This window comes from Triticum aestivum, chromosome 7B (genome assembly GCF_018294505.1).
Source record: "Triticum aestivum cultivar Chinese Spring chromosome 7B, IWGSC CS RefSeq v2.1, whole genome shotgun sequence".
Taxonomy (NCBI): Eukaryota; Viridiplantae; Streptophyta; class Magnoliopsida; order Poales; family Poaceae; genus Triticum; species Triticum aestivum.
In genome coordinates, this window is record NC_057813.1 from 114,619,922 (window position 1) to 114,692,010 (window position 72,089).

The 72,089-nt window shown below is 46.0% G+C and overlaps 1 protein-coding gene across 1 annotated transcript; it reads left to right on the top strand.

Annotated features, from left to right (window-relative positions):
- Positions 1–16,367: 16,367 nt before the first annotated feature.
- Positions 16,368–35,783, top strand: LOC123157733 (galacturonosyltransferase 8). Its single transcript, XM_044575961.1, has 5 exons — positions 16,368–16,607; positions 17,261–17,361; positions 32,212–33,145; positions 34,011–34,535; positions 35,131–35,783. The coding sequence occupies exons 1-5, from the start codon at positions 16,368–16,370 to the stop codon at positions 35,407–35,409; spliced, it is 2,079 nt and encodes a 692-aa protein (XP_044431896.1). The 3' UTR covers positions 35,410–35,783.
- Positions 35,784–72,089: the final 36,306 nt, after the last annotated feature.

The following is a 72,089-nucleotide window of genomic DNA, read 5'->3' on the forward strand; positions in this document are numbered from 1 at the left end:
GTTCTACTTGGCACAAACACTAATTGAAAGATAAAAACACATCTAAACAGAAAGTAGATGCAAAATTTATTACTAAACAGGAACAAAAACAAAAAACACAAAGAAAATTGGGTTGCCTCCCAACTAGCACTATCGTTTAACGCCCCTAGCAAGGCATAAACGCGAAGATAGATCTAACAAGTGAAATCTTTGGCACTTGGTTCATAAGTAGCCCGCATGATAGATTCATAAGGTAATTTGACTTTCTTTCTTGGAAAGTGCTCCATGCCTTTGTTTAATGGGAATTGGAATCTAATATTCCCTTCCTTCATATCAATAATCGCACCAATCGTTCTAAGGAAAGGTCTACCAAGAATAATAGGGCAAGAAAGATTGCAATCTATATCAAGAACAATAAAATCAACGGGCACCAAATTTCTATTTGCAACAATAAGGACATCATTGATTCTTCCTATTGGCTTTTTAATGGTGGAATCCGCAAGGTGCAAATTTAACGAGCAATCATCAAGATCATGGAAACCTAGAATATCACATAAAGTTTTCGGAGTCGTGGAAACACTAGCACCCAAATCACACAAAGCAAAGCACTCATAATATTTAATTTTAATCTTTATAGTAGGTTCCCACTCATCATTAAGTTTTCTAGGTATAGAAACTTCCAAATCAAGTTTTTCATCAAAATATTGCAACAAGGCATCAACAATATGTTTGGTAAAAGCTTTGTTTTGACTATAAGCATGTGGAGAATTAACAAAGGATTGCAACAAGGAAATACAACCTTCTAAAGAACAATTATAATAATCAAATTCCTTGAAATCCAAGATAGTGGGTTCAATGCTATTTAAAGTTGTGACTTCTCCAATCTTACTTTTACCAAAATTAGCATCAAGATCTAAAAACTCCGAATTCTTGGGACGCCTTCTAGGCAAAGTTGATTCATCATCAGTCCCATAATCATAAAAATTCATATTGCAAAACATAGATCTAACAGGAGACGCATCACTAACTTTAAGATCTTCATCATTATTTTCATGGAAACTAGAAGAACACGCTTTTATAAAGCTATCTTTCTTAGCACGCAATATAGCGGTTCTTTCCTTGCACTCTTGAATGGAAATTCTCATTGCTTTGAGAGACTCATTGATATCATGCTTAGGAGGAGAAGATCTAATTAATTTTAAGAGAATCAACATCAAGCGAAAGTCTATCAACGTTCCTAACCAAATCATCAACTTTGAGCAATTTTTCTTCAAGCAAAGCATTAAAATTCTTTTGAGAAATCATAAAATCTTTCACACTATTCTCAAAATAAGAGGGCATCTTATTGAAATTACCATAAGAATTATTGTAGGAATTTCCATACTTATTAGAGGAATTACTAGGGAACGGTCTAGCATTAAAGTTTCCTCTATACGCATTATTTCCAAAATTATTCCTACCAACCAAATTCACATCCATAGATTAATTATTATTCTCAATCAAAGTAGACAAAGGCATATCATTGGGATCAAGAGGAGTATTTTTAGTAGCAAACAACTTCATAAGTTCATCCATCTTTCCACTCAAAACATTAATTTCTTCTATAGCATGCACTTTTTTACTAGTAGATCGTTCGGTGTGCCATTGAGAATAATTAGCCATAATATTATCAAGAAGTTTTGTAGCATCTCCCAACGTGATTTCCACAAACGTGCCTCCCGCGGCCGAATCTAAGAGATTTCTAGAAGCAAAGTTCAAACCGGCATAAAATTTTGTATGATCATCCATAAATTCAAACCATGAGTAGGGCAATTGCGAAGCATCAATTTCATTCTTTCCCAAGATTGGGCAACATGCTCATGATCAAGTTGTTTAAAATTCATAATATCGTTCCTAAGAGTAATGATCTTAGCGGGAGGAAAATACTTAGAGATAAAAGCATCTTTGCACTTATTCCAAGAATCAATAATATTTTTAGGCAAAGACGAAAACCAAACTTTAGCACGATCTCTAAGTGAAAACAGAAATAACTTCAATTTGACAATATTGTTATCCGTATCTTTCTTCTTTTGCATATCACACAAATCAACAAAGTTGTTTAGATGAGTAGCGGCATCTTCACTAGGAAGGCCGGCGAATTGATCTTTCATAACAAGATTCAGCAAAGCGGCATTTATTTCACAAGACTCAACATCATTAAGAGGAGCAATTGGAGTACTAAGGAAATCATTATTATTGGTGTTCGAGAAATCACACAATTTGGTATTATCTTGCGCCATGGCAACAAGTAATCCAACACACAAGCAAACAGAAAACGGCAAACGGAAAAGAGAGGAGGAGATTGGGAAAGAGAGAGCGAATAAAACGGCAAAGGTGAAGTGGGGGAGAGGAAAATGAGAGGCAAATGGAAAATAATGTAAATGCAAGGGAGATGAGTTTGTGATGGGTACTTGGTATGTCTTGACTTGAGCGAAGACCTCCCTGGCAACGGCGCCAGAAATCCTTCTTGCTACGTCTTGAGCTTGCGTTGGTTTTCCTCGAAGAGGAGAGGGTGATGCAGCAATAGTAGCATAAGTATTTCCCTCGGGTTTTGAGAACCAAGGTATCAATCTAGTAGGAGGCTCCTCAATAAGTCCCACGAACCTACACAAACAAATAAAGAACTCGCAACCAACACGACAAAGGGGTTGTCAATCCCTTCACGGCCACTTGCGAAAGTGAGATCTGATAGAGATAGTATGATAAGATAAATATATTTTTGGTATTTTATAATTTAGATGTAGAAAATAAAGATGCAAATAAAAGTAGATTGGAAGCAAATATGATAAGCGATAGACCCGGGGGCCATAGGTTTCACTAGAGGCTTCTCTCGAGAGCAGAAGTATTACGGTGGGTGAACAAATTACTGTCGAGCAATTGATAGAAAACAAATAATTCTGACGTTATCTAGGCATGATCATGTATATAGGCATCACATCCATAACAAGTAAACCGACTCCTGCCTGCATCTACCACTATTACTCCACACATCGACCGCTATCTAGCATGCATCTAGAGTATTAAGTTCATAAGAACAGAGTAACGCATTAAGCAAGATGACATGATGTAGAGGGATAAACTCAAGCAATATGATATAAACCCCATCTTTTTATCCTCGATGGCAACAATACAATACGTGTCTTGCAACCCTTTCTGTCATTGGGTAAGAACACCACAAGATTGAACCCAAAGCTAAGCACTTCTCCCATGGCAAGAAAGATCAATCTAGTAGGCCAAACCAAACCGATAATTCGAAGAGACTTGCAAAGATAACTCATCATACATAAAAGAATTCAGAGAAGATTCAAATATTATTCATAGATAAACTTGATCATAAACCCACAATTCATCAGATCTCGACAAACACACCGCAAAAAGAGATTACATCGAATAAATCTCCACAAGAGAGGCGCGGAACATTGTATTGAGATCCAAAAAGAGAGAAGAAGCCATCTAGCTAATAACTATGGACCCGAAGGTCTGTGGTAAACTACTCACAACTCATCGGAGAGGCAAGGATGTTGATGTAAAAGCCCTCCGTGGTTGATTCCCCCTCCGGCAGAGTGCCGGTGAAGTCTCCAAGATGAGATCTCGCGGATATAGAAGGTTACGATGGTGGAAATTGTGTTTCCTCTTGCCCCTGGATGTTTTAGGGGTACGTAGGCTTATATAGGAGGAAGAAGTACGTCGGTGGCTGCCCGATGGGCCCACGAGACAGGGGGGCGCCCTACAGGGGGGGCTCCTATCTCGTGGGAGCCTCGGCTGCTTCTTGACTTGCACTCCAAGTCCTCTGGATCACATTCGTTACAAAAATCACGCTCCCGAAGGTTTCGTTCCATTTTGACTCCGTTTGATATTCCTTTTCTTCGAAATACTGAAATAGGCAAAAAAACAGCAATACGGGCTGGGCCTCCGGTTAGTAGGTTAGTCCCAAAAATGATAATAATGTGTAAAATAAAGCCCATAAACATCCAAAAGGGGGTAATATAATAGCATGGAACAATCAAAAATTATAGATACGTTGGAGACGTATCACCTACCAAGAAGTTGTTCTCGAGGAGACCGTGTCTGTGCTCGACCCTCCAGCTACTCAAGTGGAGGTTGAAAATTCTGAGGCAGCCACCAACAACACTACTGAAGCCAATGACGTTGTCATGGCTGAAGATAATGTGGCGCCTGCAATGAACACTGTGAATGAAGCCAACGATGCACCTGAAACAAATGTGCAGCCTGACACCCCTGCTAATGCCAGTGCTCATGTTCCGGTACCAAGGCCACACACTATTGAGAAAGCATTCTATCAAGGCGAGCTGGTCACTGTCAGATGGCCCATTCTGGTTCCTCCGCTTGCTCCCGGACCTTAGTTTGACTATCATGTGGAGCAAATGCCTCAGGTTCACAAGCCAAAACCAAGGCTGCCAAGGTTTCCAGGTACTGCATCTACACCAGGATCGTTCAATGTCAATGGCTTCATTGCACACAACACCTTCTTCGATAAAGCCAAGAACCCATATTCCAAGCCAAGAATAGCATTTGATCGGTTCTGGAGTTATCAGCAGCGCAGCTACTACTCTTGTGTTCTATACAATCAAGGGCGCATATTTCCTCATATGCGTCTGGATTCCGAAGCCATTGCTGGCCTGCCCCGCTTAGAAGAAGCCCTTGACTATTTTCGAGATGCAGGCCTTCTCCAGTTTGTGACAGATAAGGAGAATTGGAATGAAGAGCTTCTGCTGCAATTCTATGCAACCCTCCACATTCGCGGCTACAACAGGGATCCGAAGACATGGGTCCTTGAGTGGATGATGGGCAATGTCCATCATGAAGCCAAAGCTCTTGACCTCATTGAGCTTACTGGCCTATCCACTCCAGGTGAACTCTATGAACCTGGTTGTCAGCTTCACCGCAATGCGTTGGAAATCATCTTTCAGAGGCCAGAGCCCAACATGAGCCAAATGCTGAGCATGATGAAGCCACTGTCACAGGATGCTAAATATCCCAAGGAATTCTTTGTTGAAGACCTAGAGTATCTGCCCCGCACCATCTATCACATTATCCGGCAAACTCTATGGCCCATCAAAGGACATTCTTCCTCATCAAAACTCGAAGGCGCAATGAAGACATTGGTCTTCTACATTCTCAATGGCATCAGCTTCAATGCTCAGGATTTCTTCATTCGCCAATTTGTTGTATCTGGCTCAGACATATTTGGTGTGAAATTCTATGCTCCTTGGATTATGTGACTGATCAAGCTTCACTCTGCTATTGACTATCAGCCCTCTACACGCAATCATCTCATATTTCTGCCAGAGGCTGATATGTCCGTCGAAGCCATCTAGCCAGAGCCTGCCAAGGAAGCACTATATCTTCACAATGCAGATCGTCAGAGTTTCTCCCAGCATGTTGAAGGTGTTCAGGTTTCTTCTCGTGTTTATCCTCTGGCCGGCAACACTCACTGTGCACGCACTGAAGCCACAGAAAGCACTATTGCTCCAAGAACTCGGAAGCGATCTCATGTGCTCAATGACCGAGAGCTTCTCGTGGCCTTGCATCAGAAACACGACAAGCATCACTACTGGCTCAGACGTCAAATGCAAAGCCTCTTGGTGGATGTCAATTGCATTCGCAACCTTGCCACCAAGAATGCCTTTGTCACTCATGAAACCTGTCGGAGGTCTTGGAAGAGTCTGACATTGCTCAGTGCTGAAGCTGTTCTTCAAGACGATGGCTTCACCGAGAGATTCAAGTTCGACTCCACTCCTCCCAGGAATGTTGTCTTGCGTCGAACCCCGTCTCTTGAAGATTCAGAGTACTCCTCCTCCGCAGCGACTGTAAATGCCAGAGTCCTTGAGACGTCGATGATGCTACTTCACCACCTCCAACCTCGGTGCTTATCGACACTGCGCCAAGTTCTTATGCACCACCAAACCTTAATGACGACCCTGCTGCCTCACCTACTCCTCATGGGAACGAGTAGGAACTATGTCTTCAAACCTTTTTGGTCCTCACTGACAAAAGGGGGAGAAGCATATGTTGATAGTCTTCAAGCGGGTCCATATGGGTGGTTGCTATACTTTTGCCTTGTGTTTACAACTCTCGCCTTTGATACATTTGGTTCTTTGAGTTGTAACACTTAAACTTGATGGTCGTCTGCTACTTTTTCTGCTATTCTATGATGCGATGATAAATTCTGCATGTGGTCATTTTGCAGACGTCCATTTTTCATTATGCGTGTCATTATTCCTGTATATCTGTTCATGCATGATGTATTGTCTTCATATGGTGAAGAGGATCTCCACAAGTACAACCTACCATGTGCATTTGCATTCCAACGCAAAACATTTATATGCACATCTTCAGGGGAGCCTTTTTGCCACCTATGAAGACAATATCTTAATCCTTTAAAATTCCACATACTTTTATCCCCGTTGAAAACTTCAACCAGTTTGTCATCAATCACCAAAAAGGGGGAGATTGTAAGTGCATCTAGTGCCACCCCTAGTTGGTTTTGGAGTATTGACGACAAACCTAGTTGAGGGACTAATGTGTTTGTGAGAATTGCGAATAACACAGGTAGTAGTCCCTCATTGATTCGGTTTACCTACCGGAGATGACCCCTAAAAATATGTGAAGACATTGAAGACAATGGTGGTCTGTGAAGCTATTCACGTTGAAGACTATGACATGAGAAGACATCAAGTGAAGACTATGGAGCGCGAAGACTTAGTTGTTTTGTTGTTTCCTTTTCTTCTTTGTTGAGTCATAGGAACCACGGCACTATTAAGTGGGGTCCAAGTGAACAAAGTCAGAGTGACTGAAGTGATGCTCAACCAAATCCTATGTCTTCGAGCGAAGACAATGAGTGCAAATCTTATCCAGAGTCGGATGAGTCACCTTAACTTGTTGTAACATCCCAAAATTCTAAATATTTTGAATGTTATAATAATTTAATAGATTGATTGTTTGTTTGATTGTTGTGTGATTGATTGAGTGAAATTTGAAACTTTTGAAAGTTAAATGAGAGGGAATAAAAGGACTTTCCCAAACTTTCATTTCTTCATTTAGGATCTCCATGAATTTAAATCCTTTTCAAATACAAACCCTGGAGTGAAGATAATATGACTTCTTCCATTTAAATAAATGAAAAAGGGTTTTGAAAAGGTTTGAATTTCATTCGGAAATGTTTTCCAATTCTTAAACTTCATGCAACTCAATGATTTTCATGAGAGAAGATAAAATGACTTCTTCAAAACATATTATGAGTTGGGAGTTTCGAAGGAATCCAATTTAAAGTCCCTTTTGGAAATTGTTTTCAAATTGGAGTTATTTGGGTTTTATTCAAATTATTTTTATCCAAAAATAAAATATATGGAAATTAGGGTAAAATGATTCCCTACATCAGAAAATTGGAGAGAAATAACTTTGAATTAATTTTGGTATTTTTTTAAAATGATTTTTATGAGGTTTTATTGTAGTAGAAACACTCTTTACTTTATTTCAATTTTTGTGGATTTTATTTGAAGTTAGATTAATGTTCAGGTTGTAGAAAATGTTTTCCTGAAAACTTTGATATATAATATTCCTATATATCATTTGTTTTATTTGTGTTTTCTTTTATTTTTCCCGTGTATGTTTAAAAAAAACTTCCTCCGACTGGGCCGGCCCAGCCCAGCCGCATCGTCACCGACCTTGGGCACGTCTCCGTTGCCCGCACGCTCCGCCGGCCGACGTCGTGCTCAACCTGGACACCTCCCTCGCCTTGCCCCTCGCCCAAGGCGACCCCCCCTATATAAACCCTCGACCCCGGCCCCGTTTTCGCCTCGAAACGCAGCCGCCCTCGCCTCCCCCCACCCCACGCGAACTCGCTGGAGTTCGTGAGCTCCGCTGAGATCTACCGTTGTTGCCTTGCGCTCCACCGCCGCCTACGCCCGACGCAGCCACCACCACCGGAGTCCCCTCATAGCGCCGCGCCTCCCTGTGGGTTTGCCTGAGCCGGAGGACCTTCGTAGAAGCCGCCCCGACCACCACCAGACGCCCCGCCGCCGCTGTTCCTCGCCGCCGGCAGCCACCACCATCGCGGTACGCCTCGCCTCTCCCCTCTTCGTCCGATCTAGAATCTACGGCCTAGATTAGGTTAGTTGTCTTTTTATTCGAAACGGTATGCGCTATATAGCGAACGTCCGCTGTTTAGCCCCTCATTGCACAGTTTTCGGCCAGTAGTTTCCTGACGCGTGGCCAGGGACCTAGATGTAGGCTTTTTCCAGATTAGCCCTTAATTTTCAAACGCTCACAACTTTTACACCGTTTATCCAAATTCAACGAAACCAACGCCTACTTCTTCGTTATGATCCCCTCTATCCACTAAAACAACTTAAACATGTTTTTGAAATTTTAAATTTTGAATTCAAATAGTTTAGTAGTTGAACTTCGTTTGAACGTAACTTGAGTTTTATAACTCCGATTTAGTTGATTCTTTTTGCAAATCGAAGCTCTTGACCTAAATATTCTGATAAGGCCAAATCCATCTAATTTTGGTACTGTTAGAAATTGTTTTCTGTTGCAAGAGTCATTTGCTGGTTTTCGAAGCTTTCCGAGATCTTTTCTTCGATTCTTTTGAGTGATTGCTTATGTGTGGTTACTATTGCTTGCTTACGATAGATTGAACGGAGTGAGACGAATAGAACTAGCAGGAGTATTGAGTGCGAAGCATCTTCATCAACCGTACAGGCAAGTTTACACTTTGATCATATCCCTTTCATATCCAGTTTTTATGCATTAGTTTCACCCTCGAACATTGCATGATTAGGATCTGATTAACATGTGGGTATTGGGAAGTAGTTGATGAGGTAAAACCTATTGCCATGTTTATTACCAAACCCTTGGGAGTTACTTCTGCTTATATTGCTATGCTATGCTCGTAGACATGCATTGGGTGAGTGAATCCATGACAGATGTGAGATTGTTAATTAATGGTTTATTTAAGGTGGCAACTTTAATACACATCTGGGTGGATTGAGGCGCCTCGGTATTCCAGCGATTGCCTGTTTTTGTATGGACCGCCACCCAGGCTCAAAGGGATCATAAGATTATTTATGCTAGAAACTTCCGTGTGCAGCCACAAGCTATTATGGGCTCTAGCATAGTTGATTAAGTCGTGTGAACTCTTATAGTGGTAGACTAGCAGATGTAGGGGATGTAGGTGGTACTATCTACCCATCGTAAGGTGCTAACGCTTCTGAAAGACTATGTCTCGGTCATCCATCTCTCAAACACCATGTAGTGTGAGAAATCCAACGGAGGAGATCGAGTCTTGTGGGGAAAAGTGCACAAACCTCTGCAGAGTGTATAAACTAATCATGGTTAGCCGTGTCCCCGGGTACGGACGTTTTGAGTATCTAGTACTTGGATTATCATGTGAATCTCATCATGTTACTTTAATTTAATTTGTTGGGTTTAATGATGATGTTTAATTGGGATTGAGAGGATGTCTATCTTCTCAATGTTTAACGACCACCATGATAGTTAAATAAAATTTATTCCTTTGTTGTAGGGAAAAATTGGCTTTCCGCAAAAACATTGTAACCATAGAGCTTTCCACCAGCCATATATGCATGTAGTGATAGCTTTTATTCATCTTTCATCCTATGGTGTGAATTTGCCAGTACATTCAATGTACCGACCTACATGGATGCAATGTCTCATGTCGCAGGATTCTTACGACGAGTAAGTGATACGTTAGGGTTACGATTTCTACACTCAACTTTGCCGTTGGTGTTGATGGGAATCCACAACCTTATTGTTACTTCTGCTATTTGGATTGAGGTAATTGTATTTATGTTAATTTATACATGTGATTTACCTCTCTTATAAATCCTCGAGTACTGTGTGTGTCAGCATACCGATCCAGGGATGACACTTAAGCACAGAGACTTGGCCGTCTGAGGTTGGGTCGCTACACTTGTAGCCCAAGTCAAGATGCCGCGTGTGTTTGAAATATGACCGTTGTGACACGTGTCAATTCCTTAGTGACCCAGGGTCATTTCAGACAAATTAGGTCGGGTTGCCCAGTGGCTATAAATAGCCCACCCCCTACACCATAAATTGGTGGATGCTCAGAGTTAGTACACAGCTTTTGTCGTTTGAGAGCAACCCACCGCCGAAGCTTTCGAGAGAGATTCCTTGCAAGGACAAAACCCAAACCACCCAGAGCCCAAAGAGTGTTTGGCATCACTGAAGTCTTTCTGTCCGCGTGATCTGAAGACTTGTTACACTTGAGGACTGTGAATCCTCCAGCTGGTTAGGCGTCGGATTCTGAGCATCCAAGATCCACTGTGGATTGCCGGTGAACGAAGTCTGTGAAGGTTTGGAAGTCTACCTTGAAGACTTACCAGAGTGATTGGGCGGGGACTAGGTGTCCTTAGCTCAAGGGGAATAAGGTGAAGACGCGGTCTTCTAAGTTGAATCTCAGCCTCCCTAACCAGACGTACAGTTGTCACAACAACTGGAACTGGTCGAATAAATCCCTGTCCTCCTGAAGCTACTGATTCTATCTCTCACTTCTCTCTACTTACAGTTTGTCTTCGTGAAGTCATTGTGTGCTTGCATTATCTGTTTGACTTCATTGTGTGACTACTTGTTCTGATTGGCTTCATACTGTCTTCCATCCTAATCTTTACTACCTAGCTGCTATTAGTCTTCGTCCTTTCACTTCATTGAATACTTGACTATGGCTTGTCTAGTGTAGTCTACCTTCCGCTGCATACGAATAGTGTCATTTCTATTATTTGTCTTCGAAACTCCCACGTTTTGAAGACTTCCATAAAAATCGCCTATCCACCCCCCTCCTCTAGTCGATAACTAGCCCTTTCAGGAGCAATTTCCTTAGCCAAGGAATACTGGTTTAACAAGAGAACCAAACACATCAAGCGACGCTTCAACTCCATTCGTGAAAAAGTCAATGATGGAGAAATAGAAATTTGCAAAGTACATACAGATCTGAATGTGGCAGACCCGTTAACTAAACCTGTTCCGCGGGCAAAACATGATCAACACTAAGACTCCATGGGTGTTAGATTCATTACTATGTAATCTAGATTATTGACTCTAGTGCAAGTGGGAGACTGTCGGAAATATGCCCTACAGGCAATAATAAAGTAGTTATTATTATATTTCCTTAATGATGATAAAGGTTTATTATCCATGCTATAATTGTATTAATCGGAAACTTGAATACATGTGTGAATACATAAGCAAATACCAAGTCCCTAGTAAGCCTCTACTAGACTAGCTCGTTGATCAAAAGATGGTTAAGGTTTCCTGACCATAGACATGTGTTGTCACTTGATAACGGGATCACATCATTAGCAGGATAATGTGATGGACAAGACCCATCTATTAGCTTAGCATATGATTGTTCAGTTTATTGCTACTGCTTTCTTAATGTCAAATACATATTCCTTTGACCATGAGATCATGCAACTCCCGGATACCGGAGGAATACCTTGTGTGCTATCAAACATTGCTTTGTAACTGGGTGATCATAAAGGTGCTCTACAGGTATCTCCGAAGGTGTCTGTTGAGTTGGCGTGAATCGAGATTGGGATTTGTCACTCCGTATGACGGAGAGTTATCTCTAGGCCCTCTCGGTACGTAATATAGCATCACAAGAATCTTGCAAGCAAAGTGACTAAGGAGTTAGTTACAATATGATGTATTATGGAGCGAGTAAAGAGACTTGCCGGTGTCGAAAGGAAGGAGGGGACGCCCTAGGGCAGCCCCCCCCCCCTTTCCTTCCCCACGTGCACCAAATATGGAAGGGGAGGCACGACTAGGCACGCCCCTAGGGTAGCCGCCGACCCCTTGGGGTGCACCCTAGGGCTGCCTCCTCTCCCCCTCCACCTATATATATGAGAGGAGAGGAGAGGGCAACACACACCACGATTCCCAAGCCGTGTGCGGCGCCCCCTCTCCCTCTAGTTCCTCCTCCGATCTAAACTGTTGTGCTTGGCGAAGCCCTGCGGAATAGTTTCACCACCACCGTCACCATGTCGTCATGCTGCTGGAACTCATCTATTACTTCGCCTCTCTTGCTGGATCAAGAAGTCGAGGACGTCATCGAGCTGAACGTGTGCTGAACGCGGAGGTGCCGTATGTTCGGTACTTGATCGGGACGGTTCATGAAGGTGTATGACTACATTAACCACGTTGATAAACGCTTTCACTTAGTGATCTACAAAGGTATGTAATGCTCTCCCCCTCTCGTAGTTATGCATCTCCATGGATAGATCATGCGTGTGCATAGAGAATTTTTGTTTTCCATGCAATGTTCCCCAACATTGTTGCGGCTAGCCATCGTGCTAAAACTTGATGATCTGGTGATGTGAGACTAAATCTTGACAAGACGACTCGACAGAGGAAATAAACAAAAAAACTTGAAAAAGCAATACATTTAGGGTCCTGATAATGCCCACACGTGTGGTATACTAGACATCCGCTCACACATCGTGTGTAATGTGAGCAGGAGGCAGCCCACACGGACTGTGTGTGGGCGAACATTAGAATTGCCCACACGTGTGGGCGCAACTACTTCGTGTCGCACGCCAACAAGTACTACCCATCCTCACCCCGCGTGTGTGGCACAAAGCAAATATGCCCACACGTCCTAGCGCAGCTATGTTAGGTACCCGCGGGATGACGATTTAGTTGCCATCCGGGATGGCAGATGTAGTTATCCGGAATGGCAAATGTAGTTGTAAAAGCATGTCAACTCTTTCTATTTTGGTTAACTATAGTTGCCATGTCTAATTTATGGTAGTTGACGCGTGTAATCAAACCATAGTTATCGTGTGTGATTAACTATTTGCCACATATGGTCAAACAATAGTTGCCATGTGCGTTTACCTAGATGCCATGTGTGGTCCAACCATAGTTGTCATGTATGGTTAATCGTAGTTGTCATTTGTGTTTATCTGTTTGCCGTACGCGCAACTGCAGTTGCCGTCTAGCAACGAATCATAGTCGTCATGTGTGTTTACCTAGTTGCCACATACGCGTAACTGCAGTTGTCATCCAACAACGTACGGGTGTCGTGTGGGCGAGAAAAGAAGTTCACCCACACGCGCGTGTACTAGGTGGTGGTTGTGTGGGCAGAAACTAGTTCGCCCACACAGCGCAGCTGGCAAACCGCGTCCTAGGGCATGTGGGCAAACTCTCCAACGCCCACACACACGATGATGCCCACATGACACTTAGATTCTAACAGATTTCTTTAGGATTCGTGCAAAACAGAATCAACGTGGACCAAAGTGTGTGGCGATGTGCAAACATGCCACACGTGTGGGTGTTATCATTTCGGTACATTTAATATACTGATGGATGAACTTGAAAAAGCAATACATTTAATATACTGATGGATGTGCCGGTCGATCTGAGGAAAACTAGGTCGGTATACTCTGAGAAGTTGAATATGAACATGAATTTGGGGATCTAGGGGAAATTCCTAGGGGATAATGTTGTTGATCTGAATATTTTGCATCCCTGGGGTGCTTGAAGCAGTCCTGCTATTAGAAACTTGACAAGGTTGGATTGCGTGCCGCCGGGTCAAATGTATCCCAAACCTTTGGGGTGCGGAGTCGGATTACTGTGGGGTTGTTCTTGAGCAGCGTCGTGAGTTTTTTTGGGTAGGTGAGGGTTGACGAGTGTTGAGTATGTTATTTGTGTATGTATATTGACTAGGCCCACCTCTCTAGTTTGTTGTATAGATTGAGGTAGAGGCTTCACCTTGTATATTATATATACGTGCCTATGCACGAGAGCAATACATCTTTGCATCAAATCTATTCTCCACATGGTATCAGTTTTTAGGTTCTAAACCCTAGTCTCCCGCTGCCGCCGCCACCGCGCGCCTCCTCACGTGCCGCCGCCGCCACCACGCGCCTCCTCACGTGCCGCCGCCGCCGCCCGTGCGCACCACCCGCGCCAGCCGCCGCTCCTAGCCTCGCCATTCGCCCGCGCGTCGCTTTCACTGCCCCGGCTGCACATAGCTTTCACGCGCCCATCGCTGCACTTTGGCTGCTGCCGCTCAGGAGCACTAACTCTCTAATCATTCGTGGGATTAGATTTTGGTAGTGCTTTGTTAGTTGCTCCCGAGTCTCTGCCATCCCGCTTAGTACTTTGACCGCATCCCGCGTGACCTGCTGCTGCATCGCGTCGTCTCTAGCCGCCGCCAGCCCCGCGTTGCCTGACCCGCTGCTGCATCGCCCGAAGCAACAGCCCGCCAAGCCGCTGATGTAACTCGCTCGATCGTCCGACGCCGCCGCTTATCAGTTTTTAGGTTTTTCGTTTCCACCGCCACCGCCGCCGCTGGCCACCTCCTCTGTGCCGCCGTCGCCGCGCACCTCCTCTGCGCACCGACTGCCGCTGCCGCCGGACCAGCGATGGCGTTCACCGGCCCATCCGCCGCCGTCTTTGCCGTCCCGCCGTCGGCGCCCTATGGCGCGGCCCCGCCAGCCCGTCCCGGCTTACCGCACGGCTCGGCTCCGCTGCCCCCGTAGGTGTACATCACCGCCCCATCGCCAGTGCTCTCCGGCCAGTCCGTCGTCGCCGCACCGCCGGCGCCGACTCAGCCCGTCGACCCCTTACTGTTGCGTGGGGCGTTCGACGCGCTCGTGTACGGGGCTCCCGCGTACTGGTGGGGGTCGTCAGCAGGCCAACAGGTTTTTTCGGCGGGCCATCCGACCTACCCGGCACCGCAGTCGCAGCCAGGGCTGCTTCCCATACCGTATGGAGGGTACCCACCGCCGCTGCCGAGTGGTGGCTACGGCCTCCCCATGGCGTCTCCGTCCCCTTCGGCGGCCCTGCCGCCGGCGTCCTGGGACCCGGTGCTCCTTCTCGCACTGCATGGCGCTCCTACGCCGAACAACTACACCAGAGGTGATGATTGGTACATGGACACTAGGGCTATGGCTCACATGTTTGCTCATCCTAGTAATCTTGCCTCCTTCACTCCCGTCACCACCGACCGCCGCATCATTGTCGGCGACGGTTCCAACTCCCTATCACGCATGTCGGGCACACTTCTTTTCCTTCTAATTACATGCCTATTACTTTGTCTAACATACTTGTGTCACCTCATCTTATTAAGAACCTTGTTTCCGTTCGTCGTTTAACTCGTGAAAATCCTGTTACTGTTGAATTTGATGACCTTGGGTTTTGTGTCAAGGACGCTCGAACCAGGATGGTACTTCACCGATGTGACAGCCTCGACGAGCTCTATCCGGTGCATTCGCCGTCCACCTCCACCACCGCACCGGTTGCTCTCTCTGTCGGCGTCGATCTCTGGCACGTTCGTTTGGGTCATCCCAACCCCGTCACACTTCGTCATATTCTTAAGAGTTTTAGTTTCAGTTGTGATAAGATAGAGGATCACACCTGTCATGCCTGTCGTGTCGGCAAGCATGTTCGCCTCCCGTTTAATAACTCCACCACCATAGCTTCTTTTCCTTTTCAGTTGATTCATAGCGATGTGTGGACCTCTCCGGTTCCTAGTAATTTGGGCTATTTATATTATCTAGTTATCCTTGATGATTATTCTCATTATGTGTTGACTTTTCTTTTGCGCAGAAAGTCGGATGCACTCTTCACTTTGACGGCTTTTTACTCCTATGTCAGCACGCAGTTTGGGTGTCCCATCATTGCTCTATAGACTGACAATGAAAAAGAGTTCGACAACCTTACTTTCCGTACTTTTCTGTCGCATCATGGCACAATTTTTCGTCTCACATGCCCGTATACTTCCCAGCAGAACGGTCGAGCCGAACGCGTCCTTCGCACTCTAAACGATTGTGTTCGCACGCTCCTGTTCCATGCTAACGTGCCGCCTCGTTTCTGGCCGGACGCACTCGCTACTGCTTCTCTTCTCCTTAACCTTCGCCCTTGCCGCCCACGGTGGAACTATGCACCTCACCATCTTCTCTTCGGTACGCCCCCATCTTATGATTGCTTGCGTATTTTCGGGTGCCTTTGCTATCCTAGCATTGCTGACTCCGCTCCTCACAAACTCGCACCTCGTTCTGTCGCTTGCATCTTCATCGGCTACCCCTCAAACTCCAAGGGATATCGGTGCTACGATCCTGTCTCCCACCGTGTGTTCACTTCTTGGCACGTTTACTTTGATGAGCATGTGTTTTCGTTTCACCAGGTACCCCCGGCTGTTCCTCCTGCCACCGGTGACGCGGGATCCTCGACGCCTCTCTCAGGGTGCTCGCGCGCCTCTCTTGGCCCGCCCCCTGGCTTTGAGGTGCGCCCCCCCCCCCCCCCCGCCTGTGGTGCCTCCTCCAGCCACGGCCCCCATGCCGGCGGCCCCTGTGGCGCCTCCTCCAGCCGTGCTCCCCATGCTGGCGGCCCCTGTTGCTGCGGCCCCTGCTGCGGCCCCTGTCGCGGCCCCCGTCGCCGCGGCCCCTGCGGCGGCCCCTGCGGCGGTCTCCTCGGCCACCCCAGCCGCGGCCCCCCGGCCGCCCCCGCCGCGGCCCCTTCGGTCGCTCCTGATGCGGCCCCCGCGGCCCCCGTCGCTGCGGCCGCCCCCGACACTGGTGTGGTCACTCGGGCTCGGACCGGGACACTTCGTCCCAGCACGCGCTACCCGTCGGATGAGTACGCGTGTGCCGCATCTACCTCGGCGCCGTCTCCGCTCCCCACCTCCGCTCGCGCAGCCCTTCGGGATCCGAACTGGCTAGCTGCGATGCGTGAGGAGTTTGACGCCCTGCAGCGCAACCGTACGTGGCAGCTTGTTCCGCAGCCTCCCCGTGCCAATGTCATCACTAGCAAGTGGGCCTTCCGCCACAAGACTCGCCCCGACAGTTCTCTCGAGCGCTACAAGGCGCGTTGGGTGGTGCGCGGCTTCCGCCAACGTGCCGGCATGGACTTCACCGACACCTTCGCCCCGGTTGTCAAACCGGGCACGATTCGCGCGGTTCTCCAGCTTACTATTTCTCGCGCCTGGCCAGTACACCAGCTCGATGTGTCCAATGCTTTCTTGCATGGCCATCTCGACGAGCAGGTGTTCTGTCAGCAGCCTACTGGTTTTGTCGACACCGACTATCCGGACCATGTGTGCTTGCTCTCCCGTTCTCTCTACGGGTTGAAGCAGGCACCTCGGGCCTGGTACCAGCGGATCGCGGCCTTCCTTCAGCAGCAGGGGTTCCGGTCCACACGGTCCGATGCCTCCCTGTTTCTCTATCACCAGGGCCCCGCCACCGCGTACCTCCTCCTGTATGTCGACGACATCATCCTGACTGCATCCTCGCCAGCGCTACTTCAGCAGATCACAGCTCGCATCGGCACCGAGTTCGCCCTCAAGGACTTGGGGGCTCTCCACTACTTCCTCGGCATCGAGGTCGTGCGTCGGGCCACTGGCTTCTTCCTGCACCAGCAGAAGTACGCCTACGAGCTTCTGGAGCGAGCGGGCATGCTTAACTGCAAGCCTGCTTCCACGCCTGTCGACACGAAGGCTAAGGTGTCCGCCGTCGAGGGTTCTCCGGCGTCCGAAGCTCCCTTCTACTGCTCCATCGTCAGTGCGCTTCAGTACCTCACGCTGACGCGTCCGGACATTCAGTATGTTGTCCAGCAGGTGTGCCTTCATATGCATGCTCCTCGTGACACCCATTGAGCTCTCGTGAAACGTATACTTCGGTACATACGTGGCACCACAGCCATGGGTCTCACCCTGATGGCATCACCTGACACCAGCCTTGTCACCTACTCCGACGCCGACTGGGCTGGGTGTCCCAACACTCGACGCTCCACTTCCGGCTACTGCGTCTACCTCGGGCCCTCTCTGATTTCTTGGTCGTCTAAACGACAACCCACGGTCTCACGATCGAGCGCCGAGGCTGAGTACCGGGCCGTGGCCAACGCCGTCGCGGAGTGCTCTTGGCTACGACAGCTACTTCAGGAGTTGCTATATGAGGTTACCAAGGCGACACTCGTCTACTGTGATAACGTCTCCGCGGTGTACCTTGCTGCCAACCTTGTCCATCACCGACGGACGAAGCATATTGAGCTCGACATCCACTTCGTCAGGGAGCACGTCGCCCTTGGTCATGTTCGTGTTCTACACGTGCCCACCGATCAGCAGTTCGCTGATGTCATGACGAAGGGACTACCAACCTCGACCTTCGAGGGCTTTCGGTCCAGTATTTGCGTCACCGGCGATGCTTCGACTGTGGGGGGTGTTGAGTATGTTATTTGTGCATGTATATTGACTAGGCACACCTCTCTAGTTTGTCGTATAGATTGAGGTAGAGGCCCCACCTTATACATCATATATACGTGCCCATGCACGAGAGCAATACATCGTTGCATCAAATCTATTCTCCATAAGGAGGGCGGAGACGAACAGTAAATGATTTGAGGGCAGTGGTGGTGCGCCGAGCGGAATTGTCTGGATAAAGTGCTACAGAACGAGCTTCTTTCGGGGCAATTTGCTTCCGCTCCAATTACTAATGCAAATAATTATGCAAGTGCGTGGTTGCATATGCCCGATTAGACATGCATCAAAACTGCATGGTCGTGATTAGCTCGTGTGACAAAATGATTAGCTTTATTTTCTAGGCAAAAATGATTACCTACAGTATAGGTGATTACGCGCACCGGCCAAGCCCAAAAACAAATATTGGTGTAAGATGTGTGGGAGCAACTAGTATAGAATCTGGGCATGTGGTACAAAAATAGAAAAAACCAATCTAGGCCATCAGATCAAAAATGGATGGTATAGATTCTAGTGGAGGCACCTCAGGCCACTTAATGTATATTTCATGAAAACCCCCTTGACACTTGTTAGATATAAATTTTTGACTTTTGCTGTAACCACCTCGACTTTGTCATACCCAATCGTTTTGTCCTTGGTAATAAGACTGTTCTTCAAAACTCACAGCGCTGATGTTAGTAGAATCCCGAGTCTTTGTAAAATAAGACAATTTCAGATATGCATAGTGCTGATGCCGCGCCCCTCATAGTTTGATATAAAATCTTGGCAAATATCAACTGCATGAAATCCATGCACATTTAAGTCCTACTTGTTGGTCACAAAAAAAAACCAATATACTCACTCCGTTCCCAAATACTTGTCTTTCTAGGCATTTCAAATGGACTCAATATATGGATGTATGTAGATATATTTTAAAGTGTAGATTCACTCATTTTGCGCCGTATGTAGTCACTTGTTGAAATCTCTAGAAAGACAAGTATTTAGGAACGGAGGGAGTATATCACAACGATTTGAGCACATGAGATAATTGAGCTATCTGAAGTCAAACAGAATTACATACATTATATACTACATGTCAAACTGGAAGCACCCGAGCGATAGAGGACTGAAGTTATCACTGCTCAACAAGCATTTGAGTATTTCGGTACATGAAAACACAACACAGAAGGCATACATAGATTATTTTTACTACTCCATCCGTCTCAAAATTCTTGTCTTAAATTTGTTTAAGTATGGATGTATCAAGTCACGTTTTAGTATTAGATACATCCGTATCTAGGCAAATCTAAGACAAGAATTTTGGAACGGAGGGAGTACATTTCCAGGAAGACCGGGTATTAATTACGAATGGTACACGACATAAAAGATCTATCATTTTGCTCCTCTTTTAGTGCTTGCTAATCGAGTTTCAGCTGCTGGAATAGATGACAACCTCCATGGTCTCTCTATCTTCACCAGTTCAATCCACCTAGTTAAGCTCACCAAAACAGTACGATTATGTTAGAAACATATACCAAACATTATATCTTGAGAAGAGAGACAATCACTATGTACAGCTTCGTTCGTTGCTCCAACCCATTATACATATCTTAGCTTCAAACCTAGGATGATATTCCTCAAACCCAAAATAAAGTCAAAACATATGCAAGAGGATAAAGAAAGCATTGGTCCTGGACAGTTGAAATTCATAGAAGAATCAGATTGCACTTTAAGACATTTGCCACAATTGACCTAAGAAAGAGATTAAAAAACTTTTTTTTGGACGGTATAGTCCTCAGCGCAGCGGACGCACACCCACTGCCGCCGACTGCAGGCCCCGTGACGCTCCCCGCGAGCGTCCCGGGCGCACCCCAAATCGCCGTCGCCGGCCACCTAGTACTCCTCGGCAAAGCCTGCGTGGCGTCGGCGGCGGCGAGGCTCTCCACCCTCTCGGAAGGCGCGCGTGCAGCGCGGGGCGGCTCGGCCATGTGAGAGCTCGGGACTCGGCGTGGAGGCGCCGGCCTCGTGGCGGCCAGGCGGCGCGGGGGCTCGATGCCGGTGAGCGGATCCGGTGTTGCGGTGGAGGCGCTGGTGGCAGGCGGGTGGCTTGGGCGGCGGATCTGCCGCTGTGTGGGCGCGGCGGATCTGGCGCACGTTCGGCACAGAGCGGGCGCGGTGACCGCGCAGGAGGATGCCCCCAGTGCTACGCGCGAGGGGCGGGCTCATGGAGGCCTGGGCGGGAGGTGCAGCGGATGGCTAAAGGTGTCCATGGGCACGCGGGCGAGCGTGCTAAGGGGTCGGGCGCGGATCTGGCGCTCTGGCAAGTGCAATGGCAGGGTTGGCTGCTATTCGTGTGGCGCGACAGGCCGAGGTGGTGCGGTGAGGAGCCGGTGGACGTCGACCGAGGATTGTGTGTCGTGCAGTGCTTCAGATCTACTCAGATTCAGAGGTGTGGAGGAGCTCCGGGCGAAAGTCCAGCACTGACTTTGGGTCCCGGCAACAGCGGCCCCATGATGGCCATGATGTTGTCCCCCTTCTTGAAGGTGTTGCTGTGGAGCTCCATTACACGACTCTCCGGGAGAAATCTCTAGCTTCGGATGGTCGAAGCGGGCGATGACGGCGGCTACGTCGTTTCCTTCTTTGAGGCATCGCTTTGGAGCGTCAGCATATTGCGGTTTGCATGGATCTCTTCGTTGGCGGGTGCTACGTCTTGAGCTTGCATTGATTTTCCTTGAAGAGGAAAGGGTGATGCAGCAATAGTAGCGTAAGTATTTCCCTCAGTTTTTGAGAACCAAGGTATCAATCAAGTAGGAGGCTCCTCAAAAGTCCCACGCATCTACACAAGCAAATAAAAAACTCGCAACCAACACAATAAAAGGGTTGTCAATCCCTTCACGGCCACTTGCGAAAGTGAGATCTGATAGAGATAGTATGATAAGATAAATATATTTTTGGTATTTTGTAATATAGATTGGAAAAGTAAAGATGCAAATAAAAGTAGATTGAAAACTTATATGATAAAAGATAGACTCGGGGGTCATAGGTTTCACTAGTGGCTTCTCTCAAGATAGCATAAGTATTACGGTGGGTGAACAAATTACTGTCGAGCAATTGATAGAAAACCGAATAATTATGAGATTATCTAGGCATGATCATGTATATAGGCATCACGTCCGTGACAAGTAGACCGACTCCTGCCTGCATCTACTACTATTACTCCACACATCGACCGCTATCCAGCATGCATCTAGAGTATTAAATTCATAAGAATAGAGTAACGCATTAAGAAAGATGACATGATGTAGAGGGATAAACTCAAGCAATATGAAATAAACCCGATCTTTTTATCCTCGATGGCAACAATACAATACGTGCGTTGCAACCCCTATTTTCACTGGGTGAGGACACCGCAAGATTGAACCCAAAGCTAAGCATTTCTCCCATGGCAAGAAAGATCAATCTAGTAGGCCAGACCAAACTGATAATTCGAAGAGACTTGCAAAGATAACTCAATCATACATAAAAGGATTCAGAGGAGATTCAAATATTTCTCATAGATAAACTTGATCCTAAACCCACAATTCATCGGATCTCGATAAACACACGGCAAAAAGAGTTTACATCGAATAGATCTCCACAAGAGAGGGGGAGAACATGGTATTGAGATCCAAAAAGAGAGAAGAAGAAATCTAGCTAATAACTATGGACCCGAAGGTCTGTGGTAAACTACTCACAACTCATCGGAGGGGCTATGGTGTTGATGTAGAAGCCCTCCATGGTCGATTCCCCCTCCGGCGGAGCGCCGGCGAAGGCTCCAAGATGGGATCTCGCGGATACAGAAGGTTACGGCGATGGAAATTGTTTTTCGTTGGTTCCCTGGATTTTCGGGGTACGTTGGTATATATAGGAGGAAGAAGTAGGTCGGTGGCTGCCTGATGGGCCCACGAGATAGGGGGCGCACCCTGTAGGGGTGGGCGCGCCCTCCACCCTCGTGGCCGCCTCGGCTGCTTCTTAGCTTGCACTCCAAGTCCTCTGGATCACGTTCGTTCCAAAAATCACGCTTTCGAAGGTTTCATTCCGTTTGGACTCCATTTGATATTCCTTTTCTTCGAAATACTGAAATAGGCAAAAAACAGCAATACGGGCTGGGCCTCTGATTAGTAGGTTAGTCCCAAAAATGATATAGATGTGTAAAATAAAGCCCATAAACATCCAAAAGGGGTAATATAATAGCACGGAACAATAAAAAATTATAGATACATTGGAGATGTATCAAGCATCCCCAAGCTTAATTCCTGCTCGTTCTCGAGTAGGTAAATGATAAAAACAAATTTTTTGATGTGGAATGCTACCTAGCATAATTCTCAATGTAATTTTGTTTATTGTGGCATGAATGTTCAGATCCAAGTGATTTAAAATAAAAGTTCATATTGACATAAGAAATAGTAATACTTCAAGCATACTAATAAAAGTAATCATGTCTTCTCAAAATAACATGGCTAAAGAAAGTTCATCCCTACAAAATCATATAGTTAGGCTATGCTTCATTTTCGTCACACAAAAATGTTCCCAAATTCTACACCCCCGATGACAAGCCAACCAATTGTTTTGTACTTAAATAATCTCAAACTTTTTCAACTTTCACGCAATACATGACGTGAGCCATGGATATATCACTATAGGTGGAATAGAATATAATGATGGGGATTGTGTGGAGAAGACGAAAAGGAGAAAGTCTCACATTGACGAGGATAATCAACAGGCTATGGAGATGCCCATCAATTGATGTCAACATGAGGAGTAGGGATTGCCATGCAACGGATGCACTAGAACTATAAACGAATGAAAGCTCAACAAAAGAAACTAATGGGTGTGCATCCAACTTGCTTGCTCACGAAGACCTAGGGCATTTGAGGAAGCCCATCGTAGGAATATACAAGCCAAGTTCTATAATGGAAAATTCCCACTAGTATATGAAAGTGACAACATATGAGACTCTCTATATGAAGAACATGGTGCTACTTTGAAGCACAATAAATGAGACTCGCTATATGAAGAAGATGGTGCTACTTTGAAGCACAAGTGTGGAAAAAGAGATAGTAACATTGCCCCTTTTTATTTTTTTTATTTTTATATTTTTTTTTCTTTTTTTTCTTTGGCCTTTCTTTTTTTGGGGGGGGGGACAATGCTTTAATAATGATGATCATCACACTTTTATTGATTACGACACATGAATTACAACTCGAAACTAGGACAAGATATGACTCTATATGAATGCCTCCGGCGGTGTACCGGGATGCTGCAATGAATCAAGAGTGACATGTATGAAAAATTATGCATGGTGGCTTTGCCACAAATACGATGTCAACTACATGATCATGCAATGGCAATATGACAAAAGTAATGTGTGTCATGATGATAAACGGAATGGTGGAAAGTTGCATGGTAATATATCTCAGAATGGCTATGGAAATGAAATAATAGGTAGGTATGGTGGCTGTTTTGAGGAAGATATAAGGATGTTTATGTGTGATAGAGTGTATCGTATCACGGGGTTTGGATGCACCGGCGAAGTTTGCACCAACTCTCAAGGTGAAAAAGGGCAATGCATGGTACCGAAGAGGCTAGCAATGGTGGAAAGATAAAAGTGTGTATAATCCATGGACTCAACATTAGTCAAAAGAACTCATATACTTATTGCCAAAATTTAGAAGTCATCAAAAACCAAGCGCGCATGCTCCTAGAGGGATAGATTGGTAGCAAAAGACCATCGCTCGTTCCCGACCGCCAGACATAAGGATGCACAATCCAAGTACACTTCATGTTTCAAATTTGTTACACGACTTTAACCATATGTGCATGCTACGAGACTTGCTAACTTCAACACAAGCATTTTTTAAATTCATAATCACCCAACTAGAATGACTTTAATATCACTACCTCCATATCTCAAAACAATTATCAAGTATCAAATTGATCATAACATCCAATTCACTTCCTATGATAGTTTTTATTATACCCAACTTGGATGCCTACCATTCTAGGACCAATTTTATAACCATAGCAAATACCATGTTGTTCTAAGAGACTCTCAAAATAATATAAGTGAAGCATGAGAGACTAGCAATTTCTACAAAATTAAGCCACCGCCGTGCTCTAAAAGATATAAGTGAAGCACTGGAGCAAAAACTATCTAGCTCAAAAGATATAAGTGAAGCACATAGGGTATTCTAATAAATTTCAATCAAGTGGGCTTCTCCCAAAATGTGTGTACAACAAGGATGATTGTGGAAAACTAAAAAGCAAAGATTAATATCATACACGACGCTCCAAGCAAAACACATATCATGTGGCGAATAAAAATATAGCTCCAAGTAAAGTTACCAATGAACAAAGACGAAAGAGGGGATGCCTTCCGGGGGCATCCCCAAGCTTAGGCTTTTGGATACTCTTGAATATCTTGGGATGCCATGGGCATCCCCAAGCTTAGGATTTTTCCGCTCCTTATTCCATAGTCCATCAAATCTTTACCCAAAACTTGAAAACTTCACAACACAAAACTCAACAGGAAATCTCATAAGCTCTGTTAGTGAAAGAAAACAAAACCACCACATAAGATACTGTAATAAACTCATTCTTTATTTATATTGGTGTTAAACCTAAAGTATTTCAAGTTCTCTATGGTTCATACCACTTAATACTAGCCATAGATGCATCAAAATAAGCAAACAACACACGAAAAACAGAATCTGTCAAAAACAGAATAGTCTGTAGCAATCTGTAACTAAAGCAAACTTTTGAAACTCTAAAAATCCTACCAAAATAGGAAGTCCTATACAATTTGTCTATTGATCATAATCAAAAAGAATCAGCGCAAAAGCACGTTTCTATGATTTAACAAAACTAATTTCGTGCGTGCAAAGTTTCTGTTTTCAGCAGAATCAAATTAACTATCACCATAGGTTATCCTATAGGTTCTACTTGGCACCAACACTAATTAAAACATAAAAACACATATAAACAGAAGGTATATTCAAAATTTATTACTAAACAGAAACAAAAACAAAAAACACAAATAGAATTGGGTTGCCTCCCAACTAGCGCTATCGTTTAACGCCCCTAGCTAGGCATAAAAGCGAAGATAGATTTAAGTAGTGCCATCTTTGGCACTCAATTCATAAGTAGCTCGCATAATAGATTCATAAGGTAATTTGAATTCCTTTCTTGGAAAGTGCTCCATGCCTTTCCTTAATGGAAGTTGGAATCTAATATTCCCTTCCTTTATATCAATAATCGCGCCAATCATTCTAAAGAAAGGTCTACCAAGAATAATAGGGCAAGAAAGATTGTAATCTATATCAAGAACGATAAAATCTACGGGCACCAAATTTCTATGTGCAACAATGAGAACATCATTGATCCTTCACATTGGCTTTTTAATGGTGGAATCCGCAAGGTGCAAATTTAAAGAGCAATCATCAAGATCATGGAAACCTAGAATATCACATAAAGTTTTCGGAATCGTGGAAACACTAGCACCCAAATCACACAAAGCAAAACACTCATGATCTTTAATTTTAATCTTTATAGTAGGTTCCCACTCATCATTAAGTTTTCTAGGTATAGAAACTTCCAAATTAAGTTTTTCATCATAAGATTGCATCAAGGCATCAACGATATGTTTGGTAAAAGCTTTATTTTGACTATAAGCATGAGGAGAATTAACAACGGATTGCAACAAGGAAATACAACCTTCTAAAGAACAGTTATCATAATCAAATTCCTTAAAATCCGAGATAGTGGGTTCAATGCTATTTAAAGTCATGACCTCTCCAATCCCACTTTTACCAAATTTAGCATCAAGATAAAAAACTCTGAATTATTGGGATGCCTTCTAACTAAATTTGAATCATCTCCAGTCCCATTATCATTAAGATTCATATTGCAAAACAAAGATCTAATAGGGGACACATCAATAACTTTAAGATTTTCATCATTATTTTCATTGAAATTAGAAGAACACGCCTTTACAAAGCAATCTTTCTTAGCACGCAATCTAGCGGTTCTTTCCTTGTACTCATTAATGGAAATTCTCATTGCTTTGAGAGACTCATTGATATCATGCTTAGGAGGAGTAGATCTAAGTTTAAGAGAATCAACATCAAGCGAAAGTCTATCAACGTTCCTAGCCAAATCATCAACTTTGAGCAATTTTTCTTCAAGCAAGGCATTAAAATTCTTTTGAGATATCATAAATTCTTTCACACTATTCTCAAAATCAGAGGGCATCTTATTAAAATTACCATAAGAATTATTGTAGGAATTTCCATAATTATTAGAGGAATTACTAGGAAACGGTCTAGGATTAAAGTTTCCTCTATAAGCATTGTTTCCAAAACTATTCCTACCAACAAAATTCACATCCATAGATTCATTATTATTCTCAATCAAAGTAGACAAAGGCATATCATTAGGATCAAGAGGAGTATTCTTAGTAGCAAATAATTTCATAAGTTCATCCATCTTTCCACTCAAAACATTGATTTCTTCTATAGCATACACTTTTTTACTAGAAGACCTTTCGGTGTGCCATTGAGAATAATTAGCCATTATCGAGAAGTTTTGTAGCATCTCCTAAAGTGATTTCCATAAATGTGCCTCCCGCGGCCGAATCTAAAAGATTTCTAGAAGCAAAGTTCAAACCGGCATAAAATTTTTGTATGATCATCCATAAATTCAAACCATGAGTAGGGCAATTGCGAATTATCAATTTAATTCTTTCCCAAGATTGGGCAACATGCTCATGATCAAGTTGTTTAAAATTCATAATATCGTTCCTAAGAGTGATAATCTTAGTGGGAGGAAAATACTTAGAGATAAAAGCATCTTTGCACTTGTTCCAAGAATCAATACTATTTTTAGGCAATGACGAAATCCAAACCTTAGCACGATCTCTAAGTGAAAACGGAAATAACTTCAATTTAACAATATCTTTATCCATATCTTTCTTTTTTTGCATATCACACAAATCAACAAAGTTGTTTAGATGAGTAGCGGCTTCTTCACTAGGAAGGCCGGCGAATTGATCTTTCATAACAAGATTCAGCAAAGTAGTATTGATTTCACAAGACTCAACATCATTAAGAGGAGCAATCGGAGTACTAAGGAAAACATTATTATTGGTATTGGAGAAATCACACAATTTGGTATTATCTTGTGCCATGGCAACAAGTAATCCAACACACAAGCAAACAGAAAAAGGCAAGCAGAAGAGAAGAGAAGATTGGGAAAGAGAGGGCAAATAAAACGGCAAGGGTGAAGTAGGGGAGAGGAAAACAAGAGGCAAATGGAAAATAATGTAAATGCGAGGGAGATGAGTTTGTGATAAGTACTTGGTATGTCTTGACTTGAGTGAAGACCTCCCCGGCAACGGCGCCAGAAATCCTTCTTGCTACGTCTTGAGCTTGCGTTGGTTTTCCATGAAGAGGAAAGGGTGATGTAGCAATAGTAGCGTAATTATTTCCCTTAATTTTTGAAAACCAAGGTATCAATCCAGTAGGAGGCACCTCAAAAGTCTCACGCACCTACAGAAACAAACAAAGAACTCGCAACCAATGCAATAAAGGGGTTGTCAATCCCTTCACGGCCACTTGCGAAAGTGAGATCTAATAGAGATAGTATGATAAGATAAATATATTTTTGATATTTTATAATATAGATTGGAAAAGTAAATATGCAAATAAAAGTAGATTGAAAACTTATATGATAAAAGATAGACCCGGGGGCCATAGGTTTCACTAGTGGCTTCTCTCAAGATAGCATAAGTATTACGGTGGGTGAACAAATTACTGTCGAGCAATTGATAGAAAAGCGAATAATTATGAGATTATCTAGGCATGATCATGTATATAGGCATCACGTCCGTGACAAGTAGACCGACTCCTGCCTACATCTACTACTATTACTCCATACATCGACCGCTATCCAGCATGCATCTAGAGTATTAAGTTCATAAGAATAGAGTAACGCATTAAGAGAGATGACATGATGTAGAGGGATAAACTCAAGCAATATGATATAAACGCCATCTTTTTTATCCTCGATAGCAACAATACAATACGTGCCTTGCAACCCCTATTGTCACGAGGTAAGGACACCGCAAGATTGAACCCAAAGCTAAGCACTTCTCCCATGGCAAGAAAGATCAATCTAGTAGGCCAAACCAAACTGATAATTCGAAGAGACTTGCAAAGATAACTCAATCATACATAAAAGAATTCAGAGGAGATTCAAATATTTCTCATAGATAAACTTGATCATAAACCCACAATTCATCGGATCTCGACAAACACACCGCAAAAAGAGTTTACATGAATAGATCTCCACAAGAGAAGGGGAGAACATGGTATTGAGATCCGAAAAGAGAGAAGAAGCCATCTAGCTAATAACTATGGACCCGAAGGTCTGTGGTAAACTACTCACAACTCATCGGAGGGGCTATGGTGTTGATGTAGAAGCCCTCGGTGGTCGATTCCCCCTCCAGCGGAGCGCCGACGAACGCTCCAAGATGGGATCTCGCGGATACAGAAGGTTACGGCAGCGGAAATTGTTTTCATTGGCTCCCTGAATGTTTTCGGGGTACGTGGGTATATATAGGAGGAAGAAGTAGGTCGCTGGCCGCCCGAGGGGCCCACGAGACAGGGGGCGCGCCCTGTAGGGGTGGGCGCGCCCTCCACCCTCGTGGCCACCTCGACTACTTCTTGGCTTGCACTCCAAGTCCTTTGGATCACGTTCGTTCCAAAAATCACGCTCCCAAAGGTTTCATTCCGTTTGGACTCCGTTTGATATTCCTTTTCTTCGAAATACTGAAAGAGGCAAAAAAAACCAGCAATACGGGCTGAGCCTCCGATTAGTAGGTTAGTCCCAAAAATGATACAAATGTGTAAAATAAAGCCTATAAACATCCAAAAGGGCTAATATAATAGCATGGAACAATCAAAAATTATAGATACGTTGGTGACATATCAACGGGGACAGTGGACGTCGGGCGGCGGCTTCGAGTGGTTTTTGTTTGTGCGCCGAGATGGCGATCTCGGGAACAATGCGAGTGGCAGCTCTATGGTGGGGCTCGATCTCGACATTGGTTGGGTGGCATCCTTGTCCCGCTTGGGTGGTGGGGGTGTCGGCTCGGTCGATGCGCCTCAAAGGGGGCGGTCTGACTTTATGTCGGGGCGGCGGCCCTGAATGTGGTGCGACATTCGTGGTCTGCGAGCGGTTGCCCTGAGCAGCTTGGGCTGCGGGCAGCTGGGCTGTGCGGCGTTGCTGCTCGGGGAGAGCGGTGGTATGTCGGGGCGGCGACCCCGGAAGGCGGTGCCGGTGGAGTGCGCTGGGCGCGATGGAGCGATGGTTGTCGGGGCGGCGACCCCGAGAGGATCTCTGTGGCGACCAGGCTTCTGTGGCAACGATGATGGTGGGAGCGATGTCGGCGACGTGGCAATGGTTGAGGTACTTGACTCTTCTTCGGCGTGTTCGCAGTTTTGCCTTGGTTTGTTTGTTGCTGTGGAGTCGAAGCTGCGGCGGCGGGGCCCTGTGGTATACAATGACTAGCTACAAGTGGCCCATTTGGCGATTTTCCGTGGCGCCAGCTTTCGCCTGGTTTTATTCTTTTGAGTTCTCCGTCTGAGTCGGAGTTGCGTTGTCTGCCCGCAGGTCGGCATGTTGTCGATTAGGGTGGGCTCTGCCCTGTGTGTGTCTGTCTCTGGGAGTGAGCTTGGCCATTCTTGTTTTGGTTTTTGCCGGGTTTTTCGTAATTAACTGGGCAATTCTCTTCTGCTTAGTTAATAGACGAGGCAATCTTTGCCTCCGTTTCGAAAAAAACTTATTTTACTTAAAAGAGCTCAATAGTTATTGTTTGGATAATGCCACATATTTGCAAGTTCATAAAATTTTCAGTCTTGTGCCAGCAAACACTCCAGGTTCACATGCCCAGTGATTACTGAACAAAAATACTTTCTAAACAAAATGCTACAGAAGTAACTCTGAAATTGGTAGCAGCCTCACTGATAAGGTCACAACTTAGAACATATGCTTGTTCTCACAAGGCTGTAGGTTAGAACAGCTACAAAATTAAATCTGAATTACCTCTGATGCTGGACCAGGGTACCCTCAAGTTCTTGTTCGCACAAGATTGCCGCTTAGAACACGATGAGGTTCACCGGGGCAGCTAGACCGACCACGATGAGACGAGCAAGAGTTTGAACGGCACTCCACTGGGCGTACTCGCCCAACTACGCACCGAATATGGACCTCCGCCACCATCGGCAAGCTGGAGGACGATGAGCTAGAGGATTGGTCCAGGCGACGGCTACTATGCAAGCTAGGGTTCTGCTATCGTACGAAGGAGAAGGTAATTATGAAAGCAAAACGAGTGGAAGCGAGGGAGTTTTGTGCAAAGAAGCTAGCACTTATGCGCTCACATCCACCCACCACAATCTGGACCATCCATCCTGGAACTAATGGTTCAGATAGATTTTTTCTATTTTTCTATCTGTGGTAGTATTTCTATTGTAGTTGCTCCCGAACTTGTTTGTGCAGGCAAATAAATAAAAAAATATGCTCCCCGAGAGTGCTAGATTGCTGCCTATTAAGGTGCTGGCTTGGGGATCGGCTACTGCGCCTACTTGGGGAATCTAGGACCAAAACTTTAGCATTACGTGAGCAAACGCGTCCAATACTGTCAGGTGTAAATCAGACCAAGCGTTCTAATACAATGGTTAATAAATGCGGGATGATGATCCACATGCAAATGAATGGTGCCGATAAGCATACCACTAGACGCCGTGCACTGAAGGAGCTTTTCGGCTCGGGGATCGGCTACTGCGCCTACTGGAGGAATCCAGGACCAAAACTTCTGTATTACATGAGCAAACGCGTCGAATATTGCCTGGTGTAAATCAGACGGAGCGTTCTAATACAATAATTCATAAATGCGGGATGATGATCCACATGCAAACGAATGGTGCTGATAAGCATACCACTGGACACCATGCACTGAAGGAGCTTTTCGGCTCGGGGATCGGCTACTGCGCCTACTAGAGGAATCCAAGACCAGAATTTCTACATTACACGAGCAAACGCGTCGAATACCGCCTGGTGTAAATTAGACAGAGCGTTCTAATACAATGGTTCGTAAATGTGGGAGGATGATCCACATGCAAATGAATGATGCCGATAAGCATACCACCGGACGCCGTGCACTAGAGGAGCTTTTCGGAGTGTACTAGTACTATTTTCTAGAACCATCGGTGGATTATCAATGCATGAAAACTACACCTGCGTACTACGGACATGCTTGCTACTCCTATCCAACCGCTCTTCTCACACACATACTAGCAGCATGTTCATCAGCGACGGTGACGTGCACACTAATCGGGTCAACGAGGAGGGTTTTTTTTTGTAGAGTTTAGAGCTAATTATTATAGTGCCATTTTAGAGCTGATCCAATACAGTGAGCAAAGTCAATGCGTGCAATCAACGAGAAGATTTTTTTATAGAGTTTAGAGCTGATTATAGTGTGATTTTAGAGCCGATCCAATACAGCGAGCGAAGTCAATGCGTGGAGTAAGAATAGATGATTAGACTATATTTTTGCGCAAAAGTAAAATAAAAAACCTGACCATATTTAATTAGGTGTAAATAAGACTTTTGCATTTATATAGATTTATTATTGAATGTATTTTTACATTATATAGATTTATTATGATAAATATTTATATTTTTTTTATAAACTTGATTAAATTTTATAAAATTTGACTTCAGTCAACTCTAATATGCAGAGTAAATAAATACGGAGGGAGTATTTGGATGAAGAAAACGCAGTACCCGAATTTCGGCCGACTTGCACTCCCCACCGACGCGTGGTTCGTGATTTGTACCTAAATAAAAAACAGGACCATCACCATAAATCCTCTTGCCCAACCAGTGCCAGACTGCCAGTGCGAGTGCCACTGCCCAGACTCAATCCCTCTCGTCTCATCCCCGCTTCCTCCCCAACCCCAATCACTCTCCCTCCAATGCGGCGAGCTGCTCAACCTTGCGAGCACTGAAGCCATGGCAGCCGCTGCCGCAAGCCCCGGGCACGCCGCGCTCCCCGCTGCCGTCTTCGTGCTCCTCCTCCTCCTCGCCGCCGCGCCGCCCGCCGCAGGCGGTGGCGGCGGGTCCGCGGCCGTGAATGGCGACCGCCTCCGCGCGGACCAGATCCGGAAGCAGGCCTCGGACGCGGCCGCCTCGGCCGCCGCGCTCGCCGCGGCCTCCCGCCGCCTCCACCTCGACCGCGCGCGCCACCTCCGGCTCCTGTCCTCCCTCCACCGCAACCTCACCGCCACGCTCCGGGACCTAGGCGCCGCCGCCTCCGCGTCGTCCGACCCGGCGTCCCAGAGCGACCAGGCGCGCCGGCTCGAGCTCCAGGCCAAGGACCTGATCCGCGCCGCCCGCGCCGCCATCGCCGACGCCAAGCCGCTCTTCGACCCGCAGCTCAAAATCCAGCGCCTCAAGGACGCAATCTTCGCGCAGAACGAGCTGCTCGCGCGCGCCAAGAAGCGCGGCGCCTTCGCCTCACTCATCGCCGCCAAATCCATACCCAGGCCGCTCCACTGCCTCGCTGTCCGCCTCACCGCCGAGCGGATCGCGCTGCCTGACAAGTTCGCGGACCCGGTGCCACCGCCTGCGGCGCTAGAGGACCCCGCGCTGTTCCACTACGCCATCTTCTCCGACAACGTGCTCGCCGCCTCAGTCGTCGTCCGCTCCTGCGTAGCCAACTCGCAGGACCCCTCAAAGCACGTCTTCCATGTGGTGACCGACCGAATGAACCTCGGGGCGATGCAGGTTTGTCCCATCATGTTTCTCCATCTTGCATATGTCCTATGTTATCACTATATGTTTGTCCGATCTTATTATTATAAATAACAAGAGGATAATGACTCTGTGTCAACGGTGGCCACTGATTCACCATATCTAAATGAAACGTTGGCATTTGCTGGTGGTTAGTTTGGTGAATTGCAAAATGGCTGTATTTTGAAATGAGAGAACTTCTATGTGGATTGACATCGTCAAAATTTGTTTATAAAGATTGAGATTGATTTGTTTAGATGTGATGCTACCTAATGCATTTGTCATACAACCATCATCGTAGAAGTAGTGTGTTCACTCGGTTGTGATTATTTACTAATTACTAGCAAATAATGTATTAATTACTTATGTTCTTATTTTCGTTCACTTCCTCAAATAATGTATTAATTACTAACAAAACCAAAACTGACTTACGTTCTTAGTTCTATTCACTTCCTCAAATAATGTATTGAATCACGAGTTAACCTTATAAGTAAAAATGGTGCTAGGTTTGCAACAGTTGGCATGTATATCTCCTATGGAATTCTTTACTCGGTGTAATGCAAGTAACATACATTCAGCAGTTTTTTTATATACATGTCTTATTATAACATATCTAAAGAGTCAACACTAGTGCCACCTCAGTGGGAATATTGTTGTGCTAATTATGTTCCATACCTCAAAATCATAGAACTGACCAATGTGGTTGCCAGTATTGCTAGTATGTTTAGGTCTTCTTTCAGACGATGAGATTGTCTGTTTTTATTGGTTTGTACCTTAAATATGAAAATTGTTCTAGATTCCCTGGTCCTGTTAATATTTTCTTTTCAAAGTTGGTAAAAATTATGCCATGCATCTGCAGGTGATAATCCGCCTAATGGACTTACAAGGTGCACATTATGAGGTCAAAGCTTATGAAGATTACAAATTTCTAAACTCCTCCTATGTTCCTGTGCTCCGACAACTGGAGTCAGCAAACCTCCAAAAATTCTATTTCGAGAATAAGCTTGAGAATGCCACCAAAGATGCTAGCAATATGAAGTTCAGGAATCCCAAGTATCTTTCTATGCTTAATCACTTGCGATTCTACTTGCCTGAGATGTACCCGAAGCTGCAGAAGATTCTTTTCTTGGATGATGATGTTGTGGTACAGCGGGATCTGACAGGATTGTGGAAGATTGACATGGATGGGAAAGTGAATGGAGCAGTAGAAACATGCTTTGGATCGTTTCATCGGTATTGGCAGTATATGAACTTCTCGCACCCCCTTATCAAAGCAAAGTTCAATCCTAATGCATGTGGCTGGGCTTATGGCATGAACTTCTTTGATCTTAATTCTTGGAGGAGGGAGAAATCTACCGAGCAGTACCATTACTGGCAGACTCAGGTATGTTTCTTGCATCACCCTAATACTGTTTCGTTTATTGCCGAAATTTTAAGAACTTATAATTAGCAACAAATGTTTATGTGCCGCTAAGTTGTTCTCTGCAAATGGACAATTAGCTTATCATTTCTATATAAGAGGAATTTTGTTCATGATAAATGACGATAACTAATATTACTTTGTGTAATAAAATACAATTAAATATAGTTTAAGTTGTCACGCCGATCTAGTTAAATTATAGTATGTCTTGTTAAAGATCTAAGGCCAACTTTATAGCTTGCCAGCAAAGCAAGATAAATGACTGAAGTTAGCATTTCCATGCCCTCTGAGGATATAGGCTAGCTGGGCAGAAAGTTACAGAAGTTAGTCTTTCTATATATCCCTTGAGCATATATAGCCTGCACTATTAGCCTAGCAGGGCAACAAGAAAACTTACTGAACTTAGCGTTTGTATGTCCCTTGAAAGGCTGAAACTGTAGCCTTTACAATTCTAGAGGCCATAGTTCACCATGATGCGGAAACTCTGTCAATACTTAATTTGTTATATTAAATAGAGCATATCTGATATATGTATTTTTGCTGGCTGTGTCATCTTCAGAATGAGAACCGGCTACTATGGAAGTTGGGAACATTGCCCCCGGGTTTAATCACATTCTACTCGACCACAAAGCCTCTGGACAAATCTTGGCATGTCCTCGGTCTCGGGTACAACCCAAGCATCAGCATGGAGGAGATTAGAAACGCTGCTGTTGTGCATTTCAATGGGAACATGAAGCCTTGGCTGGACATTGGTATGAACCAGTTCAGGCAACTCTGGACAAAATACGTGGATTACGACGACTCGTTCATTCGTCAATGCAATTTTGCACCACCATAGAAGAAGGAAGCCTTGACATTATTCTGCAGAAATGGAGATTGGAACTGGGGAACATTACATCAGGAACACACGTGCGCCGAACATTTTTTACTGTCTGATGCCTGCCATCCTGAAACCGGTATTCATTCCTAATTCGGAAACAATCGAGCTCTTTCCGACAATCTTGTGAATGTGTAAAATTGTGATACGAATTATATGTCTCATGCTATGCTTAGTACGAGTGCTGTAGAGCTTTGTGTTGGTACTAGCACGTATGAGTATACAAGTACTCTTATTTGTTGGCCTCTATATATATATATACCATGTAGTCCCACCGTCTAGTGCTTGTAGTAGTACTCTATAATTGTTCGGATAAATCGACTTTTTCTATGTAATTTCCTCTATTATAGTGAAGTGCAAAAACATAAAAAAAAACACTGAGACAATGGGAGCAAATTCCTTGAGACAAGAAGTTCGTTCTCTGCACGGAAGTCTATTCCAATAAGCTTTCCACCAAAAAAACGGAATGCAGGGAATGACCTTAAGCTTCCATACGCAAGAGAAATGAAGACCACCTTCCTCATTAAATGGCTGGCAGGTGGGAATGGGAGAGCCTCTTTTCTTTCCGCAATGGAATCGGCTTAAGCTTGATCTTTTCTTTCATTTCCTATCATAGGGATATAAAAATAAATCCAATTGCGGCATAAGCCATCTAGTAGGCCTGTTTAGCATTCTAAGCAACCGCCTTTCTATACGCATAAAGTGGAGTTATATTAGTACCTCACACCACAATATAAGTCTTATTCTAAGTAGGATCACCCACATTTATTTACTAAGATTTGCTTTATGAAAGTAAATGACACCAGGATGGTTTTGAAAACTTGACTTATCAGAGAGGGGCCAGGGGGCCCTTATAAAAAGAAAACGGATCCTTGAACCTCTTTCACGCTCATGTCACGTCGAGGTACTGTAGAAAAAAGAACTGCAAAATCCACGAAAAAAGCAATCCATAGAAGGATTTGGCACCGCTCACTAAATTCAGTGGTTAATAAAATTTGTAAATCCGTGGTTCCTGTTTGGAGAAGAATCAACAGAATAGCTATTCTTCGTTTTTCTCCAAATTGGCCAAGTTACCCATTGCATATTGGCACTTATCGAGTATAGAATAGATCTGCTTCTCTTTCTTCTTATGAACAGAATTGGCTCTCCTTAGGAAAAGGAGATCTAAGTAGAGGAGGTAGAAAATAATAGATACCGTCTATTCTATTAACTAGTCATCAAAAAGCAACCTATATTGAAGCTCTGCCCTTCCATCTCTTGGATAGATAGAGAGGGAGGGCAGAGGCCTTTGGTGTCCCTTTCAGTCAAGAATTGGGGCTTCACACTTTTTTTATGTCTTTCTTATAGCGATCGCTGAAAGTCAGTCAATGCCCTGGCTTCAATGAATGAAGACCGATGGGCTACGAAGTGGAGATGATGTCGTCGTGTCATTGCTCATGATGTCTTATTCTAATGAATTTTATTCTTCTTCTTCGGATTCAAAATAGAAGAATAAAAAATAAGTAGAATAATTAAGTTAAGTCAATCCAAAAAGAAAAGGCATGTTTTAAATCAGACTGGACTGAACGAAGAAAGATCTTTCCACACAAGAGTGAAGGGGATCCTTTAGAAATAGTTCTTAGCGCAAGCTTTATCTAGTAAATGATAAATAAAAGTTGCCCACATGAAGATCAATTATTGGGATAATGGCAAATTGATTCAATGGGGTTTCAAAAAAAGCTGATTCGGAGCACTTACAGCACTACCCGGCGGGGAGTCTGTGGCCCTCCATATTTCGTTATAAAAATTAACAAAGCCCGTGTTCCAAGTGAAGCTTTCGCGCCCCTTGAAATGTAAATCTACGAAAGTCTCCCTTAGGGCATCTCCAGCCGCACCCCCAACAGGCCCTCCCCAGGCGATTTTGCCGCGCCGGCGCAAAAAAAGGCCCCAGTCGCGTCCCCAGAAGCCCGTTTTTCGCCGTCTCGGGCCAAAACTGGTGCCGGCGGACCCAGGCCGAACCCAGCGCCCTGGGGGGCGCTTGGGGAGCCGGCGCAAGCGAAAAAGGCGCGTGGGCCCACCCTGGAAGCGACCCGAGGGTCTTTTCCCGCCGTTTCTTGACGCTTTTCCCTCGCATCTCTCCCGCTCGCTCGCCTTCCTCCCGCCATTCTACCCCTTTCTCCCGCCAAACCCCCTCCCGCTCGCCGCGAAGAAGCACGCCATGCCGCCGAAGAAGTACGCCATGCCGCGCGCGGCGGCAACCGCGACTGGCGCCGTGGTCCAGCCGAAGCAGAGGAAGCCGAGGGCGCCGCCATCGAAGCCACCGGGCCTGTCGAACGCCGAGTGGAGGGTGGAAGTTCAGCGGCGCGAAGCGGTCACCGCCGACAGGCGGAACAGGGCCATAGCCAAGAAGGCCTGCGACAACGCGGCGCGCGCGGCGGCGTCTTCCTCATCGGTCGACCAGGCGGGGATGAATCCACCCGTCGTCAGCCACGCCCAGTACGCGCCCTGGGGACAGCAAGGCGCCGGATCACCATGGGGTTCATCGTCGTCCGACTACGCCGACGGCGACGCGCACGCCGGGTTCAACCCAAACGTGACCTTCCCTCATGGCCACCCCGCTACGCGCACGCCCTCGCCCGCCTTCGTCGGCGTGCAGTACCCTCCATACAACTACTCGCCGCCCGCCTCCTACGTGTCCACACCGACGCCCCATCTCTTCCGCGGACCGCTACCCTTCTCACACCTCGGCGACGCCGACGACACGGGAGCCGACATGGACGACATCATCGCGACAGGATCGACCGCGGCCGCCGAGTCTCCCGGGTTCGCCACCCAGGACGAGGTAGTGGACCTCAACGGCGACATGGAGGCCGAGCTCGGCTACGTCTACGGCGACGACGCGCAGGAACCCGAGGAGGAGGAGGGCGAGGAGGAGGAGGGGGAGGAGGAACCGGCTCCTGTTCCGACGAAGGGGCGCCAGAAGAAGAAGAAGCGGGCGGCTAGGTCAGGCGAACCGCGCATCAAGTGGACGTCCAAGGAGGAGGAATGCCTCGCCGAAGCATGGAAAATCGTCTGCCTCGACCCGACAACCGGCGCGAACCAGAGCTTGGACACGTACTGGGACCGCATCAAGGCTGAGTTCGACGAGCGGAAGCTCATCGACCCCTACTTCAAAGGCGTGTACATGCAGCGCGGCTCCAAGGCGATGGCGAACCATTGGGGGCGTATCCAGTTGGCGTGCAACAAATGACATGGAATCGTCGAGGAGGTCGTGGCTCGCCCGAAGAACGGCGACAGCATTTGCGGCGTCTTTTGAGAGCGGGAACGACCAAGTTTGAATTTTCCGCATCCTGGGGCCGGCGCGTAGGGGCGTGACTGGGAGCTAGGTCGCCCCCAGGGGCCGAACTAGCGTCGGCACGCCCCCAGGCCGCTCTATTTAGACGCCCTGGGGGGCCGAACGGCTGGAGATGCCCTTAGACTCTCAGGTTTCACTTTGACACGTCCGTGGTTGTCCGAGCAAGGGTTTAGCAAATTTGCATCTCGACTCTCTCGTTTTATCTGTGATATCAGAGTCACGTTCAGATTGAGGCAGGGGGTCCTTCGTGTCGTTGGACCAACAGGTTCATGTTAAATTTGTTCCCGTGTTGATTCGTTTGTGAGCATTGATACACATCCCCAAGATCTGATTGGGCTGGCGGCGATTAGGGGAATTTTGGTGTGTCGGCTTTGCCTACTAGTTTAGGTTAGGGTGCCCCCGCAAAAAAGAAAAAAAGGTTTAGGTTAGGGTGTTTTAGCTAGAGGCAGTGTTCAAACGGATGGCGGTGTTTCATCTTTGAGTCGGTCTTCCGGGCTTCTGTCTTTGAATTCGTCTGTTGGGACAAAGTCAATAGAGCTCCGATTTAGATTCCCGTCGTCTCTTTGGGGCGGAGAGATTAGTTTTTTCTCACCGTATGTGTGCGACATCGAGATTTGATGTTGGGTGCTTCATATCGATTTAAGGGATCAACAACGATGACAACTCTAAAGCCTTGGTCCTTAGGGGCACGTGCAAGAATGTAATGGACAAGGTCAGGTTGACTTCGGTATGAAAGCGGCGACTGCAGCGCATCGGCAACTCGTTCTGAGGGCATTAGTGGTCGTCCAGAGGCATTACTATAATTTTTATCACGGGAGTGCTTTGTACTTTCGATGATCTTTAATAATAGATCCGAGTGTTTCAAAATAAAAAAAATGACTATCGTTTTTCTCTCTTTTACTTTATTTTTAAAATGTACTTGCGTGTTTATTTATTCTATTTTCATGATGACTACTCTCTCCGTCCCAAAATATAAGAGTAAAAGAAAATGATCTTATATTTTAGGACGGAGGGAGTATTAAACTACATGAATAGTTTTTAGGTACATGAACACATCTTTTCAAAAGTCATGAATGCATGTTTCTAAGTAAATGGATATCAATTGTGTAATCTATGAACATTTTAAACATATAGTAAGCAAATAGTTTATGCACAACACATTTTTTATTTTTGTGATTTGGTGTAATTTTTCTGCCTAAACAAGAGTCCACTTCCTTATTCGACACCTCTTTTTTTGAGGCAAACTCGCAGAGCTTTTTATTAAAACGTCACGTTTACAGGGACGAAGAAAAGATCTCCAGGGTGGCCTAATCAAACATGGCGACCGGTTGCTTTGCTAGTTTGTAGGCCTCGACATTCAAGGTTCTAAACTCATGACTAAAAACACAAGAAGTAAAGTTGCTAGAGTGCTCCTTAATCTCCTACACCACAACTCCATAAGCCGACGATGTCCCTCTGTGAATAGCTTCCACAGCTCGCTTGCAGTCCGAGGCAATAGAGATTTTTTGAATATAGAGATCCTCTGCAAGTGCTAGAGCTTCTCTTATTGCCAGACTCTCCAACACCTCTGGCTCGTCAATGTTTCTGAATACGACGACAGAAGCCCCCTAAAAAACACCTGAGACATCTCTGCAAATAGCTCCTACGGCACCGAAGACTCCCGCCCTGCGGCTCTGGGAATCGCCGCATCGACGTTTAGCTTGGCATGCTCCTCACGTGGTGGCAACCAGGTGGTCGGTCTAGGCTGAGCCATCGGAAGCGTTCCGCTGGCCGGCTTGAAGATCAATTGCAAATCATTGAGGTAACTTCTAATGAAGGAATGCGTGGAGAAAGCTGTTTGAAAACCCCTTCGTGTATTAGCTTCCGGCGAGCGTGCCAAATTGCCCAGAGAGTGACAATCAAAGTGGTGAACTCCTACTGCGGCAATGACTCATTCATAGCAAACAGCCAGCCCTTGGCACTATCATCCATGTTCATGCACATATGTTCAACTAATTCTGCACTTGCAAGGGCCCAAACACTTCTTGACATGGTGCAGTCTAGCATGGAATGACGCCAATTATCCTCAGCGCCACAAATAGCACACTGATGCGACTGAAACATGTTTCGGCGATGTAGTATGTCATTCGTGGGAAGCGAATGTTGAGCAAGGCGTCAGGTAAAAACCTTCAATTTCGATGGAACTTGCATGCCCCAGATGGAAGATGTGACGCCCCCAATTCAATCATACACTAATCATGCACGCAAATGTGTACGATTAAGATTAGGGACTCACGGAAAAATATCACAACACAACTCTAAAAGTAAAATAAGTCATACAAGCATCATATTACAATCCTGGGGCCTCGAGGGCTCGAATACAAGTGCTCGAATATAAACGAGTCAGCGGAAGCAACAATATCTGAGTACAGACATAAGTTAAACAAGTTGCCATAAGATGGCTAGCACAAACTGGGATACAGATCGAAAGAGGCGCATGCCTCCTGCCTGGGATCCTCCTAACTACTCCTGGTCGTCGTCAACGGCCTGCACGTAGTAGTAGGCATCTCCAATGTAGTAGGAGTCATCATCGACGGTGGCGTCTGAATCCTGGGCTCCAACGTCTGGTTGCGGCATCCGGAAGCAGACCTAGCCCCCTTAATACAATAGCAGGCTTACGGTCCAATCCGGCATTCACCGCTCAGTCGCTGACGTCATGAAGGCTTAGGCTGATACCACGACGCCGAGTGCCCATAACTGTTCCCGCGTAGTTGGTTAGTGCGTATAGGCCAGTGGCCAGACTCAGATCAAATACCAAGAACTTGTTAAACGTGTTATTTTAAAGTAACCGCGAACATCGATCAAGGCCAGGCCCACCTCTCGCCTAGGTGGTCTCAACCTGCCCTGTTGCTCCGCCACAAAGATCCACATAGAGGGCCGTCGGGACGAATGTCCTTTCAGCCCCCAATCAGTGAATTACTCGCGGGTACTCTACGAGCCGACCCGACTTACCATCTGTATAGTATGTATGTACGTATAGTATATACCCGTGATCACCTCCCGAGTGATCACGACCCGATAGTATAGCAAGGCAGACTGACAAGAATGTAGGGCCGCTGATGATAAACTAGCATCCTATACTAAGCATTTAGGATTGCGGGTAAGGTATCAACAACTGTAGTAGCAATGACAGGCTATGCAACAGAATAGGAGTAACTGAACAGTAACATGCTACACTACTCTAATGCAAGCAGTATAGAGAAGAATAGGCGATATCTGATGATCGGGGGGGGGGGCTTGCCTGGTTGCTCTGACAAGAAGGAGGGGTCGTCAACTCCGTAGTCGAACTGGGCAGCAGCAGCGTCGGTCTCGTAGTCTACCGGAGAGAAGAGGGGGAAGAAATAATAAATACAATGCAAACATAAACATGACGATGCGTGACGTGACAATGAGCGGTGCTAGGTGTGCCCTAACGCGGCAATAGGTGGTACCGGCGGAAGGGGGAAACATCCGGGAAAGTATCCCCGGTGTTTCGCGTTTTCGGACAGGTGAATCGGAGGTGAAATTTTACAGGTTCGCTATGCTAGGGACGTGTAGCTGACGAACGGGCTGCATATTCGGATTCGTCTCGTCGTTCTGAGCAACTTTCATGTACAAAGTATTTTCATCCGAGCTACATTTTATTTTATATTAATTTTCAAAGTTTTTAATCAATTTCTAAAATATTATTTATAAAATTAATTCGAAAATTATCATTATTGCATCAGCATGACGTCAGCAGTCAACCGGGGGTTTGACTGGGTCAAACTAACGGGTGGGGGCCGCATGTCATAGTCTGTTTATTAACAGTTTAACTAATCAAAGTTAATTAGTTGTAGCTAGTGATTAGGTTAATCTAAACAGAATTAGTTAAGTCTTTAATTAATTTATTTATTTTATTATTATTTGTAATCTCTTTTTTTAACGTTCCAGGGGTGTGGGCCCCTCGTGTCATAGGCCAGGGGGGCCTTAGTGGGCGCGGGCGACACCCGAACAGATGCAGCGGGTGCGGGCGTCCGACCCGGGCGTGAGGCAGGCCTGAGCATCGGCCGCGAGGGCCACGGCGAGGCCAGCCGACGGCAGCGAGCAGTGGCCAGAACCGCATCGGAGCACGACAAGCAGGGATGGAGGCGGGCGGCGCGAGGCATGGCGTGCACGCGGGAGGGGAGGCGCGCAGGCGCTGGTGGTAGCGGGAACCGACGGGCGAGCGAGGGCCGCGTAGGAGGTGGCCGGAGCAGGGGGAGATGCCGGAGTACGGCCAGGGTGGGCGCGCGCGGGGCGCTGGTCCAGTCGCGGCGTGGGGAGGAGGCCGTGGCCCCGGGGCTGCAGCGGGCTCGGGACGACGGTGCGTGAGCGCGTGCATGCGAGGGAGAGAAGAGGAGAGGGGAAGCTCACGGGGGCCATAGAGATTTTGGCAGCGGGGCATGGGGAGGTAGACGAGGACGACGCCGTCGAGGTGGCTGTTGACGAGGCAACCGCGGCGGTGGCGTTCCGGGCGGCGGCGGCGGTTCGATCCCCCCGATCCAATTGAGGGCGCAGAGGAGGGGAGAGGGGGAGGCGCTCGGAGGGAGCCAAGGCGACGACAGCAGGGCGGCACTGGCGGCGGGCGCCGTCGTCCAGGGCGCGAGGCGGCACGGGATCGGGGCGATCCCGATCCAGATCGGGGAGGAGTGGGCGATGTGGGGGTGAGTGGGTGCGTGGGTAGGTTAGGTCACGGGGGAAGTGGGGTTAGGGTTACTGGAGGTGGGGGGCCAAACAGGCTAGGCGCGGGGTGGTGGGCCGGCTAGCTGTCGGCCAGATGGGCCAAATGACCCCAGGGGAGGGGGGTTCGACCATTCTTTTATGTTTGTTTTTCATTTCTTGCTCTGTTTTATTCTCTTTTCTTTTATTCTGTTTTATCTCTTTTTTTGTTGTTTTAGTTTTTGTAAAATATATACTTGGCACCTTATTTAGTATTTCAAATTAGTCCACTGTCACAAATAGTCTAGTCCCCAAATAATTTAGTTTGATATTTTATTAATTTGTAAAGGCATTTAAATAATTAGGTTTGCTACTACTTAAATTATTTTAATGTAGTTAAGCATTTCATAAAAGTTTGGTTTCACCACCTTAATCACCTATGCAACATCTGGCATGACCCGAACATTTTAGTTTCATTGTTTGAAAACTTTTATTGCTTGCTTGATTTTGAATTTGAACCCGAACCGGTTTCGAACTAACGCGAGATTAACAATAGTAACCGGGGTGACGTGGCATCGTTAACGTGGGATTACCGTCGCATGATTATCCGGGCGTTACAGAAGACCACCCACTGCGTTCGCCAACACCGTTGGACATATCTTCAGTACCCTTAAGCCATGCCTCTCTACCTGTTTTTATACGGAAGATCATGTTATAAGCCGACCGTACAGAGAACAAGCCCCTCGGGTCTTCAGCCCATGCCCAAACATCATTGACTTGACGTGTGCATATCGGTATTTTGAGTATGGCTTCCGCGTCCACTAGTACGAATACTTGGCGAACTAAGTCCTCCCTCAATTCTTCCATACTATGATCAATCAACTCGTCTACTGTCTGAGGTTGAGCAGCCACAAGTGAAGTAACGTGCCTTGAGAAGCCCTCCCTTGGAATCCAATTCTAAGTCCAAATGTGTGTTGAAGAGCCATCTCCTATCCGGCGAATAATTCCTTGCTTCACAATGTTTCTGCCATCCCTAATTGCACGCCATATTTGAGAAGGTCGCGACCCCAGCTCTGCCTCGAGGATTGACGTTTTTGGGTAATAGATTGCCTTTAACATGCGTGCACTAAGGGACTGTGACGCCCGGATAAACAAGCTACAGTAGCCTCTGCTAATAATGCCATGTCACCTCGATTACTGTTGCTAATCTCGCGTTAGTTCGAAACCGATTCAAATTCAAATTCAAAAGAAAAGCAAACAACAAAAGTTTTCAAAAATTAAAACTAAAATGTTTGGGTTGTTTCAAATAAATCGTAAGCAATTATGGTGGAGAAACCAAGCTTTTATAAAATGCTTAAATGAACTATAAGGATTTAAACAGTAGCAAAAGCAATTAATTAAATGCCTTTTATAATTAATAAAATACTAAACTATTTTGTTCAGGGGTAAAACTTTTTTGTGACGGTAGTTGGAATTTTAACTCTATTTTAGGTGTGGGTTTTACCTTTTGTAGAACTATAAAATATTAAAGAAATAAAAGAAAACAGAAAGCAAAGGTAAGAATAAAATAAAAACAAACCCCCTTCCCCTGGGCCATTCGGCCCAACCGGGCATCTAGGCCACCAGGCCAGCCCACCCCACCCTCCTTATCCCCTTGGGCGACCGAACCCTAACTAGCGAGACCCCACTCCTCCCACTCGCCCCCCACTCTTCCACATCTCTTCCCCCACCTCTCGACCCCGTTCTGGATCGCGAAGGAGAGAACGAACCCGGCGCCGCGCCCTTGCTCGGACCTCCCCCCCCCCGCGACGCCGCGTGCTCCGACGCCTCTAGAGTCGCGTATGGCCCCCTCCCTCGGGTGGCTGAGGCCCACATCGCCGAGAACCGCCACGACCGTCGTCGCCTTCCTCGGTCGATCTACACCACCGGCCGCCCCGAGCATCTCCGGCCACCCCTGCACCTCCCCGAGCGCTTCCCCGACCTCCCTACTTCGTCCACGAGCACCGGGGTGAGCCCCTCGATCGATTCCCGTGCTTATCCCTTCGATCTGTAACGTTTTACCATCACTCCTGTGCTCGTCCGTGTTCGCCATAGCTGGAGCTTGGCTCCCGGCACCTCACTGCCCGTGGCGCGCTCCCGCGCCTCCCGGCCGTCCCGTTCCCGGCCCCACCACTCCTGTCCGCCCCCTACGGCCCCTTCTGCTGCTGCTATATGCTGCTGCCGTCGCTGTTGCCACACCATGGTACTGCTCCTTCTCCTGCGCTGCTTACTGCTGCCTTCCCGTCGCCCTCTACCCTCTGCGTCGCGGCCTTCTCCTGGTCGCCGCCCCTTTCCGCCAGTTCTTGGCGCCCGCACGCACGCTGGCAGCCCGGCCGCGCCCGGAGGCCTCGCCCACACCTTGGCGCCCCGCTGCGCCTCTCCATACGGGCGGCACCGCGCTTGGGCCAGCGCCCGCGCCAGTTCAGGCGGCGCCCTGCCCTGCGCCCGTTTGCCCGCTCAATCGCCTCGGTTGGGTTGGGTCTATGACAAGAGGGCCCAGCCCTGTTAAACAAAAAAAGGAAAACAAAAGAAAATAAAAAAAAATTAAAAAACTAAATTAATTAATTAAACTAACTAATCCTATTTAATTAACCCTAATTACCAGATTAGTTAATTAGTTTTGCTTAACTAAAACTGGGACTATGCCAGACAGGACCCACCCATCAGTTGACCGATCAATTGTCAACTTTGACCGATGACGTCATGCTGATGTCATGATGACGCAGTAATTCTTTTATGAATTAGTTAAATCACAATAATCCCAAAAAAAATCTTTATAAATTAATGTAAAATAATCCGTAGCTCAGATGAAAATACTTTGTACATGAAAGTTGCTCAGAACGACGTGACGAATCGGGATACGCAACCCGTTTGTCCGCCACACATCCCTAGCATATCGAACACGCAACTTTCCCCCTCCGATTCATCTGTCCGAAAACGCAAAACACCGGGAATACTTTCCCGGATGTTTCCCCCCTTCGTCGGTATCACCTACTACCGTGTTAGGGCACACCTAGCACCGCGTATTGCCATGTTACGCTTTGTGATGCTTTGATTGCTTTGTTATTTATTGTGTTCCCCCTCCGCTACTTCTTTCTGGTAGACCCCGAGACTGCCGGCGACCCCAGTTCGACTACGGAGTTGACGACCCCTCCTTGCCAGAGCAACCAGGCAAGCCCCCCCCCTTGATCACCAGATATCGCCTATTCTCCTCTATACTGCTTGCATTAGAGTAGTGTAGCATGTTACTGTTCGGTTACTCCTATTCTGTTCCATAACCTGTCATTGTTGCTACAGTCATTGATACCTTACCCACAATCCTAAATGCTTAGTATAGGATGCTAGTTTATCATCATTGGCCCTACATTCTTGTCAGTCTGCCTTGCTATACTATTGGGCCGTGATCACTCGGAAGGTGATCACGGGTATATACTATACATACATACATACTATGTAGATGGTGACTAAAGTCGGGTCAGCTCGATGAGTACCCACAAGTGATTCTGATGAGGGGGCTGAAAGGACAGGTGGCTCCATCCCGGTAGAGGTGGGCCTGGGTTCCCGACGGCCCCCGACTGTTACATTGTGGCGGAGCGACAGGGCAGGTTGAGACCACCTAGGAGACAGGCGGGCCTGGCCCTGTTCGGCATTTGCGGATACTTAACACGCTTAACGAGATCTTGGTATTTGATCTGAGTCTGGCCACTAGCCTATACGCACTAACCAACTATGCGGGAAAGATATGGGCACTCGACGTCGTGGTATCAGCCGAAGCCTTCTAGACATCAGCGACTGAGCGGCGTGCGCCGGATTGGAACGTAAGCCTGCTCTTGTATTAAGGGGGCTAGTTCTGCTTTCGGCCGCCCATGCAACGTGCAGGTGTGCAATGGGCGATGGGCCCAGGCCCCTGCGCCATAGGAGTTAGACCGGCGTGCTGACCTCTCTGTTAGGCCTAGGTGGGGCTGCGACGTGTTGATCTTCCGAGGCCGGGCATGACCCAGGAAAGTGTGTGTGGCCAAATAGGATCGAGCGTGTTGGGTTATGTGGTGCACCCCTGCAGGGAAGTTAATCTATTCGAATAGCCGTGATCTTCGGTAACAGGACGACTTGGAGTTGTACCTTGACCTTATGACAATGAGAACCGGATACTTAATAAAACACACCCAGACAAGTTCCACAGACAACCCGGTGATCGCTTTTCCACAGGGCGACGAGGGGAGGATCGCCGGGTAGGATTATGCTATGCGATGCTACTTGGAGATGCTACTTGGAGGACTTCAGTCTACTCTCTTCTACATGCTGCAAGACGGAGGCTGCCAGAAGCGTAGTCCTCGACAGGATTAGCTATCCCCCTCTTATTCTGGCATTCTGCAGTTCAGTCCACTGATATGGCCTTTACACATATATCCATGCATATGTAGTGTAGCTCCGTGCTTGCGAGTACTTTGGATGAGTACTCACGGTTGCTTTTCTCCCTCTTTTCCCCCTTTCCCTTCTACCTAGTTGTTGCAACCAGATGTTGGAGCCCTAGAGCCAGACGCCACCGTCGACGATGATTCCTACTACACTGGAGGTGCCTACTACTACGTGCAGGCTGCTGTCGACGACCAGGAATAGTTTAGGAGGATCCCAGGCAGGAGGCATGCGCCTCTTTCGATCTGTATCCTAGTTTGTGCTAGCCTTCTTAAGGCAAACTTGTTTAACTTATGTCTGTACTTAGATATTGTTGCTTCCGCTGACTCGTCTATGATCGAGCACTTGTATTCGAGCCCTCGAGGCCCCTGGCTTGTATTATGATGCTTGTATGACTTATTTTATTTTTAGAGTTGTGTTGTGATATCTTCCCGTGAGTCCTTGATCTTGATCGTACACATTTGCGTGCATGATTAGTGTATGATTGAATCAGGGGCGTCACAAGTTGGTATCAGAGCCTTCTGCCTGTAGGAATCCCCCTTCCACACTCCTTGGCCGAAGTTGAGTCTAGATATTATAAAACTGTTTTACTAACATGGCTGTGCGGCCCATGGGCCCACGTCGCCATGGGGTGATATTAGGATCTTTTATTCCTCGTCTATACTCTGGGACTCTGATCTCTCTTCTATTCGGGTTAAAATGGTTTTACTAAAACTAACACTAGGATCTCGTGATCACATCCACCCGGAGAGCCCCTTACTACAGATGATCGCCTGCTGCACCAGAAAAACCCTGAAGATACTCTCCGCTGTTAACCCGAGAACTTGTGTTCATCGCGTTGGCAATTCCCCTTCCACCGTCAACCCTGGTGGATAACTACATGCAGTTGTCATTCTTACATTCATCCTCAGTTGGTCTTGTTATTACAAGATACCCCAAAATACTCGTTGTTGTTTCGATAATCATTTGTGCCTACTGCCTTGTAGTTCCTTGTCGCCTGAATACACCTACAAATTAATCCTTAGTTGTTCAGGTGTTTCACAAAATTCTTCGAAATATTATCTGATCTTTCGAGAATCCTCTGCAGCCTATGGCTCTAGAAATTCTTGTCTGGTTGCATTATGGTTAAATCCAAATGCCTAGCTTTATTCATTGACATCCCTTGCACCATCGTTTTGAGACCGTTGATTCAATATGATGCGGATGTTCGCAATCATCAGTCGCAATTAGAATTCATCCTTCTGGCTTAGACGCCATTTTTGAACATGAGTTGGTTGTCGACCGAACAATTGTCGTCGGTTGTACCCCTAAGTCTATTAAGCTTATCCATCCTTAATCAGAGCGCTTGCTTTTGATCCCTTGAATTGGAAAATCTTAATTCCTTTACATTTGAGCTCTGAATTAGTCAATTGTTTCTACAATCTGATCTCCTTGCATTCCTTCTTCTTCTGATTGAGTACCGATGCTCACATCAGATCCCTTGAGGACCACCGGATCCTTTATTGGATTTTATCCGACATTGTCCTTCATATTGAATAACCTTGTGAGCCTTTCCTAGGGTAAATAATGCCTTTGGTAAACTGTATCCTTTGCTTTGTCAACCATGCTGCACTTTTGAACTTGTATTATCTACTCCTAAAGTTGTGGTATATGTTTCTACGATGCCCCAATGGGTTGAATCTATGTCTTCCTTAATCTGTGTGAACCCGAAAGATTTCACGGGTCATACTTATCTGGTATTGCACCAGATAAACATTTTCAACAACTAATGTCATTTTTGAAAAGCGAGAGGTGAATGGAAGGTTATACATTAAAGAAGTGGGAGTCGACCTTGAACTTGTGTTCATGCCCATGGACACGATGTAGATCCTACCATAGAAGCTTCTTGTAATAATAACTATTTCGTTGATATAATATCATCTGGTATCTGTGAATTGATCCTATGCAATCGTGGTTCCGACCATATTTTCTCTTTGATCCCATTTCTCGGACAAGTTAAAGCACTTGTCTTTTGCAAGTCAATACACCAGTCCAACCTCTACCTTGATCTACCGTCGAGTATTACCCTCTGGTCTCGAGAATATTAAGAACTGTGTTGCATCTTATAAGTCTTCATCAACTATTAATTCTCACTGATTCCATTTTTTTATGAGTTCTGAGTTGTTAGTCGCTCAAGAACACCGGTAAGTGAATCAATTCCGCATTCTGGTTCGACAACTCTAAGTAATCTTCGTTGCTTATGAGTTTAATAATCCTTCAAGTCATTCCTAGCCTGATCGACTATATCATTATTGTGCTAAATTTTAACTGTGCTACCTGGTCCTTCTTTCCGGAGCACAATTTTCAACTGAGCTAACCTTACGTCGATCTTCCTCCTCATATAACTTTGCCTTAAAAACAGCGAGCTTGATTTCGAGTTTGTGTCGTATCTGTGGCTCCAATAATCTTTTGTTGCATCAGTCCTTTTGCTTGATGCAGTCGCTGTTCAATTGCTTCTTCGTGGATCCTCTCGACAACAAATTGTCGTGATCATCATCAACATTTGACTCCTTCCAGGATATCGATGGAATTCTTGATGATAAGTGCCATCCTCATTCCTTGGTAATTTCAGTTACCATCAACAACATCCTTACCTTCCTTTCATCACAAACTTGTTCATGTTATGGATGCAACTTGCTATCCAGCCCGTATTATGATCTACCTCCAAGTATTACTGCCTTTTTGCCAAGGATGTTGTCAGAATTCACCACCTCTTGAGAATTCTTGATATAACTGATACTTCACCATCACCATTCTTTTCTTGGTCCCCGTGTTGTTCCTAATAGGAATACCGACAGATGGACTAGTAATTTTAAAACTTCTGGCAACCTTATTGCTTTGAAGTTAATGGTCAACATTTCATTCTTAGACCATTGGTTATTGAACCGCCATTCTAACATTGTTTGTGCTACCTAAGTCCATATGTCGGGTGCATCGTCAACCAATGTTTAATCGTGTATGTCTCCTCGAGCATACCTCATTATATCATTTGATCGGACAAAAGCTATCTCCTTGTTCACATAATTGTGGAAATCCATCTTTTGGAAATCTCGATGAATTGTCTCTGAGTCCATCAACCACATCCTCATTTTCTCCTTGGTTAATGATGAACTTTTTTTTGGAACTCGCTCTCATAATTCATTTCCCGAGAATCTTACAATGTCTTCTCGTCAATTTGTGTTGCACCTTCCTTCTCAGGCATCCTGAGTCTGAGGTATCATGACCCCAACCAGATCTGAAACTCGGTCAGATATGATGGTTCGAATATTTTCCAAGAGTCATAACATTGGTCCTTATATGAACCGATAAGGTGATGTCATGCCTAGCACACCTGGCTGGAGGATCTGCTGTTATGGTTTCCTTTTCAGCAAGGTTATCCATTCTTCCATGAGGAAATTGTAGGACTTATCCTATAAGTTGTTTCCGATGAATCCTTTGTGTATCCAAAGTTTGACCTTTGCTTGAATAACATGGCAGTGCTATCTCGAATCATGTCTATGGTACTCCGATTTTCAATAAGAACATTTGAAGCACCATACTAAATGTTTCTTGTTGAAATTACCCAAACACCGTTGTATGGGTAATGTCATGAAATTTCTCTTCTCTTATCTAAAGGGTTTTCTACCTTATATCCTGTCTTGGATATCATCCTCTGCTTGACTTTGGGAAGGACATACCCCTGAAATATGTGTTTAAACACATTTTTCCTTTCCATTGTTCTATTTAACCTGATGATCACATTTTCCTTTCCATTGGTTTGTTTGACCTTTCTTGTGATCTATATAGCCTAAGCAGTAATAATTCACTTCTTATGTAAACACCTCGGTGTACAACTCTGCTAGTGAGACCCTGTTACTTTTTTTTCATGACATTTCGGTAACCACCAATGGACGAGAACTTTGCCTACTGGTCCGCCTCGTTCAACGAGCAGGAAAATGGTTCTCTTCGTCCCTCGCCCTTGGTACTGATGTTGATGCTGACATAACTGATAGTCTATCCTCTGACATACCTTGCTCGCATGATCACGCAAGACGTCTCCGCCCTTAATACTTTTAACCCACATGGTGGGCCCATAACCCACAGTTCCACAGGATCGAAACCTGACTCTCCTGTACACCCCTGTTCCTAAAGCTAATCCTCACGCTTGGCTTCGTATGAAAGATCACGAGCCACCTTCCTAGTGATCTATTCTGGTATCAGACACACTGCTTATTCCCGTTGCTCTGAACCCCTTTCACGCCTTGTAACAGGCATCAAACGATTGCTTGTCCGCTTGAAGCTTCCCATGATACCTCCTTACTTTGCTCTCGATACTTTCTTAAGTTTCAATTCGAGAGTTACTTCCCACCACCTTCGCCGATGTTATTGACCAGATAGTTAACCTTGCAGAGGTTCGTTCCCCCGGAATACCCACCCTTTATTCTTTTGGAAGTACGATGGAATTCCCGAAGAAAGGATGCCGACTTCATCATGATGACCTAAAGCAGAGAAATGAATACATCAACGAAAAGGATCGACCACTTCGAGCAGAGCAACCAAGAACGAGAAGATTCGTTAGAATTCCGTAACCAGACCTTACCCCCTAGTTCCCCTCTTAAATCTCGGGACGAGATTTCTTGTAGTGGAGGAGAATTGTGACGCCCGGATAAACAAGCTACAGTAGCCTCTGCTAATAATGCCACGTCACCTCGATTACTGTTGCTAATCTCGCGTTAGTTCGAAACCAATTCAAATTCAAATTCAAAAGAAAAGCAAACAACAAAAGTTTTCAAAAATTAAAACTAAAATGTTCGGGTTGTTTCAAATAAATCGTAAGCAATTATGGTGGAGAAACCAAGCTTTTATAAAATGCTTAAATGAACTATAAGGATTTAAACAGTAGCAAAAGCAATTAATTAAATGCCTTTTACAATTAATAAAATACTAAACTACTTTGTTCAGGGGTAAAAATTTTTTGTGACGGTAGTTGGAATTGTAACTCTATTTTAGGTGTGGGTTTTACCTTTTGTAGAACTATAAAATATTAAAGAAATAAATGAAAACAGAAAGCAAAGGTAAGAATAAAACAAAAACAAACCCCCTTCCCCTGGGCCATTCGGCCCAACCGAGCATCTAGGCCACCAGGCCAGCCCACCCCACCCTCCTTATCCCCTTGGGCGACCGAACCCTAACTAGCGAGACCCCACTCCTCCCACTCGCCCCCACTCTTCCACATCTCTTCCCCCACCTCTCGACCCCGTTCTGGATCGGGAAGGAGAGAACGAACCCGGCGCCGCGCCCTTGCTCGGACCTTCCCCCCCGCGACGCCGCGTGCTCCGACGCCTCTAGAGCCGCGTATGGCCCCCTCCCTCGGGTGGCTGAGGCCCACATCGCCGAGAACTGCCACGACCGTCATCGCCTTCCTCGGTCGATCTACACCACCGGCCGCCCCGAGCATCTCCGGCCACCCCTGCACCTCCCCGAGCGCTTCCCCGACCTCCCTACTTCGTCCACGAGCACCGGGGTGAGCCCCTCGATCGATTCCCGTGCTTATCCCTTCGATCTGTAACGTTTTACCGTCACTCCTATGCTCGTCCGTGTTCGCCATAGCTGGAGCTTGGCTCCCGGCACCTCACTGCCCGTGGCGCGCTCCCGCGCCTCCCGGCCGTCCCGTTCCTGGTCCCACCACTCCTGGCCGCCCCCCTACGGCCCCTTCTGCTGCTGCTATATGCTGTTGCCGTCGCTGATGCCACACCATGGTACTGCTCCTTCTCCTGCGCTGCTTACTGCTGCCTTCTCGTCGACCTCTACCCTCTGCGTCGCGGCCTTCTCCTGGTCGCCGCCCCTTGCCGCCAGTTCTTGGCACCCGCACGCGCGCCGGCAGCCCGGCCGTGCCCGGAGGCCTCGCCCACACCTTGGCGCCCCGCTGCGCCTCTTCATACCGGCGGCACCGCGCTTGGGCCAGCGCCCGCGCCAGTTCGGGCGGCGCCCTGCCCTGCGCCCGTTTGCCCGCTCAATCGCCTCGGTTGGGTTGGGTCCCTGACCAGAGGGCCCAACCCTGTTAAACAAAAAAAGGAAAACAGAAGAAAATAAAAAAAATAAAAAAAACTAAATTAATTAATTAAACTAACTAATCCTGTTTAATTAACCCTAATTACCAGATTAGTTAATTAGTTTTGCTTAACTAAAACTGGGACTATGCCAGACGGGACCCACCCGTCAGTTGACCGATCAATGGTCAACTTTGACCGACGACGTCATGCTGATGTCATGATGACGCAGTAATTCTTTTCTGAATTAGTTAAATCACAATAAGCCCAAAAAATAATAATTAAATCTTTATAAATTAATGTAAAATAATCCGTAGCTCAGATGAAAATACTTTGTACATGAAAGTTGCTCAAAACGACGTGACGAATTGGGATACGCAGCCCGTTCGTCCGCCACACATCCCTAGCATATCGAACACGCAACTTTCCCCCTCCGATTCATCTGTCCGAAAACGCAAAACACCGGGAATACTTTCCCGGATGTTTCCCCCCTTCGTCGGTATCACCTACTACCGTGTTAGGGCACAACTAGCACCGCGTATTGCCATGTTATGCTTTGTGATGCTTTGATTGCTTTGTTATTTATTGTGTTCCCCCTCCGCTACTTCTTTCTGGTAGACCCCGAGACTGCCGGCGACCCCAGTTCGACTACGGAGTTGACGACCTCTCCTTGCCAGAGCAACCAGGCAAGCCCCCCCCCTTGATCACCAGATATCGCCTATTCTCCTCTATACTGCTTGCATTAGAGTAGTGTAGCATGTTACTGTTCGGTTACTCCTATTCTGTTGCATAGCCTGTCATTGTTGCTACAGTCATTGATACCTTACCCGCAATCCTAAATGCTTAGTATAGGATGCTAGTTTATCATCATTGGCCCTACATTCTTGTCAGTCTGCCTTGCTATACTATTGGGCCGTGATCACTCGGGAGGTGATCACGGGTATATACTATACATACATACATACTATGTAGATGGTGACTAAAGTCGGGTCAGCTCGATGAGTACCCGCAAGTGATTCTGATGAGGGGGCTGAAAGGACAGGTGGCTCCATCCCGGTAGAGGTGGGCCTGGGTTCCCGACGGCCCCTGACTGTTACATTGTGGCGAAGCAACAGGGCAGGTTGAGACCACCTAGGAGACAGGCGGGCCTGGCCCTGTTCGGCGTTCGCGGATACTTCACATGTTTAACGAGATCTTGGTATTTGATCTGAGTCTGGCCACTGGCCTATACGCACTAACCAACTACGCGGGAAAGATATGGGCACTCGACGTCGTGGTATCAGCCAAAGCCTTCTAGACGTCAGCGACTGAGCGGTGCGCGCCGGATTGGAACGTAAGCCTGCTCTTGTATTAAGGGGGCTAGTTCTGCTTTCGGCCGCCCACGCAACATGCAGGTGTGCAATGGGCGATGGGCCCAGACCCCTGCGCCATAGGAGTTAGACCGGCGTGCTGACCTCTCTGTTAGCGTGTTGGGTTATGTGGTGCACCCCTGCAGGGAAGTTAATCTATTCGAATAGCCGTGATCTTCGGTAACAGGACGACTTGGAGTTGTACCTTGACCTTATGACAACTAGAACCAGATACTTAATAAAACACACACCCAGACAAGTTCCACAGACAACCCGGTGATCGCTTTTCCACAAGGCGACGAGGGGAGGATCGCCGGGTAGGGTTATGCTATGCGATGCTACTTGGAGGACTTCAGTCTACTCTCTTCTACATGCTGCAAGACGGAGGCTGCCAGAAGCGTAGTCCTCGACAGGATTAGCTATCCCCCTCTTATTCTGGCATTCTGCAGTTCAGTCCATTGATATGGCCTTTACACATATATCCATGCATATGTAGTGTAGCTCCGTGCTTGCGAGTACTTTGGATGAGTACTCACGGTTGCTTTTCTCCCTCTTTTCCCCCTTTCCCTTCTACCTGGTTGTTGCAACCAGATGTTGGAGCGCTGGAGCCAGACGCCACCCTCGACGACGATTCCTACTACACTGGAGGTGCCTACTACTACGTGCAGGCTGCTGTTGACGACCAGGAGTAGTTTAGGAGGATCCCAGGCAGAAGGCCTGCGCCTCTTTCGATCTGTATCCCAGTTTGTGCTAGCCTTCTTAAGGCAAACTTGTTTAACTTATGTCTGTACTCAGATATTGTTGCTTCCGCTGACTCGTCTATGATCGAGCACTTGTATTCGAGCCCTCGAGGCCCCTGGCTTGTATTATGATGCTTGTATGACTTATTTTATTTTTAGAGTTGTGTTGTAATATCTTCCCGTGAGTCCCTGATCTTGATCGTACACATTTGCATGCATGATTAGTGTACGATTGAATCGGGGGCGTCACAGGGAGTCTGGTTCTTGAAAGGTTAAAAGTCTCCATATCCCGAGAGCCCAAACCACCAATTCTATTTGGTCTTGTGATTACATCCCAAGACACCCAGCATGGTCTTCTTTTTCCTTCCTTACTTCCCCACCACAACTGACGAATCATAGATGTGATATAGCTTCCACAGCTCGCTTGCAGTCTGAGGCAACGGAGATTTTTTGAATATAGAGATCCTCTGCAAGTGCTAGAGATTCTCTTATTGCCAGACTCTCCAACACCTCTGGCTCGTCGATGTTTCTGAATGCAACAGCAAAAGCCCCCTGAAAAACACCTGAGACATCTCTGCAAATAGTTCCTACTGTTGGGTTTCGTAGTAATTTCAAAAATTTTCCTACGCACACGCAAGATCATGTGATGCATAGCAACGAGGGGAGAGTGTTGTCTACGTACCCAATGCAGACCGACTGCGGAAGCGATGACACGACGTAGAGGAAGTAGTCTTACGTCTTCACGATCCAACCGATCAAGCACCGAAACTACGGCACCTCCGAGTTCGAGCACACGTTCAGCTCGATGACGATCCCCGGACTCCGATCCAGCAAAGTGTCGGGGAAGAGTTCCGTCAGCACGACGGCGTGGTGACGATCTTGATGAACTACAGCAGCAGGGCTTCGCCTAAACTCCGCTACAGTATTATCGAGGTATATGGTGGCAGGGGGCACCGCACACGGCTAAGGAATAGATCACGTGGATCAACTTGTGTGTTCATGGGGTGCCCCTTGCCTCAGTATATAAAGGATGGAGGAGGAGGAGGCCGGCCAAGGCAGAGGTGCGGCCAGGGTGGGGAGTCCTACTAGGACTCCAAGTCCTAGTAGGAGTCCACCAAGAGGGGAGGAAGGGAGAAGGAATAGGAGGAGAAGGAGAGGTGGCCGGCCCCCTTTTCCCTAGTCCAATTCGGACTAGAGGGGAGGGGGGGCGCAGCCTTTTTCTCCTCTTCCCACTAAAGCCCATCAAGGCCCAATACTCTTCCCCGTATTCCCGTAACTCCCCGGTACTTCCGAAAATACCCGAATTACTCGGAACCTTTCCGAACTCCGAATATAGTCGTCCAATATATCGATCTTTACGTCTCGACCATTTCGAGACTCCTCGTCATGTCCCCGATCTCATCCGGGACTCCGAACTCCTTCGGTACATCAAAACTCATAAACTCATAATATAACTGTCATCGAAACCTTAAGCGTGCGGACCCTACGGGTTCGAGAACACTGTAGACATGACCAAGACACGTTTCCGGTCAATAACCAATAGCGGGACCTGGATGCCCATATTGGCTCCTACATATTCTACGAAGATCTTTATCGGTCAGACCGCATAACGACATACGTTGTTCCCTTTGTCATCGGTATGTTACTTGTCCGAGATTCGATCGTCGGTATCCAATACCTAGTTCAATCTCGTTACTGGCAAGTCTCTTTACTCGTTCCGTAATGCATCATCTCACAACTAACATATTAGTTGCAGTGCTTGCAAGGCTTATGTGATGTGCATTACCGAGAGGGCCCAGAGATACCTCTCCGATAATCGGAGTGACAAATCCTAATCTCGAAATACGCCAACCCAACATCTACCTTTGGAGACACCTGTAATGCTCCTTTATAATCACCCAGTTACGTTGTGACGTTTGGTAGCACCCAAGGTGTTCCTCCGGCAAACGGGAGTTGCATAATCTCATAGTCATAGGAACATGTATAAGTCATGAAGAAAGCAATAGCAACATACTAAACGATCGTGTGCTAAGCTAATGGAATGGGTCATGTCAATCAGATCATTCAACTAATGATGTGACCTTGTTTAATCAAATAACAACTCATTGTTCATGGTCAGGAAACATAACCATCTTTGATTAACGAGCTAGTCAAGTAGAGGCATACTAGTGACACTTTGTTTGTCTATGTATTCACACATGTATTATGTTTCCGGTTAATACAATTCTAGCATGAATAATAAACATTTATCATGATTATAAGGAAATAAATAATAACTTTATTATTGCCTCTAGGGCATATTTCCTTCACCTACGACACCGAAGCCTCCTACTCTGGGAATCACCGCATCAACGTTTAGCTTGACATGCTCCTCATGTGGTGGCAACCAGGTGGTCGGTCTAGGCTAAGCCCTTGGAAGAGTTCAGTTGGCCGGCTTGAAGATCATTTGCAAATCACTGAGGTAACTTCTAATGAAGGAATGTGTGGAGAAAGGTGTCTGAAAAACCCCTTCGTGTATTAGCTTCCGGCGAGCGTGCCAAATTTCCCAAAGAGTGACAATTAAAGTGGTGAACTCCTGCTGCGGCAACGACTCATTCATAGCAAACAGCCAGCCCTTGGTACTATCATCCATGTTCATGCACATATGTTCAACTAATTCCGCACTTGCAAGGGCCCAAACACTTCTTGACATGGTGCAGTCTAGCATGGAATGACGCCAATTATCCTTAGTGCCACAAATAGCACACTAGTGCGACTGGGACATGTTTCAGTGATGTAGTATGTCATTCGTGGGAAGCGAATGTTGAGCAAGGCGCCAGGTAAAAACCTTCAATTTCGATGGAACTTGCATCCCTTAGATGGAAGACCACCCCCTACGTTTGCCAACATCGTTGGACATATCTTCAGTACCCTCAAGCCATGCCTCTCTACCTATTTTTATACAGAAGATCATGTTATAAGCCGACCGTACAGAGAATAGGCCCCTCGGGGTCTTCAGCCCATGCCCAAAAATCATTGACTTGACTTGTGCATATCAGTATCTTGAGTATGGCTTCTGCGTCCACTGGTACGAATACTTGGCGAACTAAGTCCTCCCTCCATTCTGCCATACTATGATCGATCAGCTCGTCTACTGTCTGAGGTGGGGCAGCCACAAGTGAACTAAGTCTAGCTTTGTAGATAGTAACACTACTATCAGTGTCCGTCTTCCTCTTGAAGATCCATTCATTTAAGATAGCTTGCTGATCATCGAGCAAGTCAATCAAAGTCCATACTTTGCTCTCATACATGGATCATATCTCAGATTTTATGGCCTCGAGCCATTTCGCGGAATCTGGGCTCATCATCGCTTCCTCATAGTTCGTAGGTTCATCATGGTCTAGTAACATGACTTCCAGAACATGATTACTACACCACTTTGGTGCGGATCTTACTCTGGAAGACCTACGAGGTTCTGTAGTAACTTGATCTAAAGTTTCATGATCAATATCATTAGCTTCCTCACTAATTGGTGTATTTGTCACAGGAACTGATTTCTGTGATGTACTACTTTCCAATAAGGGAGTAGGTACAGTTACCTTATCAAGTTCTACTTTCCTCCCACTCACTTCTTTCGAGAGAAACTCCTTCTCTAGAAAGGATCTATTATCAGCAACAAATTTGCCTTTGGATCTGTGATAGAAGGTGTACCCAACAATTTCCTTTGGGTATTCTATGAAGACGCATTTATCTGATTTGGGTTCGAGCTTATCAAGTTGAAAAACCTCTTTTTTTTTTCTTATAAGCATCACAACTCCAAACTTTAAGAAATGACAGCTTAGGTTTACTGCTAAACCATAGTTCATACGGTGTCATCTCAACGGATTTAGATGGTGCCCTTTTAATGTGAATGCAGCTGTCTCTAATGCATAACCCCAAAACAATATTGGTAAATCAGTAAGAGACATCATAGATTGCACTATATCCAATAAAGTGTGGTTACGACGTTCGGACACACCATAACGTTGTGGTGTTCCAGGTGGCGTGAGCTGTGAAACTATTCCACATTGTTTTAATTGAAGACCAAACTCGTAACTCAAATATTCATCTCTACGATCAGATCGCAGAAACTTTATTTTCTTGTTACGATGATTTTTAACTTCACTCTGAAATTCTTTGAACCTTTCAACTATTTCAGACTTATATTTCATCAAGTAGATATACCCATATCTGCTCAAATCATCTTGTGAAGGTCAGAAAATAATGATACTTGCCACGAGCCTTCATACTCATTGGTCTGCATACATCAGTATGTATTATTTCCAACAAGTCAGTAACTCGTTCCATTGTTCCGAAGAACGGAGTTTTAGTCATCTTGCCCAAAAGGCACGGTTCGCAAGCATCAACTGATTCATAACCAAGTGATTTCGAAAATCCATCTTTATGGAGTTTCTTCATGCGCTTTACACCGATATGACCCAAACGGCAGTGCCACAAATAAGTTGCACTATCATTATTAACTTTGCATCTTTTGGCATCAATATTATGAATATGTGTATCATTACGATCGAGATCCAATGAACCATTTTCATTGGGTGTGTAACCATATAAGGTTTTATTCATGTAAACAGAACAACAGTTTATTCTCTTACTTAAATGAATAACCGTATTGCAATAAACACGATCAAATCATATTCATGCTCAACGCAAACACCAAATAACATTTATTTAGGTTCAACACTAATCCCGAAAGAATAGGGAGTGTGCGATGATGATCATTTCAATCTTGAAACTACTTTCAACACACATCATCACTTCACCCTTAACTAGTTTCTGTTTATTCTGCAACTCCCGTTTCGAGTTACTACTCTTAGCAACTGAACCAGTACCAAATACCGAGGGGTTGCTATAAACACTAGTAAAGCACACATCAAACACCTGTATATCAAATATACCCTTTTTTACTTTGCCATCCTTCTTATCCACATAATATTTAGGGTAGTTCCGCTTCCAGTGACCATTTCCTTTGCAGTGTAAGCACTCAGTTTCAGGCTTTGGTTCAGCTTTGGGCTTCTTCGTGGGAGTGACAACTTGCTTGTCAATCTACTTGAAGTTCCCCTTTCTTTCCCTTTGCCCTTTTCTTGAAACTAGTGATCTTGTCAACCATCAACACTTGATGCTCTTTCTTGATTTCTACCTTCGTTGATTTCAACATCACGAAGAGCTCGGGAATCATTTTCATCATCCCTTGCATACTATAGTTCATCACGAAGTTCTACTAACTTGGTGATGGTGACTAGAGAATTTTGTCAATCACTATCTTATCTGGAAGATTAACTCCCACTTGATTCAAGCGATTGAAGTACCCAGACAATCTGAGCACATGCTCACTAGTTGAGCGATTCTCCTCCATCTTTTAGCTATAGAACTTGTTGGAGACTTCATATCTCTCAACTCGGGTATTTGCTTGAAATATTAACTTCAATTCCTGGAACATCTCATATGGTCCATGACGTTCAAAACGTCTTTGAAGTCCCGATTCTAAGCCGTTAAGCATGGTGCACTAAACTATCAAGTAGTCATCATATTGAGCTAGCCAGACGTTCATAACTTCTGCATCTGCTCCTGCAATAGGTCTGTCACCTAGCGGTGCATTAAGGACATAATTCTTCTGTGCAGCAATGAGGATAAACCTCAGATCACGGATCGAATCCGCATCATTGCTACTAACATTTTTCAACACAATATTCTCTAGGAACATATCAAAATAAACATATGAAAGCAACAACGCAAGCTATTGATCTACAACATAATTTGCAAAATACTACCAGGACTAAGTTCATGATAAATTTAAGTTCAATTAATCATATTACTTAAGAACTCCCACTTAGACAGACATCTCTCTAGTCATCTAAGTGATCACGTGATCCATATCAACTAAACCATGTCCGATCATCACGTGAGATGGAGTAGTTTCAATGGTGAACATCACTATGTTGATCATATCTACTATATGATTCACGCTCGACCTTTCGGTCTCCGTGTCCCGAGGCCATATCTGTATATGCTAGGCTCGTCAAGTTTAACCTGAGTATTCTGCGTGTGCAAAAACTGGCTTGCACCCGTTGTAGATGGACGTAGAGCTTATCACACCCGATCATCACGTGGTGTCTGGGCACAACGAACTTTGGCAACGGTGCATACTCAGGGAGAACACTTCTTGATAATTTAGTGAGAGATCATCTTATAATGCTACCGTCAATCAAAGCAAGATAAGATGCATAAAAGATAAACATCACATGCAATCAATATAAGTGATATGATATGGCCATCATCATCTTGTGCCTGTGATCTCCATCTCCGAAGCACCGTCATGATCACCATCGTCACCGGCGCGACACCTTGATCTCCATCGTAGCATCGTTGTCGTCTCGCCAATCTTATGCTTCCACGACTATCACTACCGTTTAGTAATAAAGTAAAGCATTACATCGCGATTGCATTGCATACAATAAAGCGACAACCATATGGCTCCAGCCAGTTGCCGATAACTCGGTTACAAAACATGATCATCTCATACAATAAAATTCAGCATCATGCCTTGACCATATCACATCACAACATGCCCTGCAAAAACAAGTTAGACGTCCTCTACTTTGTTGTTGCATGTTTTACGTGGCTGCTACGGGCTTAAGTAAGAACCAATCTCACCTACGCATCAAAACCACAACGATAGTTTGTCAAATAGACTCCGTTTTAACCTTCTCAAGGACCGGGCGTAGCCATACTCGGTTCAACTAAAGTTGGAGAGACAGTCGCCCGCAAGCCATCTATGTGCAAAGCACGTCGAGGGAACCGGTCTCGCGTAAGCGTACGCGTAAGGTTGGTCCGGGTCGTCTCGTCCAACAATACCGCCGAACCAAAATATGACATGTTGGTAGGCAGTATGACTTGTATCGTCCACAACTCACTTGTGTTCTACTCGTGCATATAACATCAACATAAGTAACCTGGCTCGGATGCCACTGTTGGGTTTCGTAGTAATTTCAAAAAATTTCCTACGCACACGCAAGATCATGTGATGCATAGCAACGAGGGGAGAGTGTTGTCTACGTACCCAACGCAGACCGACTGCGGAAGCGATGACACGACGTAGAGGAAGTAGTCTTACGTCTTCACGATCCAACCGATCAAGCACCGAAACTACGGCACCTCCGAGTTCGAGCACACGTTCAGCTCGATGACGATCCCCGGACTCCGATCCAGCAAAGTGTCGGGGAAGAGTTCCGTCAGCACGACGGCGTGGTGACGATCTTGATGAATTACAGCAGCAGGGCTTCGCCTAAACTCCGCTACAGTATTATCGAGGTATATGGTGGCAGGGGGCACCGCACACGGCTAAGGAATAGATCACGTGGATCAACTTGTGTGTTCATGGGGTGCCCCTTGCCTCAGTATATAAAGGATGGAGGAGGAGGAGGCCGGCCAAGGCAGAGGTGCGGCCAGGGTGGGGAGTCCTACTAGGACTCCAAGTCCTAGTAGGAGTCCACCAAGAGGGGAGGAAGGGAGAAGGAATAGGAGGAGAAGGAGAGGTGGCCGGCCCCCTTTTCCCTAGTCCAATTCGGACTAGAGGGGAGGGGGGGCGCAGCCTTTTTCTCCTCTTCCCACTAAAGCCCATCAAGGCCCAATACTCTTCCCCGTATTCCCGTAACTCCCCGGTACTCCCGAAAATACCCGAATTACTCGGAACCTTTCCGAACTCCGAATATAGTCGTCCAATATATCGATCTTTACGTCTCGACCATTTCGAGACTCCTCGTCATGTCCCCGATCTCATCCGGGACTCCGAACTCCTTCGGTACATCAAAACTCATAAACTCATAATATAACTGTCATCGAAACCTTAAGCGTGCGGACCCTACGGGTTCGAGAACACTGTAGACATGACCAAGACACGTTTCCGGTCAATAACCAATAGCGGGACCTGGATGCCCATATTGGCTCCTACATATTCTACGAAGATCTTTATCGGTCAGACCGCATAACGACATACGTTGTTCCCTTTGTCATCGGTATGTTACTTGTCCGAGATTCGATCGTCGGTATCCAATACCTAGTTCAATCTCGTTACTGGCAAGTCTCTTTACTCGTTCCGTAATGCATCATCTCACAACTAACATATTAGTTGCAGTGCTTGCAAGGCTTATGTGATGTGCATTACCGAGAGGGCCCAGAGATACCTCTCCGATAATCGGAGTGACAAATCCTAATCTCGAAATACGCCAACCCAACATCTACCTTTGGAGACACCTGTAATGCTCCTTTATAATCACCCAGTTACGTTGTGACGTTTGGTAGCACCCAAGGTGTTCCTCCGGCAAACGGGAGTTGCATAATCTCATAGTCATAGGAACATGTATAAGTCATGAAGAAAGCAATAGCAACATACTAAACGATCGTGTGCTAAGCTAATGGAATGGGTCATGTCAATCAGATCATTCAACTAATGATGTGACCTTGTTTAATCAAATAACAACTCATTGTTCATGGTCAGGAAACATAACCATCTTTGATTAACGAGCTAGTCAAGTAGAGGCATACTAGTGACACTTTGTTTGTCTATGTATTCACACATGTATTATGTTTCCGGTTAATACAATTCTAGCATGAATAATAAACATTTATCATGATTATAAGGAAATAAATAATAACTTTATTATTGCCTCTAGGGCATATTTCCTTCACCTACGACACCGAAGCCTCCTACTCTGGGAATCACCGCATCAACGTTTAGCTTGACATGCTCCTCATGTGGTGGCAACCAGGTGGTCGGTCTAGGCTAAGCCCTTGGAAGAGTTCAGTTGGCCGGCTTGAAGATCATTTGCAAATCACTGAGGTAACTTCTAATGAAGGAATGTGTGGAGAAAGGTGTCTGAAAAACCCCTTCGTGTATTAGCTTCCGGCGAGCGTGCCAAATTTCCCAAAGAGTGACAATTAAAGTGGTGAACTCCTGCTGCGGCAACGACTCATTCATAGCAAACAGCCAGCCCTTGGTACTATCATCCATGTTCATGCACATATGTTCAACTAATTCCGCACTTGCAAGGGCCCAAACACTTCTTGACATGGTGCAGTCTAGCATGGAATGACGCCAATTATCCTTAGTGCCACAAATAGCACACTAGTGCGACTGGGACATGTTTCAGTGATGTAGTATGTCATTCGTGGGAAGCGAATGTTGAGCAAGGCGCCAGGTAAAAACCTTCAATTTCGATGGAACTTGCATCCCTTAGATGGAAGACCACCCCCTACGTTTGCCAACATCGTTGGACATATCTTCAGTACCCTCAAGCCATGCCTCTCTACCTATTTTTATACAGAAGATCATGTTATAAGCCGACCGTACAGAGAATAGGCCCCTCGGGGTCTTCAGCCCATGCCCAAAAATCATTGACTTGACTTGTGCATATCAGTATCTTGAGTATGGCTTCTGCGTCCACTGGTACGAATACTTGGCGAACTAAGTCCTCCCTCCATTCTGCCATACTATGATCGATCAGCTCGTCTACTGTCTGAGGTGGGGCAGCCACAAGTGAAGTAACGGTCCTTGAGAAGCCCTCCCTTGGAATCCAATTCTGAGTCTAAATGTGTGTTGAAGAGCCATCTCCTATTCGGCGAATAATTCCTTGCTTCACAATGTTTCTGCCATCGATAATTGCATGCCAGATTTGAGAAGGTCGCGACCCCAGTTCTGCCTCGAGGATTGACGTGTTTGGGTAATAGATTGCCTTTAACATGCGTGCACTAAGGGAGTCTGGTTCTTGAAGCAATCGCCACGACTACCTCGACAGGAGTGCAAAGTTAAAAATCTCCATATCCTGAAAGCCCAAACCACCAATTCTCTTTGGTCTTGTGATTACATCCCAAGACACCCAGCATGGTCTTCTTTTTCCTTCCTTACTTCCCCACCAAAACTGACGAATCATAGATGTGATGCTTTCACATAGCCCCCTGGATATCCTGAAGCAAGACATAGAGAAAACTGGGATGGCTTGCACCACAGATTTAATTAACACCTCTCTCCCTGTAGTAGACAAGAGTTTCTCCATCCATCCCTTGATCTTCTCCCAAACCCTATCTCGGAGGTACTTGAAAGTGCCACTCTTTGATTGACCAACCTCGGTTGGCAATCCCAGATATTTCTCACTTAAGGACTCATTTTGCACATTAAGGCAATTCTTTTCCTCTTGTCGAAGAGTGGCTGGACACCTCTTGCTGAAGAAGATGGAAGATTTGTCATGATTAATATGCTGTCCTGATGCAGCACAATAAGTATTTAACATATTTGATACTGAATTTGCTCCCTCCACACTAGACTTAAAAAGCAACAGGCTGTCATCTGCAAACAAAAGGTGGTTAACAACTGGTGCTGTCTGGGCCACCTTTATTCCAAGCACCGATGACTAAGAGCTGGATTTTAAAAGGCACGAAAGGCCCTCTTCTACAAGTAAGAATAGATAAGGGAAAATAGGATCTCCCTGTCAAATACCTCTTGTGGGTTTAAACTGTTCTAGCTTTTCACCATTAAACAAAACTGAGAAGGAGACGGATCTGACCATGATCATCACAATATGGATCCATTGCGCTGCAAAACCTAACTTGCTCATGATGGGCTGCAAGTAGTCCCACTCAAGCCGGTCGTAAGTTTTCATCATATCAAGCTTCAGGGTGTATAAACTGTTGCTCTTTGACTTATTTCTTTTCATAAAATGAAGGCACTCATACGCACAAATAATGTTATCTGTAATCAATCTGACAGGCACAAAAGTTGACTGCTCCTCAGAGATAATATCAGGTAAAATGACCTTCAGCCTATTAGCCACAACTTTCGAAGCTATCTTGTACAACACATTGCAAATGCTTATAGGCCTGAACCGAGAAAGCTGGGTAGGAGTAGTTACCTTGGGGATTAAGACCAGTACTGTATCATTAATGCTTTATGGGCTGTCCTCTCCTCAAATAATGCGAAGCACTACTGAGGTAATTTCATCCCCGCAGATATCCCAGTCTCTTTGGTAAAAATGCGCCGAAAAGCCATCGGGGCCCAGAGATTGGTAGGGAACATCTGGAAAAGTGCATGCTTAACCTCGTCATTTGTGTATGGTGCGCAAAGGCTTTCATTCATGGTCGGCGTGACCTTACGTGGTACATGCATTAACACATCATCGATGCCCGTGACTCCCTCTAATGTATACAAAGACTTACAGAAATCCAAAACCATCATTTTCAACTCAGCGGGGTTCTTTGTATATATTCCAAGAGAATTGTAGAGTGCCTTTATGATGTTCTTTTTCCGTCTCATGCTCGCCCTCATGTGAAAAAACTTGGTGTTCTTGTCTCCGGCTGATAGCCACTGTAATCGTGACCTATGGCGCCACATGAGCTCTTCGCGATGATAGAGCTCGACAAGTCGTTCATTGATTTTAATTTCCACATGCACAGGGCCCGTCCTAGCCGGATCATTGCGGAGCTGTTCAAGTTGCGTTGTTAGCTGCTTAATCTCATTGCGCACGTTACCAAAAGACTCCCTGTTCCATACTGTCAAATCTTTATATATGGCCAGAAGTTTGTCACGAAAATCCCCCACACCATAGCCAGGCGAAACTGCGTTCCACCTGGAGGAGATAGTGTCTCTCCATTCCTCATGTGATTCCCACATGACCTCATACCGGAAGCTATGTTTGCTCCGTCTACCCGGCTGTGGGCTAGTGAGATTAAGCAAGATTAGTCCATGGTCCGATGACGCAACAGTTAGATGGCTTAAAGTTGTGAGTGGAAAATGCGCCATCCAGCTGGGGGAAGCGAGCGCCCTGTCCAGCCGTACACGCGTATAAGATCCTCCAGTAACCCTTTTCTCAAAGGTCCAAGGGCGGCCCTGATAGCCTAAATCCAAGAGCATGCGGACATCAACCGCACCACGGAATGCTTGGATTTGTGCATTACTATGATCAACTATCCCTTGATGCTCTTCCAAACGTAAAACTTCATTGAAATCACCCAGGCAAAGCCATGGCAGGGTGCTCATGGTTGATATACCCTTCATCACATCCCAAGTCTGATTCCTGAGGTGAGCTTGAGCTTCACCATAGATGCATGTGATTCTCCAAGGATGTTGTCCTTCTTCTTGTACCTTTGCATCTATATGGTAACAAGAGTCACCCAAAATTTCTATATTGCTACTGTTATTCCAGAACATACCAATTCCTCCGCTTCTTCCTTGACTATTTATCGCATAAGATCTCTCATATCCCAAAGTATCTGCTAAAGCTTCAACACATGCACCGCTTATTTGAGTTTCTACAATACAGAGCACGGAGGGGGCAAACTTCCTCGCGAAGTTCGCGAACTACCGCCGGCTTGCCTGCTCCACAGCAGTTCCAGCATAGAGCATTCATTGGGCTTGGCGGCGCCCCTCAAGGGAGCCCGCCACTATTGCCATCTTGTTTTCTGTAGAATCCTCCGTCCCGATCTTGGCTTTCTTTGGGTCCCTCTTTGGTGGAGGGCTCATAGGTGATACTCTGAACGGCACCACCCCTGAGTTTTCACCTTCCACAAGAATCGATGTGCATTGACCCCTTTTCCAGAATTAGCCAAAGCTAAAGCATCCTATCTGTCCGAGCGCTTTTTGTTATGATCCAGCATGTCCACATTGCCGAGTTCTGTCTCGTCCCGTGCAGCCTGTTCATTCTGGTTACCTCTGTGGTGCTTGCCCTGCGGCGTTTCATTACCTACCCCCGCCTGCATTTGATCGGCCGCCCCGACGGCCCCCTCTGCGGCCGCGTCCTTCATCTGGTCCCCTTCCCGTACGCATGAACCAGGAGGCCAAGAGCTCTTTGTAGATAAGCGCTGCGGGGGGGGGGGGGGGGGGTATTCCTGAACCGTACTCCTTATTCAGATGCCCCAACATGCCACATACCGCACACCAATCAGGTAATTTCTCATATTTAACTCTGTAAATCTGCCGTTTCCCGTCACGGATCATCGACATTGCGTTCTTCAAAGGCTTGTTGACATCAAATTTCACCCACACTCGATAGAAATTCCCTACAAAGTCATGCGAGTTTGGCTCGGCAAACAGAACCTCTCCCACCTTGGCAGCAAGCGGCTTCACCAGATGAGCATATAGATCTGGTACATCATGTATCTGCACCCAGATATTTAGAGTATCAAGCATGATTGTTGAAGGCTTTGTGATGCCATCATACAGGGCCAAGATCACTACATCACCTCTGAAATTCCAGGGCCCATCATTCATAACTCTCTCCCAATCCCCTAAGCATGAGAATTGGATGTTGTACAGATTGTTCTCGAGCGGCTTGAATTTGACTTCTTGAGCTATGTCCTACGCAACTCTCATATTCCTGTAAAACCAAGTTTGACTGTAGGTTTTTGGTGTGTTCACCCTTGCCAGAGCTATCCACCTGACCGCCTCCGGCGGTGCTTCTTCTTCGTCAAATACCACGTCGTCCAGGTCCTCCTCTCGCAGTCCTAACTCAGCCATCATCTGCTGCATATCATCAACTTCCCCAGACCCAGAGGCCCCCGATGAATTCATCGATATCACTAACCCGAAAGAGATGCAGATCAGATTTCGGGTGGTGGAACCCTAGATTCTCGCGCCCCAGCAACTAACCAAGACCGGCCGGCGATCCAGGATCGCCCCGTAGTCGCTCCGAACCAGTCAGCCGGGGTAGATCGACAGCAGGGGAGCAAAGATCTCGATGGTGGCGAAAATCGCCCCCGGGAGAAAGAAGAACCCTAACTTGAGGGAAAAGATAAGTTTGGCAGAGGGCTTTTCTTTTAGGATCTTCCTTATTCGACACCTAACCTACCCACTCTCTGGTTGGGCCGTTTACGTGATATAATAATCCAACTCACGCGTCGTGTGTTTTGCTTGGCCCGTCTGTTGTCTAAGCATACCTCCGTTCAGAAATATGGGTTTAGTTCAATTTTGAACTAAAACAACGTCAGTTACTTCCGAAGGGAGGGAGTACTAATTGTTTTGACAAACTCTCATGTTCTCTCTAAAAAAACTTATTTATATTTCTTTATAGAGGGAGTACAATGCTTGTATTCACTGCCCATTGTTGAATTTCATATTTGTGCTATGTTTTTTGACTTTTGGCAAATTTATCTTGTTTTAGAGTATTATACAATGTTTTTTTTCTGAAATGTGATGATTTGTTGTGTAACCTCTGAAATGTAACCGCCATACAATGCATGTATCCTCTGTCATTCGATAGCACACCAATGTATCCACTTTGAAATGTAACCTCTGAAACAAGATAAATTAAAACTTACCCAAACTGAATATCAATTTTCTCTCACCCCTAAAAAAACCATACTTGTTTAGCCAATTTGTTCTTACCCTAATTTAAGCATGCAAGCGTCCGACAAACCTAAAAACGTGGCTATCTATTGGTGTGCTATATCGAATGACCTGCTTTTTTTTTTGAAACGGAGGCAAAAGCTTTGCCTCATCCATTAAATAAGAGAGAATAGAGTTTGTTACAAGTCACTCAATACACGGCATGACATCACTCTCGCGAAATAATAGACTGTAATTTTTTGGCACCGGCGATGACCCAAAGGTTGGCCTCGGTCTGTATGGAGGCAAGCAAAATAGTTGGAGGAGCGCTCTTGTGCTTGAAGACCCTTGCGTGTCGCTCGTTCCAGACAGTCCACGCAACAAGCATGGTGAGGGACGCCTTAGCTTGGCGGTTTGGAGTGGCGTTGTCGCAGGTACTTGCCCACCAAGCCTCAACTGAGTCGAACAGGGGCCAAACGTTGGTGTGAAGACCAAGAATATGGTATTTGTCAATGATCAAAGACCAAAGCCTTCGTGTGTAGCGGCATTTGTAGAAGAGGTGAGGCCCACATTCCTGCACTCTCATGCAGAGTGGGCAGAGACCACAGTTGGGCCACCCACGTTTTGACAAACGATCGGCAGCCCAAATTCTGTCTTGTAGCGCCAACCAAGCGAAGAACTTGACTTTTGGGGGGGCCCAAGCCTTCCAAACCATTTTGTCCAAGGGTGTAAGAACCATCCCTAAGAATTGAGCCTTGTATGCGGATGCCGCCGAGTAGATTCCACTAGCCGTATGCTTCCAGACAATGTCATCCTCGGTGAGATCATCAAGTTGGACCTCATGCAAAAGCGCCCAAAGAGTGAAGAACTGTGTGATGAGCTCCGCGGAGATGATGGTGGGTGGTTTGATCTTGAGGATCCATGCATTGAGTGAGAGGGCCTCCCGAACCTTCCAATTCTTTCTCTTTGACGCTTTGTAAATGAGCGGGGCAATGTCTTTTGGCTTGCGCCCAAGAAGCCACGGTGAGTCCCAAAAAGGGGTCTTCGCACCATTGCCAATGGTGATAGTAGTGGAAGCGTAGAAAACGCTTAGGTCCTCCTCGTCGCACGGGTTTCCCATCCCCACCCACATCTTGGTGGGCTCCTTCCATTCATACCACGGCCATCGCAACCGGAGGGCACGTGTAAACTTGTTGGTGTTCAGAACCCCAAGTCCCCCATATTGAAGTGGCCGGCAAACAATATCCCAATTGACCTTGCACTTTGCTCCTGTTGTCTTGTCCGAACCGGACCAAAGGAAAACTCTCTCAAGTTTGTTGACTTTGAGCAAGATGGTTGGCGGAATAACTAGCGGTGTGGCGGGGTAGACCACTTGGGAGGTGATCACGGACTTGACAATAGTGATATTGCACCACTTGGAACGTTATCAATATCACTATTGGTTAGCCAATATTTTGCACCAGGTCGAACATCCCCCCCTGAATAAACAAAACTGCAAGCAAGAAGTGCATGGAAAGGTATGAACTGGTCCTCACCGACAATATACAAAGGGAAATTGCCGATCGGGTTGGGTCAAGCATCCTTCTCTTCGTTGGGAATTGTACAAGGGAAGAACTCGAGGGCGCACGTCAAAGACACCAACAACTAGGTAGG

Bases quoted from the DNA above. Each gene is read 5' to 3' on its own strand.
- LOC123157733 (XM_044575961.1), top strand. From the start codon at position 16,368: ATGCCGGCGGCCCCTGTGGCGCCTCCTCCAGCCGTGCTCCCCATGCTG. The intron at 17,362-32,211 runs GTTCGCCCTCAA...AATAAAAAACAG, and splicing joins ACAGCTCGCATCGGCACCGA to GACCATCACCATAAATCCTC. The intron at 33,146-34,010 runs GTTTGTCCCATC...ATGCATCTGCAG, and splicing joins TGAACCTCGGGGCGATGCAG to GTGATAATCCGCCTAATGGA.